The sequence below is a fragment of the Phyllobates terribilis genome, unplaced genomic scaffold (genome assembly GCF_046119375.1).
Source record: "Phyllobates terribilis strain yellow unplaced genomic scaffold, ASM4611937v1 Scaffold_199__1_contigs__length_3552030, whole genome shotgun sequence".
Taxonomy (NCBI): Eukaryota; Metazoa; Chordata; class Amphibia; order Anura; family Dendrobatidae; genus Phyllobates; species Phyllobates terribilis.
In genome coordinates this window covers 3,039,502-3,111,590 of record NW_027362959.1, presented here as the reverse complement: position 1 = coordinate 3,111,590, position 72,089 = coordinate 3,039,502, and positions in this window count along the sequence as shown.

The following is a 72,089-nucleotide window of genomic DNA, read 5'->3' as shown; positions in this document are numbered from 1 at the left end:
GGAAAGTGTGTCTGGCCTTCTATTAGGTTTTTTTTTAGTTATGGATGACAAATGGACGCTGTACGGATCAAAAATGGCCTTTTTTTCCCCTGAACACAAAGCATTGTGCTTGTGTGAATTTGCGCTTCGGCAGGGAATTGTGCACTGAGCCTATATGAAGGCGTTTTGTGCGCTGCCGCCAAAATGCAACATTCAGTTGGACGCAGCAATATTTTATGTGTGAATTCTGTTTAATACAGATTTTAGCATTTCCCTTTTTCTGAAAATGCGTCGGGCCTCATGCAGAAACAAACTTTTTGTCGAAACGGACAGTGATACCCATAACAACCAATCAGAGCTCTTCTTTTATTGCCCTGGTAAAATGAAACGTGGCATCTGGTTGGCTGTCATGGAGAACACTGACACATTCTGAAACTTAGTGCAGATTCTTCCACACTTCATGCCACACGTACAGTGTAAAAACTGATCGTCTGAATGGTTTCTTTACAGCAGCTGTTGCCTATGATGGCACAGAGAGGCATTGCACCAAACATCCATACCTTTTGCAATCTCGCTAGGGCATGCCTTAAAGAAAAAGATGGTTTACAGCTCCTGGAAGACATGGCGGTAATGACATTGCTACTTTGCATAGTTTATTTAGTGTCTTTTTTTTTTTTACTCTAAGGCTATGTGCACACGATGCAGAAATGAAGCAGAAAATTTCTGCATCATTTCTGCATCTCCCTGGCAGAAAAAATGCATGCAGATTGTGCATGCGTTTTTCCTGCAGAATACATGCGGATCCACATGCAGATTCACATACGTTTCCGCATGCAGATTGACAAGCGCTTTCCAGGCGATTTTAGCATCACCTGGAAAGTGCTTGACAACTAGGTCACAGTATATAAATCCATGCAAACAGCATGGATTTATATAGTGTGACCCGAGAGAGTGTATATACTTACTTCCGATGGCCCGCGCTGTCCTGCTTTACACTCCGTTCTCCCGGCAACTTTGAATTGAAAGACCTGCCGACGTCAGCGTCACGTGACCCGTCACATGACTCTGACGTCACCGCAGGTCCTACAACTCACTGCAAGTGCCGGGAAGCAAGCAGGAGCGCTGCGCGGGCCGACAGATGGTAAGTATATATATATTTTTTATTTTATTCTTGTTTTACAGCTTTTTTAATGGTACCTGGGTGTGGAGGAGACTCTCCTCTCCTCCACACCCGGGTACCATCCGCACATTAGAACGCACCAATTACGCAAGTGACGCGCCCCTGGGCCTGTGTCGTGCGGCATCGCGCGCACGGGGGCTTACCCGGAGCCGGATCAGATGGGGGTAGTAGTCTCGTGGCGGTGACCCGGTCCGTGCCCAGGGAGTCAAACTGAGTGGCAGTATTTAGCAGTAGATGTTAGAATGTTCGACTACTCCACCCGTGGATTGCGGTTACGAAACCGCCGCTGCACGGCAGACCGCTGAGGCCGGTGTTGTTTGTGCAGCTGAGAATGAGATGACTCCCCACGGGAGGAGTATGGCCTCAGGGCAGATATGCTAGAGATGATGATGGGAGTGATGGTGCGGGCGTCCCAGTGCCGATGGTGCAGGTGTGACGACGGAACACGGAGGCGGGAAGTGCAGTTTCAAAAGCTTTACTCACAGTTCTTTATCAGGTCCTTGTGCACAGTAGGACCACCCGAGTCATGCTGCGTCCACCCGGTCAGGGACTCGGCCAACTCCCAGGCAATTCCAGAGCGTGGTCCAGAGCTCCCCTCTCTTCCTTCCTACTGGCCGTCCCCACCAGGGACCCACCTTTGTCCGGCTTCCTCGGGCCTTATGGGGGTAAAACCTCTCTCCGGTTTCCCTGACCCTATGTGGCGTGCCTTCCTGGTGGATGTGGTGAGGGGTCGTGCCAAAACTTGACCACGACCTCCGGTTCCTGGCTAAGGATAATTGGCCTCCACCAGTTTGGGATCCGGTACCCTTCTCTGCCAACCCTTCACCCGTTTTGGTTCTCTCGTGGGATCTCAGGGTTCCCTCTATGCTTGCGTCTCTGGGCCTTTCTCTCTGTTCCTCTTCTTCCTTCTCTCTCTCTCTCTCGGCTTCAGGCCTGGCTCTGGAGCTGGGCCCAGACGGAGCCACAGCTCCCTGTCAGCCCTCTCTGGCTGAGCTCCTCTCACAACTCCTCCAGGCTGAACTGAACCCTGTCTTAAGATGGTGCCCACCTTATATACTCCCTCTGACACCCGAGCCCAGGTGACTAGCACCCAATGGGCTCCTACCTATGCCCAGAGTCCCTCCCCTATCTGCTCCTACACCACTAGGATGTTCCTCCCCCCTCCCCACTCCAGCCAGGGACAGACGCTGTCGTACCTGCACATCTACCTGGTGGGAGTACCGTTGTTCTGTCCCCCGGAAATGGGGTGAGTGTAGTGCATGCAGCTATCTGATCTCTGTTCCACACTCCATCCTTACCCGGGAGTGGAATACCACACCTCTGGTTTGAGGTGCAATACCCCTGTAGCAGCCGAGTCCTCGGGGTGCTACATTCCCCCCCGGTAAACCACAGCACGTCCTCGGGCTGGAAAAGAGCAAAACATAATAAAACATACAAAATTTTAAAATATACACTAACATATAAAACATTAACTAAACTCATCCCTTTATGGGAGTTACTTTTCTCTTAGAACGTTACAGGTATAAACATTACGAAAACATTATTATTTTAGCAGCGTAAACTTGCAATATAAAACTTTTTCCATATAAAACGTTCTTGATCCTCTGGCCACGGTGCAACTTGTGACCAGGTAAGGTGCAACAGTCACTAGAGAAAAACAGTTTCTTATAAAACCAGAAGGGGACGCTTAAGGAAGCGCAACTATTTACAGGGTATGGCCGCTCTCAGTCCTCGGCCAGTGGTAACAGGGGAATGGCTGCTCACAGTCCTCAGCCTGGTAAGGGATTAGGGGCACACAGGTAACAGTTCTTTAATAGTTCCATACTAGTCCCAACGGGGACCACACTCCGATTAGCAGCAACTTAGGTACCCCGACGGGTAACTATATACAGTTCTTTGTTCATGCTACTTCCCTTCAGTAGCTATGTCCTCTCTGTGCTCCCTCCTGAGGGTAGTCTTCAGACCCGTCCGGGTCCTCTTGGCTTTCCTCGTACTGCAGCTCCTCCTCGGTTAACCGGTGTACGTGAAGGGCGTACGGTCCCTTGGCACACTGGTGCCGGGTGAAGGTGACCACGTCACCCGGGTAGAGATCACATCCACGGTGTCCCTCCGGTAGGTGGCTCTCGACATCCCTGCGGGTAACAAAGACGTCGCCGGGGGTTCGGTGATCCCGGATAAAGCCCCAGCCGTTCTCTAGTTGAAACTTTATCACAGTCCCGGTGGCGCGGGGACCGTAGGCCGTACGGGGGTTTCGTCGGGCCCGGCGTTTCTGCTCCGCGCTTTGGACCTGCAGCTGTTCCTCGCGGATCCGCCTCTCTCGCCGTTCTCTCCCAAAGACCTCCAGCTGTTGACGGCAACACTCCTCACGCTGGGCTGCGGCCGCCCGGGTCTCTTGGGTGAACCCCATGAGGTTTTCACCGGTGGGGTCCCATGCAAATTGGGCCTCTTCCAATGGGAGCGGGACAATGTTGGCGGGTGCCGGAGCCGGGATCAGAGGCTCACACAGGGGCCATTCCTTCCGGAGTCGGGGGTTTACGTACTCCGGTGGCCACACGAAGGGCTGTCCATCCGGGCAAGTATGCTGCGCAAACAGATCTTCACCCAGGGGCAGCACTGTGGAAATTGAGGACGCTGTGGGGGCAGCGGCGCCCGGAGGTACTCGGCCTTGCGTCCAGGCCGTGGGCATCCTCCTTGGATCCAGGTATGGCACCTTTGGGAATGAGGGCGCTGGAGGGGCTGCGGCGCCCGGATTCCCTAGGCCTTGCGACCAGGCCGGTGGCACTGTGGAGGTAGAGGGCGCTGTGGAGACTGCGGCGCCCGGGGGTACTCGGCCCTGCGACCAGGCCGGGGGTACTTCCTCTTTTGCCGCGCTTTGGGTCAAGGGGCGTGGCGTAACAGAGGGCGCGACCGCGGCTCCTGCCGCTTGAGGCCTAGTCGGGAGCAGCGGCGGTGCAGCAACGGGCGCGGTGAGTGGAACTTCGGGCTCTGCGACGGGGAACTGGGGCAGGCTTGCGGCTACTGGGCACGGGGTGATGACGTCCCCATTACCTGCTTCCATCCCTGCGGCTCCCTCCGCGGCGTCGTCTCCGGCCTTCGTCCCACCTGCACCATCCTCAGGGGCAGACATGCTCCACGTTGCGGGTGGCGTCCTCTGCTGGCGGGTTCCAGCCTGCTGGACCATCTCTCTTCTCCACTCGGCCAGCGCTTCTTGCTGTACCCGGGCCATCTTCCGGGCCAAGGCCTCCAGCGCGGTCTGTGCACGCTCCCGATCTCTGGGGAGCTGTGCCAGGATCTCCACCAGGCCTTCTGGGGTGGCAGCCTGCAACAGGTTCCGGACCACAGGGTCGGTGCTGATCGACTCTTCCTCCATCTCCGGGTGCAATCTGTCCAGACTCCTCCAGGCCGCACCCATCTTCTCTCTTTTGTTCGGTATCCGCCCCCATTGAGGGTGGTCCCGGGGCAACTTGGTGACAGTCAGTTCCAGGGGCAGCCCCCTCACGCTGATGGACATTTCTATCATTGCAGTCTCTGCTGGCGGGGGCGGTTTCCGCTTTTGGCGCCATTCTTGGACCTGGCCCACGATGGGAGGTGGCTTCTTGCCACCCTCTGGCACGCCCATAATGGAGTCCGCTCTGCCAGGGCGGGAAATCGTCTCAGATGGCGGGAATCGTCTCCTTATGGCGGGAAACTCCGTGGATGGCGGGAAAAGGCTGCAGATGGCGGGCAAACGGCGGGAAACGATCCGAGATGGCGTCCGATGGCGGGAACCCTCCGGAATTGGCGGGAGACTCCTTTTTGAGGTAAATGTGAACTTTTCTTCAGGCACGCAGTACCCGGTGGTTGCGGGCACGTAATCCTGCCGACTACGCCAAAGTTGACGCGCCCCTGGGCCTGTGTCGTGCGGCATCGCGCGCACGGGGGCTTACCCGGAGCCGGATCAGATGGGGGTAGTAGTCTCGTGGCGGTGACCCGGTCCGTGCCCAGGGAGTCAAACTGAGTGGCAGTATTTAGCAGTAGATGTTAGAATGTTCGACTACGCCACCCGTGGACTGCGGTTACGAAACCGCCGCTGCACGGCAGACCGCTGAGGCCGGTGTTGTTTGTGCAGCTGAGAATGAGATGACTCCCCACGGGAGGAGTATGGCCTCAGGGCAGATATGCTAGAGATGATGATGGGAGTGATGGTGCGGGCGTCCCAGTGCCGATGGTGCAGGTGTGACGACGGAACACGGAGGCGGGAAGTGCAGTTTCAAAAGCTTTACTCACAGTTCTTTATCAGGTCCTTGTGCACAGTAGGACCACCCGAGTCATGCTGCGTCCACCAGGTCAGGGACTCGGCCAACTCCCAGGCAATTCCAGAGCGTGGTCCAGAGCTCCCCTCTCTTCCTTCCTACTGGCCGTCCCCACCAGGGACCCACCTTTGTCCGGCTTCCTCGGGCCTTATGGGGGTAAAACCTCTCTCCGGTTTCCCTGACCCTATGTGGCGTGCCTTCCTGGTGGATGTGGTGAGGGGTCGTGCCAAAACTTGACCACGACCTCCGGTTCCTGGCTAAGGATAATTGGCCTCCACCAGTTTGGGATCCGGTACCCTTCTCTGCCAACCCTTCACCCGTTTTGGTTCTCTCGTGGGATCTCAGGGTTCCCTCTATGCTTGCGTCTCTGGGCCTTTCTCTGTGTTCCTCTTCTTCCTTCTCTCTCTCTCTCTCGGCTTCAGGCCTGGCTCTGGAGCTGGGCCCAGACGGAGCCACAGCTCCCTGTCAGCCCTCTCTGGCTGAGCTCCTCTCACAACTCCTCCAGGCTGAACTGAACCCTGTCTTAAGATGGTGCCCACCTTATATACTCCCTCTGACACCCGAGCCCAGGTGACTAGCACCCAATGGGCTCCTACCTATGCCCAGAGTCCCTCCCCTATCTGCTCCTACACCACTAGGATGTTCCTCCCCACTCCAGCCAGGGACAGACGCTGTCGTACCTGCACATCTACCTGGTGGGAGTACCGTTGTTCTGTCCCCTGGAAATGGGGTGAGTGTAGTGCATGCAGCTATCTGATCTCTGTTCCACACTCCATCCTTACCCGGGAGTGGAATACCACACCTCTGGTTTGAGGTGCAATACCCCTGTAGCAGCCGAGTCCTCGGGGTGCTACACAAGTACAGATGCAGTCTTACGGTATTGGCGCGTTCTAATGCAAGTCAATGGCGGCGAAAACGCCGCGTTTACGCAAGATTAAATGACATGCTGCGGATTTTTGAGCGCAGCGTTTACGCTGCGGAAAAATCCGCATCATGGGCACAGCACATGCGGATTTCCATTGGGGAACATTGCTTCCCTTCTACCATGCGTTTTTCATGCGTTTCCGTGGCGTTTGCGCAACTGCAAAAACGCCGCGGAAACGCATGAAATACGCATCGTGTGAACTCAGCCTTACTTGATAAAGTCTAGAAAATAAGTAAATAAAGTAATTTTCAATAAACATTATATTTTATTTTCCATTCACATCTTTTCCTCTTTTCCCTTCCCAGTGTATACTCGATATAATTATGGTGGTGTACACCAGTGAATGGTAGTCTAATGAGATATGATCCTCTTTTCTTTCTCTTTCTCATTCACGCTTAAACCTTCATTATGCTTACATACGCCCTTAGTTTCTTGGCACCACTAAACCTTACTCTCCTTTGCTGTCCTCAAACCCCAGCACCCTCTAACCAAATAATCATCTCTCCTTCCCTCTTACCTCCCCACCTGACCTCATCTGCAGACCTGCTCCTCAAACTCAGAGCTATCCTACCAAAACATAAAACAAGCCGGACACTCTCCTTCTCCCACCTGCTCTCCCTTTCTCTGCTTCTCCTCACTGCTGGCGACAGTCCTATCCAGTCCTATCCTGGACCCAAACAGCTCACACCTCCCACCAATACCCCCTCCTATTGCTTCCAACCAACTGCAAACTACAGCAACCTCTCCTACGTAAAACCCGTGCCGCTGATGACCACCCACCCTGCTCCCTCTCTTTGGAGCACTCTGGAACGCCTGCTATGTCTGCAACAAGCTCCATTTTGTCCACGACCTCTTTACCTCTCGTCATCTCTTTTTCCTGGGCATCACAGAGACATGGTTGACACCCTCCGACACTGCCTCCCCTGCTGCGCTGTGTTACGGTGGCCACCACTTCACACACACGCTCACTCCTCGCCCTGGTAACAGACATGGTGAAGGAGTGGGTCTTCTCCTTTCTACCAACTGCTCCTTTAGCCCTATCCCACCTCTACCCTCCCTTACTCTCCCTTCTTTTGAAGTCCACTCTGTCCTCATCTACTCTCCTTCCAAGTAGCTGTCATATACCGACCTCCAGGCCCAGTCACTGCCTTTATTGACCAATTCTCCACCTGGCTTCTTTACTTTCTCTCTGCTGACGTTGCACAATCATCATGGGCGATTTCAACATCCCCACTGACACTCGCCAGTCAACAGCATCCAAATTCCTGTCACTTACTTCATCCTTTGGACTTACTCAGTGGTCCTCCTCAGCCACCCACACAGACCGACACATACTAGACCTCATCTTCTTCACCCAACTCTGCTCCCTATCTAACCTTACAACCTCCCCCCTACCCCTATCCTCCTCACCTGTCACACATGTCCAGCAACTAGCACACCCCCTCAGAAACCTTGCATATCTAGACACTCACACACTCTCTGACTCTGTTCTACCACTGACATCTTTACTCCACGACACTGACAGCACCACTGCTTTCTACAATACCACTCTCGCATCAGCTATTGACTCGGTCGCCCCTCTTGTGCATGGCAGAGCGCGACGAGTCAATAGGCAACCCTGGCACAACACCCTCACTAAACCGCTTCAGCAAGCGTCCAGGGTTGCGGAACGGCGTTGGAGGAAAACACATTCGCAAGATGTCTTCACTGCATTCAAACAACAACATTCGCATTCAAATCAACCCTCGCCTCTGTTAAGCTGGCCTACTTCACAACCGTCATATCTTTCTTATCCTACAACCCCAAACCGTTATTCAACACTTTTAACTTTCTCCTCCACCCACCACTGCCCCCTCCAAACTCCGTCATCCCTGCTGAGGAGTTTGCCACACAATTCAAAAACAAGATTGACCAAACACGGCAAATCTTTACTGTCCGACCACCACAACCCCTTTGTTTCCCAGACCATTGCTCTTCCCCCATAACCTCCCTTTCCAACATCATGGAAGGAGAACTCACTCGTCTCCTTTCCAAATTACACCTCACCACTTGTGCACTCAACCCCATCCCCCCCAACCTCACCCCCACACTCATCCCATCCCTAACCCATCTTTTCAACCTATCACTAACTTCTGGTACCTTCCCCTCTGCCTTCAAACATGCCACAATCACTCCCATCCTCAAAAAGCCATCCCTCAACCCAACCGCCTTGTCCAGCTACCGACCCATATCGCTTCTCCCATTTGCCTCCAAACTCCTTGAGCAACACGTTCACGCTGAACTTTCCTCTCACTTTTCATCTATCTCTCTCTTCAATAACCAACAATCTGGTTTCCGCCCCCACCATTCCACCAAAACTGCCCTTACCAAAATTACTAATGACTTACTTACCAACAAAGTTAACAGACAATTCACAGTACTCCTTCTTCTTGACCTGTCCTCTGCCTTCGACACAGTTGACCACTGCCTCCTACTGCAGATCCTGTCTTCCTTTGGAGTCAAAGACCCTGCCCTATCCTGGATCTCCTCATACCTTTCCAACCGCACATTTAGCCCCCCCCTCCCACACTACCTCCTCATCCCGCCACCTCTCTGTTGGAGTCCCTCAAGGTTCTGTCCTAGGACTAGGACCCCTACTCTTCTCAATCTATACCCTTGGCCTGGGACAGCTCATAAAATCCCATGGCTTCCAGTCATGAAGAGCATGGTCAGTCATCCTCTTGGTGAGGACACAGAAGTCTTGCCTGTCAGCAATCTGGCACGCATGGCTGAGTTTATGTTACGCAGCCTTTCCCGTGATCCTTGCATTGTCCAAACTTTGGATGACAGTCCTTACTGGTTGGTGACACTTCTAGACCCACGCTACAAGGAGAACTTTCTGTCTCTTATTCCCTTGCAGGACAGGCCTCTAAAATGGTGCCGTACGAGAAGGCTTTTGTTGCGGAATTATTTAAAAAATTCCCATCTGAAAATGCTGGCGACAGAGGTCACAGTTCGTTGAACAACCAAGGAGTACAGGCGAGAGAGACACAAATTCAATCCAGCAGAGGCAGGGGAACACTGTCAAAGTTCTGGGACAGTTTTCTCAGACCCTCCCATCGCACAGGTCCTGAGGCGCGGGGTACTCTCCCAAAGAGGGGAAAGTTTCGGAAGATGGTGAGGGAGTACCTTGCCAACTGTGCCAACGTAGTCCTTGATTCCTCTGTGCCTTATAATTATTGAGTATCCAAGCTGTACACGTGGCATGAACTGGCTCTCTACACCTTGGAGGTCCTGGCCTGCCCTGCCGCTGTCAACTGAAAATGCTGACAGGCTGACTCATACAAAAATGATCAAAGGCTGGTTTGGGCCAGACTTCTCAACACCACTGAATGATAGCAGCGTAACATAAACTCAAATACAGTGTCTTTTTTTTGGGAGGTCTAACTGTATTCCCATGCACCTCTGTCTTCACACCCAGACATGGGTATACGCTTCCTGATTTTGTCTATTTGCTCTTGTCCTCCTCCTTCTCCTCATCCTTCACATCCTCCTCCATATCACTACCATATCTACCATATCACCATATCTACTTCTCTTGCAAGGGGCATTGGAGTTTCTCCAAATTTTTGGCAGCCGTTGCATTCACTGCATAGGCAAAGAGTATGGGAGACCCACTTCCTAATAATGGGAACATTGTTTTCAGGAGGCCCTCCGACCTCTACGTCTCTTGCAAGGGGCATTGGAGTGCCCCCAAATTTTTGGCAGCCGTTGCATTCACTGCATTGGCAAACAGTATGGGAGACCCACTTCCTAAATATGGGAACATTGTTTTCAGGAGGCCCTCCAACCTCTACATCTCTTGCAAGGGGCATTGGAGTGCCTCGTAATTTTTGGCAGCTGTTGCATTCACTGCATACGCAAATAGTATTGGAGACCAACTCCTTTTTAATGGGAGCATGTCGTACTCATTACTGTAGCCCAGCTCCATGTGTCTTTAAATTGTTAATAGGGTTTTTTCTAAATTTTGGCAGCCGTTGGACCCACTGCATACCCTATAACTGGATAGGAGACCCTCTCCTTTCTAATGGGAACATGTTGTTACTGTGCCCAGCTCTATGTGTCTTTAAATTGTTAGTGGGGTTTTTCCTAAATTTTTACAGCTATTGGGCTCACTGCATACCCTATAACTGTATAGCAGATCCTTATCCTTTATAGTGGGAACATGTCATTACTGTGGCCCAGCTCTATGTGTCTTTAAATTGTTAGTGGGGTTTTTCCCAAATTTTGGCAGCCCTTGCAGTCACAGCATGGGCATTACCACTATAGGAGACCCACTCCTTTATAATGGGAATATTTTTTTTTACTGAGACCCTCCTCTGTCTCTTCAAAGAGGTATTGGGTTGCGTCCAAATTTTTGGCAGCCCTTGCAGTCACTGCATATGCAATAACAGTATAGGAGACCCACTCTTTAATAATGGGAACAACAAAGCATAGCCGACTGCTGGCCCTTTAAGAATAGTAAGGCAGTAAAAATAGTGTTTGTGACTTTCACAATCCCTCCTTCATAAATGAAACAGGATGTGTCTGATGATGTTTCACACACCACATGGCCAGATAAGGTTGTAAAATGTTAAAATGCCATTTCCCGGTGAATACATTTGTCACGGTTGAAAGCAATGCAAAAATGCATCAAAAACGCTATGTGTGAACATAGCCCAAGGTGTGAAGGAGCATTTTTGTTTTTGGTTATTTATTTTGCCTTGTATACAATTCATTACCCTGGAAAGGATGTTCCTTAACATAATTCCCAGGAAAATCTATTTTAGTTTAGTTTTTGTATGTTTTATTGTGAGTCTGTAAAAGTGGCGTAATACCTCTGACAACATTGTTGACATCATTGACCTGGGAGTCAGAAATGCTTCCAGGAGTCTTCCCCATGCTGTTCCCCTGTCATTTGAGTTCTGTTCCCATCGATTTGGGCAATTTTTAGGCCCTCTGCAGACCGCCGGGGGGGGGGGGAGGCGCTGAAAGAATGCTGGAGTTTCCCATAGATTTACATTGGGCTCGTTACTTGGACCGAGCAGCCGAGTATTCCAATTTGCTTGACTTGAGCAGCGAGCACCCGAGCATTTTAGCGCTCGCTCGTCGCTAGTTTTCAGCTATACCATTTCTATTTCCATTCAACTTTTTGATCGTGTTTTATTCCGCTCTTTGTTTGGTGGTAAGATGAAAAAGAATAGTTTTTTTTTCAATGTTCACTGAAGGCGTTAAGTAGTGTGACCGTTTTATAGGCCGTGGACGTGATGATAACAAATATGTGGACCTTTTTGGTTTATTTTAGTTTTTGTATGAATTTACCCATTTATTGATATAACATTATTTTCATTTTCTTTTCAGTTTATTTTTTGATTAGGTTTTTTTTTTTAAATATTTTTTCACATTCTTTTTTTTACTTTTTCATTTAGTCCCTCTATGGGACTAGCTTTTATTAGTATAATCGCTGTTATAAAGCATTGCAATGAATTCTACCTGTCAGTGTTACAGTGATAGAAGCCTCTGAGACCATGCTCCTAGCTTGGTCTAAGCAGGCCACCGTCGCTGGGATACCTGGAGGCGCGGGTTGTCATGACAACAGGATCACTGACTAAGGGCATAACCAGAAACGCGTTGAGATTGCATCTCCGCTATCATGGACTTTTATATATTTTAAGATTTTGCACCAATAAAGTGAGAATTATTTTTTATTGGAGACTTTCCCCACTTTCTCCTTATGTACACTGGCCGAGAGTCACGGCATTGTGGGTCTGAGCCCAGAAGATATGAGCAGCAGGATGGATTAAATGCATGGTGAGGCATATATTGTTTTTTTGTAAAGAATTGTCCAATCAGTCAGTAAGGATTTAGGGCCCTTTTACATGGCGATATTTTGCATCAGTATTTGTTAACAGACGCCAGGAGTGGATCCAAAACACAGAAGAGGTGAGAGTGGTACAGTTATTATTTTTCTCTGTGTTTGTTCCCCTCTGGTTTTTAGCTTACAAATACTAATGTAAATTACTGCCCAAAATGCTCACTGTGTGAATGAGGCGAGGAAGCTGCTTGTAATCCTGTAATATAAGTCCTTATTCTGAGGATGAGCGCTCACTTGCAGGTGCTGTGCTGTAATGCTTATCTTCTCTGCTCCATCATACTCCCCAGAGCAGGGACGACCCCTGGGGCAAAACTGCAGCCGGCAGATGTCAGACGTGTCACTCAGTGATATGTGATGGAGCCCGACTCCCAAACAAAATCAGACCGAAGCATACAAAATAAATACATGAAGCATTGCAATTAGGTGTCAAATGTTCTCAACTTTATTTAAATTTACATGACACTGAACCATCACCTATCAGGATAAAGAAGATTCTGTGTAGCCTCTGTTCCTATAGACCATCTTGCTTGCAGCCTTCTCCATTGAAGACTACGGAAATTACAGGAATAGATGAGTAATCTGCTTATACTGCTGTAATACAATTCTTTTATCCAATGATGAGAGCATGCGTCCAGGAGTTGTGCTGTAATGTTTGTCTCCTCTTCACCATCATCATCGGAGCAGGGGCGACCCCTGGGGCAAAATGTGCTTACTGGGTTCTGTGCAGCTGGCACATGTCCAGCCGTATGTGATAGACCCCGACCCCCAAACAAAATTAATCAGACAGAAGCACACAAAATAAATACACGAAGCATTGCAATTAGGTGTCAAATGGTCAAAATTTTATTTAAATTTACATGACACCGAAAATAGCACAACCCCCGACTCACGAAGAGTCACCCTCCAGCACTCAGGAGAGGAAAACCCCCTGTGGAGGAAACCTCTATGGAACCATGGATGGAGGGCTGCCCTTCCATTGGGCTTAGAGAGTTAGTGCCAATATATAACAGATGTAACTGCAGAATTGTACAATTTGTACATTTTACCAGATTTACAGAGAATGACATAACAAATACAGACTATAAATGTGATAAAGCGGATGTGGGAGAGATCTGGCTGCGATATCTGTCACCACATTGATTGATGGAGCGAATTTGGTTGATCTGATTGGCCAGGTGGATGTATAATTTCTCCCTTACAGATCCAGGTCCGCCTCTCAAAAAATTGGACATTTGGTTACAGTTCGTTATGCCTAATCCCTAATAGGATAAATAATCCCTCCCAATTTATCACCCATTAGAGTCATAGATCAGTCCATGAACTCCCAAAGGAGAGCTGCTCTATATAGAGGGTAACAGAAGGGGATCCTGGTCTAGGGACCCCCCTTTGTTACCTTCCCATGCCCTAGGGGTGTCTAAAGCGGACAACCCCTTTCCCTGCTAGAACCTCCAAATTACACCAAGTTTGGCACATTACGTGGGTGGTCAAGCTCAAGGTCCTCAGGCGCATCAGTAATGGCGCTGATCGTGGCAGCGCGGAATTCTTTTATGGAATCTTCTTTATGACACTGGTTTATGACCTCATAACAGTTGTCATGGTGACTACAGGGTCTATTACTGATGCAGGGCACAAGTATTAACCCTTTCATCATTGGTAATTTGCTATTGTTATAGAGGCAGATAACTGCACTTGTTACCAAGCAGGGGCCTTATCATTATTGCTTCCCTTAGGCACCATAAGAAATACAGATTACAAATTAAATGTGCAAGTTTGTCATGAGTGTTTTGCACTTTCTAGATCCAGAGATTGGGTTTATTACTAGCACTTTACAAAGAAAAAAAAAAAAAAGAGGAAATTACTTGTAAAATAATATTATTGGGAATTGCATTTCAAGCATTTTCCTAATGTGCATTCTACATAGTTACATAGATTGAAAAAAGTAGGGGTGGACATTAACAGCTTGGGGCCCAAGTGCAAGAAATGTGTCCGAGCCCCCATCTTTTTATGGCGACAAAGCTACAGATATATATACACATACACAGTGGGGGAAATAAATATTTGATCCCCTGCTGTTTTTCTAAGTTTGGCCACTGACAAAGACATGAACAGTCTATAATTTTAAGGGTAATTTTAACATTGAGAGATAGAATATCCCTGCCCAAAAGAATCAAGAAAATCACATTGTATAGATTAGATATTTTTTTTTGCATTTTGCAGTGAGAAATAAGTATTTCATCCCCTACAAACCATTATGAGTTCTGGCTGCTACAGACCAGTTAGACGTTCCTAATCAACTCGTTACCTGCAGTAAAGACAGCTGTCTTACATAGTCACCTGTATAAAAGACTCTTGTCCACAGACTCCATTAATCAGTCAGACTCTAACCTCTACCACATGGGCAAGACCAAAGAGCTTTCTAAGGATGTCGGGGACCAGATCATAGACCTGCACAAAGCTGGAATGGGCTACAAAACCATAAGTAAGACTCTGGGTGAGAAGGAGACAACTGTTGGTGCAATTGTAAGAAAATTAAAGAAATACAAAATGACTGTCAATCGACATTGATCTGGGGCACCATGCAAAATCTCACCTCGTGGGGTATCCTTGATCATGAGGAAGGTGAGAGATCAGCCTAAAACTACAGGGGGGAACTTGCTAATGATCTCCAGGCAGCTGGGACCACAGTCACCAAGCAAACCATTGGTAACACATTACGCTTTAAAGGTTAAAATCCTGCAGTGCCCGCAAGGTCCCCCTGCTCAAGAAGGCACATGTGCAGGCCCATCTGAAGTTTGGCAATGAATACCTGGATGATTCTGTGAGTTATTGGGAGAAGGTGCTGTGGTCAGATGAGACAAAAATTGAGCTCTTTAGCATTAACTCAATTGGCCGTGTTTGGAGGAAGAAGAAGGAAGTACAACCCTAAGAACATCGTTCCAACCGTGAAGCATGGTGGGGGAAACATACTTTGGGGGTGCTTTTCTGCAAAGGGGACATGACGACTGCACCGTATTGAAGGGAAGATGGATGGCGTCATGTATCGCGAGATTTTGGCCAACAACCTCCTTCCCTCAGTAAGAGCATTGAAGATGGGTCGTGGCTAGGTCTTTGCAGCAAGGCAATGACCCAAAACATACAGCCAAAGCAACAAAGGAGTGGATCTAAAAGAACTACAGTAAGGTCATGGAGTGGCCTAGCCAGTCTCCAGACCTTAATCCCATAGAAAACTTATGGAGGGAGTTAAAGCTCCGATTTGCCAAGCAACAGCCTCAAAATCTTAATGATTTAGAGATGATCTGCAAAGAGGAGTGGACCAAAATTCCTCCCGACATGTGCACAACCCTCATCATCAGCTACAAACAACGTCTGACTGCTGTGCTGCCAACATGTGTTTTACCACCAAGTATTAAGTGTTGTTTTCCAGAGGGATCAAATACTTATTTCTCACTGCAAAATGCAAAAAAATTATCTAGTTTATACAATGTGATTTTCTTGATTTTTTTTTGGATATTCTATCTCTCAATGTTAAAATTAACCTACCCTTAAAATTATAGACTGTTCCTGTCTTTGTCAGTGGGCAAACTAAGAAAGACAGCAGGGGATCAAATAATTATTTCCCCCACTGTGTATATAATTATATATATACAGTATGTAGATTGTATGTATCTACCTCCTTCTAGGTTGTGCCTGGATATGTACACCCACTATATACTGTGTATGTCTGCACCACTTCAGTGCAGTAAGGCGACATTACTGACCACGGAGCAGCCGTGCTCTTTAGAGCTGATGTATTTTTATTTTTGTGAATTGTTTCAGCTGCCTGAAGACCATTGCTCGCCATCTACCATGGGCATGCTGCAGATCCTCGCTAAGTTGCCATCTTACTCCCTGGCATCAGGATGGTTAATAACAGTACAACCCATGTGCAGACAGATTTGTCTGACTCCTTACCGGACTCCAGCAACCATCGGCTGTGATCCCAGCAGAGAGTACTGCGATTCAGGACTATCTCCAACCATGCCGGTGCTGGTCATAATTCACCGGTACCAGAGGAGGACAACTTTGGGACATTGTCCAAGACATACTCCTCAAGAACTGTGTTTAAGAAATAGTCTCCAGAGGTCCAGGACTTGAAATATGAAGAGGGTGAGGACATTACTGGGGCACACAACCCGCTCATAATAGGTACAGGGGAAGAAGAAACACTCCGTACTGGTACTTCCTCCAGTGTAAGGCCAAAATAAAGGAGGGCAAGGTAAGAATGTCTATATTGTTATTCTACTGGGGATCCGCAGGGGAGGGATCGCACATCACAATGCTAGTTTACAATGAAGCATACCAGACAATATATGTCCTTCTATAATATATCCTCATATAATTTCCTATTGTGGCAAATATTATGCAATTACATTGTCCTAAATGATTGTATTTGCTGATCGTAACCTTAACGGTATGATGGTAGCGTCACTGACGCGCCCCCTGGGCCTGTGTTGTGCAGGGGAACCCGGAACCGGGCCTGTTGTAGAATGCTGCGGGTTATAGTCTCCGTGTGGCGGTGACCCGGTCCGTGCCCAGGGTGGTCAAACCAGTGGCAGTTTTAATGTATAGCAAATGTCCGACTACGCCACCCGTGGATTGCGGTCAGTGGGGACCGCCGCTGCGCTGCCGACCGCTGAGGCTGATGTTGTTTGCGCAGCCGAGTATGGGATAACTCCCCACGGGAGAAGTATTGCCTCAGGGCAGCTAATGTGAGAGATGATGGGAGTGATGGTGTGAGGGTCCCAGTGCTAATGGTGCTGGTGCGGCAAGGAATCACAGAGGCGTGAGGTGCAGTTCAGGGTCTTTACTGATGGTACAAGGCAGACCCTCCCGGGAGTACTGGCTAGTATAAGGGGCCTGGTCAGTCTGCGAGCAAGCAGGAGTTCCCCTGGCCAGGTGGAGTTGTAGGCCTCCCCGTTTATCTGCACTCTTCCTGGCTACCTTGCTGTCAGCGGTTACAAGTAGCCCACGTCCCTGAGTATACCGTGTGGTGCTCACCCGTATGGCTGGTGACTTGGGGCCTTCTGTTAGCCTCCGCTCCTGGATGGCGGCGCTGGTCCCTTCTTTGTGACTGAGCCTCCGGGCTTCTATGGCCAGAGGACCTGGAATCCCCTGCCGGTTGGTTTCTGCTGCTGGGTATATATCAGTCCCCACAGCCTCGGACTCCTGTGTCCGGTTTTAGTAACTTCAGCCAGGGCGAGCTATATCTCTGCTCACAGCCCCTGGCCTTCAGCTGCTGCTCCTACAGAGCTCCTGTTCTCACTTTCCCTCTCCAGGCTCTGACTGCTCTGCTTGTTCTGCAGGCTCTGTCTCTAGCTTCACTCACTAATCCCGCCCCAGACCCAGTTTATAAGGGCAGATTCCTCCCCTTCCAGGTCTGGGCGGACCGTGTTGCATGCTTAGGGCTCCTGGCCAGAGAAACCTCCCACTTGCTCTCAGACATAATATCTCTATTACTGTGGTAACCAGACCCCTGGGGTGCCACATTCCCCCCTAGTAAATTTTAGTACTCCGGGACTAAACACATTTTTAAAGAAACATAATAACAGGGTATAAACAATAATACGATAACATATTTACAAGAAGCTTTAGTTCTTTAAAGGTCACGGCGTGTCCGCAACCGGGTGTCCATATCACCCAAGGTGAAGCTTTAAGCGAAGTAGGGGACCTGTCCAAAGCAAACCCCTTGCGTTGTCCTTGGGTGTGGCTGCAAGGGTAGACTAACTACTTTGGGCCGCAAGGAGGCCACGCCAGACAGGTTTTCTCTTCCGCGGCCGTCTTCGCAAGAGGCACCAAGGTGCAACTATCTACAAAACTGTTCCGGTTATCCAGCGTCCATAACCTGTTAGTCCATAAAAATCTGCAGGGTAACTGAGAAACATAATTAATAACAGGCAACAAACATAAACCATAAACAGTTAACAGATAAATTCACAGTGCATTAGTTTAGATTCTCCAGCGAGCGGGCATCTGACCTCTAGTGACTCTAGTGGACCTACGGAGCTCACTAACTGGTTCTGCACTACAGGGTGTAGGAGGTGTTATGGGTAAGCTGGGCAGTTGTCTGCGCACTCTTTGGCTCACTAGGGGCACGGCAGGCTCACTACTAGCAGAGGGTTGATCCTCCTGTACTGCTGGTGTGGACTCTTCTGCCTCTTGGGCCGGCTGCTCTTCCAGCTCTACTGGTTCCTCTGTAGGCACTTGCGGGGCTGGCTGGAGAAAGGTGAGGACGGGTACCACGACAGCGCCGTTTACTTGTGTCCAAGACCGGGGGAAGTCTCCGAGTACGGTACTGATCATTTCTTCCCTTTCCTCTGCGGGTTGAGGGTTTCCTTGATCTTCTTCAGGGCTTTGCAGCTGCTCGGGACACTTCTTCAGGTGGTCTCTGGAGACAATGGCTGTGGTTTCTCCTCCATCCTTACTGATTACGCAGATTTTTGGGTTCTCATGGCTTGATGGCAGTACGGTGTACGGGTCCTTCTCCCACTGGTCGTCCAACTTGTGGAGCCGCCTCTTCCTCTTCAAGACCTGATCTCAAGGTACCAGGGGAACAGCGGGAGCATACTGGTTATAAGCCTTCTCTTGCCTTTCTCTAGCTTGAGACAGACTTCGCTCGACGCTCTCCTGTACTTTCCGATACTGCTGCTGCCGTTCTGTATCCCAGTCTGCCTCTGGCGAGGTGTCCTCAGGCGTCAGGACTCCCATATCCAGGTCAATAGGCAGCTTACCAGGTCTTGCTCTCATTAGGTAAGCCGGGGTACAGTTGGTGGAACCTACAGGGATGTGGTTATACAGGTCCACCAGATCGGGCAGTTTCTCAGGCCACAGACTGCGTTCTTCCAGGGGCAATGTTTTTAGCAGATCTATCACCACCTGGTTCATCTTCTCGCAGAGTCCATTGGTTTGAGGGTGATAGGGCGTTGTTCTTATCTTCTTGCAGCCATACAGGTTGCAGAACTCCTGGAAGACCTCCGCTTCGAAGGCTGGTCCTTGGTCTGTCAACACTTGGTCCGGGTACCCGTGTGGACGGCAGAAGTGCTGCTGGAAGGCTCTAGCTGCTGTTTGAGCCGTTAAGTCCTTGACCGGGACCACCACCAGGAACCGGGAGTAATGATCTACGATTGTGAGGGTGTAGACATACCCAGATCTGCTTGGAGCCAGTTTCACATGGTCCAGGGCTACCAGTTCCAGTGGCTGTCTGGTGATGATGGGCTGCAGGGGAGTCTTCTGGCTGGCTCGGTCTTTTCTTCTCAGGTGGCACGGGCCACAGTCTCTGCACCACCTCTCGATGGCTCCTCTCATGCTTACCCAGTAGAACCGTTCACGCAACAAGAACTCCAGCTTCTTCCATCCGAAATGCCCTGCTCCGTTGTGGTATGCCTCCAGAACCATAGCCGCGTCTCGTCTTGGGACCACTACCTGCCAGGTCAACTCATGTGTTCGAGAGTTAACCATTCTCCGGCACAGCTTCTCCCTGTAGAGGAACAGCTTACTTTTCTCCTTCCACAGTTGCTTGGTCTCCTCCGGAGCATCTGGGTCAAGACGAGCATCGGCCTGGGTCAGCATTTCCTTCACCAAATGGACTGCGGGATCACTGTCTTGCGTCTCTGCCCAGTTGTAGTGGGGCAAGGGATTGAACGTCACGGAGCGCCTGTCCTTCACACGGTGGGAATACAGGGTAATCCCATGACGGTGGAACGCAGGGAGCTCAACTTCTTCTGGATCTTCCCCTACGTCCGGTAAGTTCGGCATTCTAGACAGGGCATCCGCGTTGGCATTTGAGCGTCCTGCCCGGTATTTGATGGTGAATTCAAAGTTGGACAGGCGGGCCATCCATCTCTGTTCCAGGGCACCGAGCCTTGCAGTGTCCAGGTGTGTCAATGGGTTGTTATCCGTGTACCCGGTGAATTTGGAGGAGGCAAGGTAATGCTTGAAACGTTCGGTCACTGCCCACACTACTGCCAGGAACTCCAGCTTGAATGAGCTATAATTCTCAGGGTTCCTCTCCGTGGGCCGTAGCTTTCGGCTGGCTTAAGCGATTACCCGTTCTTTCCCTTGCTGGATCTGGGACAGTACGGCTCCTAGCCCGATGTTGCTTGCGTCCGTGTGGAGGATAAAGGGCTGGCTGTAGTCTGGATATGCCAGGATTTCATCCCCCGTGAGGGCCATCTTCAGCTGGCAGAAGGACTCCTCTTCCAGCTTTTCCCACCTAAAGGGCGGCTTCTGGTTTTTGGCTTTCCGCGATTGACCTATCAGGAGGTCCTGCTATGGCTGCCATTTTGGTGAAACCGGGAATGAATCTTCGGTAGTAGCCTACCAACCCGAGGAACTGCCGCACTTCCTTTATGCTGGAGGGTCTTGGCCAGTCCTTAATCACGGTGATCTTATCAGGGTCAGGAGCCACTCTGTCAGCACTCACCACGTGTCCCAGGTATTGCACCTTTTGGTTTCAGGAGGTGACACTTGGAGGGTTTCACTTTCAGGCCGTAGTTTGCCAGAGCTTCAAACACTTCTGCCAGGTGTTTCAGGTGGTCCTCGTAGGTCTTGGAATAGACGATGACATCGTCCAGGTACAACAGGACCGTCTCGAAGTTCCGGTGTCCCAGACAGCATTCCATCAACCGTTGGAAGGTTCCTGGTGTGTTGCAGAGCCCGAACGGCATACAGTTAAATTCGCTGAGACCCATCGGGGTGGTGAATGCGGTCTTCTCCCGGTCTGCCTCTGCTACAGAAACCTGCCAGTACCCGCTAGTGAGATCCAAAGTAGAGAAGAAGTTAGCAGATTTTAATGCAGCTAAGGACTCTTCTATCCTTGGTAACGGGTACGCATCTTTGTGTGTGATACGGTTGACCTTCCTGTAGTCTACACACATTCTCATAGTGTTGTCTTTCTTTTTCACTAAGACTAGTGGAGCTGCCCAGGGGCTACAGCTGTCCCTAATTACCCTAGCCTCCTTCATGTCTTTTAGCATCCCCTTGGCGTGTTGGTAGTGTGCAGGGGGTACGGGTCGGTATCTCTCCTTTATGGGAGGATGGTCTCCCGTGGGGATGTGATGTTCTACCCCCGTTACTCGCCCGAAGTCCAGCGGGTGTTTACTAAACACTCTCTCGTACTCTTGAACCACCCGATAGACTCCCTGTTTCTGGTGTGAGGGAGTGGAGTCAGTACCCAAATGCAGTTGCTGACTCCAGTCCTCCATTGGTTTCTTAGAGCCGTTACCTTCCTCTGGTTGAGATGGAGGCAAGGGTTCCACGGCCTGTACAGAATTCTGCTTTATGGTGAACAATTTGGCTAGCGTGGCATACCGGGGCAGGTGTACTTCTCTCTCCCCGATATTTATGATGCGAACGGGCTCCCTCCCATGGCGTACATCGACCACCCCTCGTGCCGTCAAAATGGTGGGCCTACTGTCTGAGTAGACTTGTTCTACCATTGCTTGGTAGTCTCTACCTCTTAGACCAATAGCTGCCCGGCACCAAATCATCATCTCACTTTTTGGGGGCATGGCAATAGGGAACGGGTCACACATTCTCACGCTACCTATCTCACCACCAGATAGTTCCACCTGTTGCCGCTTCATCAGTGCCCGGATCTCTTTTTGGAGCACATGCTGCTGGCCGGAACTGGCGTTCTTGGCAACCTGCTGTAAAATGAGAATCACCTCTGCAAGACAATTTTCAATCACATTAGTTCCCAAGGTTATTCTAGGGTGACTCTCATGACGGTCTATGTCCACTATAATCAGTCCTTGTACCGCCAGTTCGACTTTACCGATCTTAATGGTCACCTCTTTGAATCCCAATTGCGGCACGGGCTGACCATTGCTGGCGATGATACTCAGGTCGTCATCTGGGTAGCGGGTTATGTCCGAGTCATTCCAGTACTGTTTAAAGAGCACGTACGGGATTGTGATCACCTGTGACCCAGTGTCTAGTAGGGCACTCATAGGAATGCCATCCAGTACCACAGGCAAGATTGGACGTCCCCCTATGTATTTATCACGCCAGTTTGATGGGCCTGATGGTCTTATGCCTGGGGGTTGGCCCTCTACCCCAGGTTGTGCCCGTTTAAATGACAGTACCTTGCCACATGTCCGGGTTGATTGCAGCGGCGGCAGATGGGTCGTCCGTCCTCGTTGTATCTGTCGCTGGGTCTTCCTCTGGCCGGTGGGGTCCTCCTCAGTCGGCGCCACGGGACGTCCTCCAGTCCGGATGCCAGCTGGATCTTTCCTGGAGAAGAGACCTGTAAAGACTGCACAGTTCTGGTTAGCGCGGCAACGCTCTTAGTCAGCTCTTGGACCTGATGGTGCAGGTCTGTAGCCGGGTCACTGTTTAAAGCCTGCGCATCAGCTCCCACAGGCCCTGCAGACAAGGGCGCCGTCTCCTGGTGGTAAGTGATAGCAGGGGGCCTGTGGGTCACAGCGCCACCTGGTGCCGGTTCTCGGAGCACCCGGATGGCTCTGTCCTTGAACTGTGCAAAGTCCAGGTCAGGGTCCTGTAAGGCCATTGCCCGCAACTGGGTTCGGTGGGCATTGCACAGTAGACCCTCAATAAATTGTTCAGTCAACAGCTTATCTTCATTTCCCACGCTGTCAGGGTCTGCCTGCTTAATGGCTCTCAGGGCGTCTTGTAGGTTTAGAGCATAGTCTCTTATACTCTCATGTGCCCGTTGTTTACACCCGTAAAATCTGAGCTTTATTTCGGCTGAGGTGCGGGTATCAGCCGGGCTAGTATTTCCCTGACAGTCCTCTTCCTCCCAGGTGACCAGGACTTTACCTCCCTTTGGGCTGCCCCGATTAATTGGGCCACCAGGATGCTCACTTTTTGCTCTTCTGTGAGGGGGTACACCTGGAAGAGGCTATCCAGTCTTTCTCTAAAGTCATTTAGAGTATGTGACTCCCCTGAGTACTGGGGTAGCCAGGTTGCCCCCGGGATATAAGGCATGGTGAATGGCATGACTGCTGCAGCGGTTGCGCTGGCGGTGGCTGTGGCAGTGGAGCTCCCCTCGGTATCCGGCATCCTCCTCCCCCCCTAGTGGACCGTGGCCTACCTTGCGATGCTCTTCTTCCGTAGGCCGCGGCTCCGCAGTCGATCGTCGGGGTTGAGGACCTGGCGTCGCGCTCCGATGACGTCAGCGTCGCTCTTCCTCCCTTCCAGGACCTTGCGCAGCGTCAGAGCGTGGGGCGGAGCTTCGGATCTCGCGCGCTTTCGGCGTCCACGCCCCTCTTCTTCCCGTGCGGCTTCCCGAAGATGGCGTCCGAAGGCGGGAAGCAGCTGCGGATGGCGGGAAGAAGGCAGAAGACAGCAGGAAACGATCCAAGATGGCTTCTGATGGCGGGAATCGGCTCCGGATGGCGGGAAACGACTCCGGACGGCGGGAAACTTCACCACAGGTAAGTATAAAAGTCTCTTTTTCAGGCACGCAGTACCCGGTGGTTGCGGGCACGAAATCCTGCCGACTACGCCAAAGTTGACGCGCCCCCTGGGCCTGTGTTGTGCAGGGGAACCCGGAACCGGGCCTATTGTAGAATGCTGGGGGTTGTAGTCTCCGTGTGGCGGTGACCCGGTCCGTGCCCAGGGTGGTCAAACCAGTGGCAGTCTTAATGTATAGCAAATGTCCGACTACGCCACCCGTGGATTGCGGTCAGTGGGGACCGCCGCTGCGCTGCCGACCGCTGAGGCTGATGTTGTTTGCGCAGCCGAGTATGGGATAACTCCCCACGGGAGAAGTATTGCCTCAGGGCAGCTAATGTGAGAGATGATGGGAGTGATGATGTGAGGGTCCCAGTGCTAATGGTGCTGGTGCGGCAAGGAATCACAGAGACGTGAGGTGCAGTTCAGGGTCTTTACTGATGGTACAAGGCAGACCCTCCCGGGAGTACTGGCTAGTATAAGGGGCCTGGTCAGTCTGCGAGCAAGCAGGAGTTCCCCTGGCCAGGTGGAGTTGTAGGCCTCCCCGTTTATCTGCACTCTTCCTGGCTACCTTGATGTCAGCGGTTACAAGTAGCCCACGTCCCTGAGTATACCGTGTGGTGCTCACCCGTATGGCTGGTGACTTGGGGCCTTCTGTTAGCCTCCGCTCCTGGATGGCGGCGCTGGTCCCTTCTTTGTGACTGAGCCTCCGGGCTTCTATGGCCAGAGGACCTGGAATCCCCCGCCGGTTGGTTTCTGCTGCTGGGTATATATCAGTCCCCACAGCCTCGGACTCCTGTGTCCGGTTTTAGTAACTTCAGCCAGGGCGAGCTATATCTCTGCTCACAGCCCCTGGCCTTCAGCTGCTGCTCCTACAGAGCTCCTGTTCTCACTTTCCCTCTCCAGGCTCTGACTGCTCTGCTTGTTCTGCAGGCTCTATCTCTAGCTTCACTCACTAATCCCGCACCAGACCCAGTTTATAAGGGCAGATTCCTCCCCTCCCAGGTCTGGGCGGACCGTGTTGCATGCTTAGGGCTCCTGGCCAGAGAAACCTCCCACTTGCTCTCAGACATAATATCTCTATTACTGTGGTAACCAGACCCCTGGGGTGCCACATCACCACTAGCACCTAAGAAACACAGTGAAGCCTGGTAAGTGTCCGGACGGAGGAGATAGCCATTGATGAGAAGCATTATTTTTTAGGATCCTAGCCATGACTGTTATAGCATTTGCATAAGTCGCCCTTGTGCCATGTTGTTCTCCTTTTTTCAAGCAATGTCTGTAATCACAGCAAAACTATTGCAGTCTTCACAACACAGCCCGGCTCTGCTACGATTATGGAAATCATGTCCAAGAGCAATAAAGAAAAATATTCACAAGTGTTTTTAAGAAATTGCGACTGGTTTTTTTTTGCTTGGATTATTTATTTATTTTTTTATGTTTGCATTATTTTGCATTATTTTGTCTTTTTGCTTCTTTTGTTGCATCTGTGCATTTTTACGTTTTTTCTTTTGTTGCTAATCACAGCATGTTCTAAGTTTCGTGATTTACTTATTTTTTTTTCTTTCTTTACTTTTTCTATAAATTTTACCATTAGAAAATGCACCTAAAAAATCATACACATGTCTGTATGTGTCAGAGTTGTCTTGGGGTCTCATCTATTTATTTAGTAGGGTAAAGAGGGAGGAGGTGAGTAAGGACATAAGTGTGAAGTGCTGGGTCCTGATTGCTTGTATATCCTGCACTGCTTCTAGCACTTCTATTGCTCTCCTCTGAAGACATGTCCCTCTTGTGTGCAGCTGGCCGAAGCCCTGGACCTCTTCCAGGAACAGATGCTGAAAGAGGAGCGGCTGCAGCCGGAGGAAAGTAACTACACTGTTCTCATCAGAGGCTGCGGAAGAGTTGGATATATCGTATATATAACGTATTGACGGCTCTGTCTGACAGTCTAATATGTATGGGGTCCCGGACAATTTTTTGGGGGAGTTAATGATACAGCATAACTGATCATTTAATTTGGCTGATCATTATGTTCTGGAGATAAGGTGCCAGTAGACATGTCTGGTGGTGACTCTCATAGAGAACACAGGAGTGTATGGGAGAGATGGCTGCCAGACAACTGTTAAGCGCAGGCCGTCTTTCATCCAAGAGCCATCTAATGTGTGTGGCGGGCTTTATAAGGTTGATCTGTGACCCCTTGATAATGAGCCATGATAAAGCAGCATTGGGTAAGATACAAGGAGTGGCCAGTAAAGTCCTTCTGCCTGTGTTCACATGGATGAGATTAGCCGGGGTCCATGCCGTGGTGGCTGTGCTCATCAGGCCCTGGACACATTAGTCAGATCTGTACAGCATGTTGCAGCTTATTCTGAAATCTTTATAACAAAGCCCAGATAATGGTCACATTAACTGTGGCATGTTTGTAGCTTTTTAATGATTTAATACTAAAATGATCTTATTTACTCTGTGAAACAACCTTTAAAGGGACTTTCTTGTTTCACAAAACCGCTGTTCCTGGCTGCAGTTTGTTTAAAGAAATTACAAAAACCGTCTGTTCTCTATTCATCCTCCCCAGGTCCAGCGCAAAGTTTCTCCTGCTGCTCCCGCTGTCTGTTATTGTCTGCAGCGCTGACAACACATCTACAGCTCTGCAGCCTGTAGCTACGCTCAGCGGCTCGTGCCGTTAACTCGGGCCGACCTTCAGAGCTCACTGACTGACTGCAGTGCTTTCATCGTCACGTCAGCGCTGCAGACAATGACTGACACCAAAGCATTATTATTATTACTATTTATTATTATAGCGCCATTTATTCCATGGAGCTTAACATGTGAAAAAGGGGATATACATAACAAACAACAAGTACAATAATCCTGAACAAAAACGCAACGGCAAACTGTTACAGAAGGAGAGAGGGCCTCCCCGCGAGGGCTCACAGTCTACCAGGGATAGGTGAGGGTACAGCAGGTGAGGGTAGAGCTAGTCATGCAGCGGTGTGGTGGAGCGGTGGTTACTGCAGGTTGTAGGCTTGTCGGAAGATGTGGGTCTTCAGGTTCCTTTTGATGGTTTCCACGGTAGGCGAGAGTCTGACATGTTGGGGTAGAGAGTTCCAGAGTAGGGGGGAAGCACAGGAGAAATCTTGTATGCAATTGTGGGCAGAGGAGATAAGAGGGGAGTAGAGAAGGAGATCTTGTGAGGATCGGAGGCTGCGTGCAGGTAAGTACTGGGAGACTAGGTCAGAGATGTATGAAGGTTTATAAAAAATTTCAATAAAAAACATTGAAACACAGATATATGGGGGAGACAGGTTGTGAATGGCTTTGTATGCCATGGTTAGGGTTTTGAACTGGAGTCTCTGGGTACATGGGAGCCAGTGCAGGGATTGACAGAGAGGAGAGGCCGGGGAACAGCGGGGGGGCAGGTGGATTAGTGAGGTAGCCGAGTTTAGGATAGATTGGAGGGGTGCAAGAGTGTTGGAAGGGAGGCCACAGAGCAGGAGGTTGCAGTAGTCGAGGCGGGAGATGATGAGGGCGTGCACTAGTGTTTTTGCAGATTCGTGGTTGAGGAATGTGCGGATCCGGGAGATGTTTTTGAGTTGACGTTGGCAGGAAGTGGAAAGGGCTTGGATATGTGGCTTGAAGCACGGTTTGGTTCTTAAAAAAAAAAAATGCTGTGTTGGAATAGGGGTTGTCTGAAATAGGATAACCCCCTTAAAGTGAATCTGTCACCAGGTTTTTGTTATCTAATCTGACAGCAACATAATGTATGGGCAGAGACCCTGATTCCAGCGATGTGTCATTTACTGGGCTGCTTGCTGTAGTTTTTATAAAATCACAGTTTTATCAGCAGGAGATTATCACTAGAGGACTAGTAAGCCTGCTGCTAGGTAGTCCTCGGTATTCATGTGCTCTGTATAACCCCATCCCCACCACTGACTGGAGGAAAGCTGCCGATCAGTGGTGTGAGTGGGGTTATACAAAGCTCAGCATTCAGAGAACTACTAGAGCTGCAGCAGATAAAACACTGATTTTATCAAAATAGCAGTAAGCAGCAAAAAGCGTGAGATATCACTGTAATCAGGGTCTCACCCCTTATATCATGCTGCTCTCAGATGGGGCATCTAAAACCGGGTGGCAGATTCCCTTATGATTTAACAGCACTTTCAGATGACTTTTTAGAATAAGGAGAACTATATAAGGAATAATTGCCACTCATTATACGCTCCTGAGTGTACATGAATGTATGGGGAGTGTACATTATATGATGGGTCTCCTGCAGTTTTTCTCTACATTATAAGCCTCAGCATTTACCTTTTCTGTGCTCTGCTTTTCCTCCCTCCAGCTCCCCCTTCCATAGGTTTATAGGGGCATCGCAGACATTTTTGTTGAAATGAACCTGTCGCGTTCCTCCCGGTAGCGTTCGACTTCCAGTCACCGGGGTGGCACTGCTCTGTGTATAGAAAGTGGCGCCTGTAACTGCGACCCCTGTAGTGACTGACGGCAGCTCAGCATTAGGGCCGGCTGTCAATCAGGGCTGAGGGCACGGTGACAGCCGTCACTCTCTATACACAGAGAGGTGACTGAACCAGTGCCGCCCCCATGACTGATACCCAAACACTACCAGGTACAATAAAGTTAATTTCCTCCTGGCAGAGGGAGTCTAAATGCCGGCACCGGGCAGGTTCAGAATGCTATTAACCTGCAGAGTAACCCCATATCTACAGGTTGATAGCGTTTTTTCACGTGACCGGTTCCCTTCCCTTCTCCCACAGATTTAGCAGATATTGAGAGTGAATGATTAGTGCAGGAGACCAAAAAATGTCTTTTAAGTGACAAAAGAAGAAGGTTTATCTGATAATGTATATTACAAAGTGTCTTATCTTTACTTGCACTATTGATCAATGAAATCAGGTTAGGCTGGAGCAGGAGCACAGTGATAGGACAATCAGAGGGAGACACGGGCAGATCGTGCTGCAGCTTATTCTAGTAAGGAGTTTATCTCACTTCAGTGCTGAGCACTTCTACACAACCATATCACTGCCACTGCTTCTGAACATGTGCTGAATGGAAAGCGGGAATCCCTCCCGCCTGTGTGCGATGTGTACGTGAGCAGTCAGTGCAGCATTCTCTACCCACTAGCTGAGAGATAACTGAAGCTTAGCGCTAGAGGCTGCAGAGGGGAGAACTGGTGACAATTGCAGGACACACAGGGGCCAGAATAGAATATACACATAGCAGTAGCCATCTGACATGACTGTTATGCCCTCAATATAACATTCATTGTGTACGCTGTCCATCAGTGTACAAGCTGTGGGGATCTGGCCGAGGCCGGCAGTACGAGGCGCACACACTTATATGGATCTTGCTGTGAAGGGGCGTCAGCGCCCCAGTGAGCACCATGGACCATTTGTTCTGTTAATCGGGAGGACTAATAACGTAATACAGTAAATTACCTTTACATTATCTGATAATGCCCTGTATATTATGTACTTACATTATTATTGCTATTATTACATACAGTTTTTACAGTACAGACTCATTTCTTGTTACATCATTTAGATGAAAAAGCGAGGTCTGGTTCCCACAGATGCCACATATACTGCCCTGTTCAACGCCTGCGCGGAGTCGCCATGGAAAGACTCGGGTCTGCAGCACGCACTGAAGCTGCGGAAAGAATTGATGGACAAGAACATTGAGCTTAATCCCATCACTTACCGGAGCTCGCTGAAGGTCTGCACACTGAGCTCAGGACTGCAAGGGAGCTGTGAGCTATTTAAGGTAAGTCAAGGTCACAGTCCTGGTCACCCACAATGGAGTCCTTATAAGATGCCCCTATCGTAGATTAACCGGGAGGGAACAGCATCATTGTAATCATTCCACGGGGAATCACCAGTGCACCATGTCTGGCCGGGGACTTAGCAGCCATCAGATGGCACCACCAGAGTTCAGTTCTTCTGTGGGGACCAGGGGGTCACTTACTAAATTCGAGAAAGGTGGACAGCTTTGAACTATCTGCTACTGCGACGCCCTCCCTGAGCGGTGGGGTTACTCAGTACCAGACAATATATGGTGGGGGTATGGGAGTGTCGTCGTGGCCGCGACTCGGTCCGTGCCCAGGGCTGTCACATAAAAAGAATGGGCTATTGGATGAGTGGATGTTCGACTACGCCACCTGTGGTTTCTGGTGATGGCCACCAGCGCTGCAGCAGTCCTCTGAGGCTGATGTTCTGACAGCTTGGTTGGTACTACTCCCCACAGGTGGAGTAGGCCTCAGGGCAGTTTGGAGAATCTGGGGAGTTGTGGTGGGTGCAGTGCCGCGCAGGAATGAGCAAACGGAGGCAGTATGTGAAGTCATCCAAGATTTACTCACTTTGATGAAGTAGCAGCTGCAAAGCTTCTCTCTGCTTCTCGTGGCGCGCTGCGGCCACCAGGAAGGGGTTCAGCACTTCCTAGGTAGATCAGGAGCACCTGTCAAGACCTCCCTGGGGTTTTCCTCTCTTTCCTAGATTCTCCCACTGAGTCCTCTCCTGACGGTATGTGATGTGAACGTGGAGTAAGGCCGGGTCCCACTAGATATACACAGGTTGAGAGATACAGGTGGCGACTCCGCTCCATCCGTATCCCCCTGGGATCCACTAAGCCTCCAGGCTTTTCTAACGATGACGTGAAGTACACTGTCAGATATCAGGGGCCGGTCCCCTCTTGCGGCAGGAGTCCCTCTTGCTAGGCCAGAGTGAAGAATACAGGTGGCGACTCCGCTCCGTCCGTACCCTCCTGGGATCCTTTCGCCTGTGGAGCCTATCTCCTCTGCTCCCCTCCTGGGCCTTCTTGATTGGACTCTGACCGGGGACAGAGCTAGCTATAACTCAACTCTGCCCCAACCCCCCGTCTCGAGGCCTGAGACCCGGAACCGTGACCCCTGAGCCGGCCACAGCTTTGTGCTGACTGACCTTCCCAAGGAACCACGACAAAAGACCAGGTTATAAAGATGGCCACTGTATATATATGATGCTTAAGGTGCTAAAGTAAAGTGCTTCCTCCACCCTCACCCACTACATGGTTCCCCCTATCTTTGGTTCCCCCCATCTCCTCTATCCCGGGCCGGGGAAGCACCCTGGTGCATTTAGGCCCCTTACAGGACAGAAGTGGTGTAGTGTTGAGTGTGAAGTAGGGTCTTGTGTGATGCTACATCCTTACCTGAGAGAGGAGATACCACACCTCTTTCTGAGGTGCAGTACCCCTGTGGCGACTGAACCCTCAGGGGCGCCACATTCTCCCCTGGTGAAACACAGCATGTCCGCGGGCTGCAATAGAGCAAAAGATTGGTACAGACATTCAAACTTTTTAAATGCTTTTTAAACAAATAACTATCTTCCCTTTATGGGAGGCTCAAATACTTTTAACGTTGCAGGTTATATAGATATAGTATAAACATATAAAACATTAGGAAGACATTATAGATATAGAATACTTGTACAAAAGTGTCAGTTCAGCAGCATGAGGGACCTGCCCAAAACCCTCAACGTAGGCCCTGGGGGGGTGGCTGCAGGGCATGGAGATCCTGAGTTGGACCTCCAGGAGAGCCACTCCAGACAGGTTTTACTTCTGAGGTCAGAGGTAGAAATGGCTTTGTATAAAACCAATAGTGATCACCTAAACAGGTGCAAACCATCCACAATCCAGTCTGTAGACTGCTCATCATCCGCAGGCACAATGTCATCCTAAATAAACCGGGTGCAAACAAAGCATAAAGAGAAAGGATTACCAGCTTCATGAATAGTTCAAAAATTAGGTTACTTTATTGTTGAAAAAGCTCTTTAAAAACAGATTCCATAGTCACATAGTGTAGCCAGGGCAACGCGTTTCGAACGCTAAAGATGCGTTCTTTGTCAAGACTGGCTTGCAAATGGCATACCCATGGTATATAAACCATTGTTCACCAATCACATACAAAATGGAAGTCACATGATGCATATATTAGCATACAGAAATATAAAACCGATTTCCAAAGTATATGCATAGTAAAAACAATCACATGACAAAGAAGAAATCACATATGCATAGAAAAGTTACTCGCTGTAATGGAACAGCAGTTCCCTCCGTAAATTTAGTCCATTTGGTTGGCAAGTGTTCAGATGATACATCCAAAATGCTTCTCGATCAAGTAGGCGTCTCCTATTATCCCTGCCTCGAGGATCAAAGGTAAGTTTTTCAATGCCAAAGACCTGAAATGAGGATGTCTCTCTATTATGCTGCTCAATAAAATGTCTGGAGGCGCAAGAAATGTTCTGATTAGTGACATTAAAAATATCAGAAAGATGTTCTGCCACTCGCTGTTTTAGTTTTCTTATGGTGCATCCCACATATAACAGATCACAACTGGCACATCTTATGATGTAAACCACAGAATTACTGTTGCAATTCAGACAGCTTTTTATATTGTGTTTCACTAGAATCAGCATTAGGAAGTTTTTAGTGATTTTTACATAGCGACAAATGCCGCATCTGGTGTAACCACACTTGTAAAACCCTTTACAATTAAGCAGGTATGCCGTTTTTGTAGATTATTTGGGCGACTAGATGCCAATAGCCCCCCTATTGTTTGCGCTTTTTTTGCCACCACCAAAACTCCAGAATCAAGAATTTTAGATAATACAGTATCCTCATATAAAATAGGAAGATGTTTCAGTATTATATTTTTGATCAGTTGAAATTGTGAACTATATCTAAAGGAAATAACATTTAGATTTTTATGTGCTGTAATATCATTGCGATTAATCCTTGTCCTAGACAGATCAATCAGATCCAGTCTATTTTTACTGTCCACAATTTTTTCTGCTCTCTTTAGAGACCAATCCGGATAACCCCTAGATTTCAATGTATTTTTACACCTGATGAATTCTTCATCCAATTTGTTGGCATTGTTACAATTACTTTTGATTCTTGTCAGTTCCCCCACAGGTATAGCTTTTATAGTATGGCGCGGATGTCCGCTTTTGGCATGTAGAATGGTATTCCCAGATATGGGTTGGAAAATGTGGAAGTAGTGATGGAACCGTCAAGAATCTCCAATTTTAGATCAAGAAATGATATACACTTAGAATCAGAGGTGTAAGTGAAAGAAAGATTAAATTCATTGTTATTTAAATACTTGATGAATTCCGGTATGGCAGACACATCCCCACGCCAGATAAAGATCAAATCATCTATGTATCTGCCATACCAGAAAACATCACGGGCCCATGGATTAGCGAAAGTGTACAGTGCAACATATTCCGAATGGGACATTACCATATTTGCTAGCGATGGAGAATAGCTAGATCCCATGGATACTCCTCTACATTGGAGATAAAATTCCTGATTGTACATAAAAAAATTATTAGTGGCCCTGCTCCAGCCGCGGCTCAACGTCCCGCCGGTTGACAAAGACGTCCCGGTGGAACTGTGGGCTGCGAATGAAGCCCCATCCGGCCTCCTGGTGGAAGCGCACAATAAGGCCTTCTTCCCGGGGGCTTGAACGGGCGGCCTCTGCCTGGCGGGCCTGCGACTTTGCGGCCTTGGCGCGCACCTCCAGGTGCTCGCAGCGGATCTCCCTCTGTCGATGCTCCTTCTCGAGCTGGAGAAGCTCCCTGCGGCAGAACTCCTCCCGCCTCCGCGTTTCAGACCGGGTCTCCCGAGGGAAGCCCATCAGGTCACCCTCCTGGTTGTCCCAGGCAAACTCTTCTGCCGCCGGGCAGGCGACCGGAGGCGCGGGCAGCGGCGACAGGAGGGGTTGCTGCGGGCCCTCTGCTGGTGCGGACCAGTCCGGGTTGGGGCAGGTGGACACCCCAGAAAGTGCAGGGATCTCTGGACCGGGAGTCGTGTGGCATATCAGGCCTCCAGTGATGGCGGTGGCTTGGGTCTCAGCCGTCAGAGCCAAGAGTTGCTCCCAAATGATGGCACCCGGGGAAAGGGGTGCCGGCAGGAGATCGAGGAGGGCTTTGGTGCGCCCCGCGCCCGGGATAGGGGTTTCCGCCTTACCCGTTCTTGGGCTGCACAAGGCCTCCGGGGCTTCCTCCCCCTGGGCCAAGGCCTTTGTAGACAGGCATGACAAGCTCTGGCGGCAGGCCTGGATCTTTTGCAGCACCTCCTCTCTCCACTCCGCAGCGGCCAGTCGCTTGGCCTCTTCGACCCTCCGGGTCAGGTCCTGGATTTCACCGCGGAGGAACTCGGCCTCCTCCTGGGTCAGGTACATTCCCTCCATACCGAGGGAGGTGGCAGCTGGTGGGCCAGCGTCGGAGGACATCTCCTTGGCTGCGTCCATCTCTGCTGCAAGGTGCGGCCTTTTTTGCCTCCTCCTTTTTGGGAGGCTCCCGGGCGGCTGGCTGACGGGCACTCCTTGGGAAGTCCCATCCGTTTTGACGGACACAACTATGCGGACAGTCTCTAATGCAAGGAGCGGTCTTAGCTCTTCGCACCATTGGGAAACCTGGCCCACGATAGGAGGTCTTAAGTTGCTGTTGTTTTGGCACCTAATGGTGTCCATTCTTCTTGGGCGGGCACCACATTGAGTGTGTAACGACAGTCTTTTGTGAAAGGCGCACAGTACCCGGCGGCAATGGGATTATCTTCTTCCGTTGCTGCGGGCACGCGATCCTGCCGACTACGCCACGTTGCGACACCCTCCTTGAGCGGTGGGGTTACTCGGTGCTGGGTCAATATATGGTGGGGGTATGTGGGTGTCGTCGTGGCCGCGACCCAGTCCGTGCCCAGGGCTGTCACATAAAAAGAATGGGCTATTGGATGAGTGGATGTTCGACTACGCCACCTGTGGTTTCTGGTGATGGCCACCAGCGCTGCAGCAGTCCTCTGAGGCTGATGTTCTGGCAGCTTGTTTGGTACTACTCCCCACAGGCGGAGTAAGCCTCAGGGCAGTATGGAGGATCTGGGGAGTTGTGGTGGGTGCAGTGCCGCGCAGGAATGAGCAAACGGAGGCAGTATGTGAAGTCATCCAAGATTTACTCACTTTGATGAAGTAGCAGCTGCGAAGCTTCTCTCTGCTTCTCGCGGCGCGCTGCGTCCACCAGGAAGGGGGTTCAGCTCTTCCTAGGTAGATCAGGAGCACCTGTCAAGACCCCGCTGGGGTGTTCCTCTCTTTCCTAGATTCTCCCACTCAGTCCTCTCCTGACGGTATGTGATGTGAACGTGGAGTAAGGCCGGGTCCCACTGGATATACACAGGTTGAGAGATACAGGTGGCGACTCCGCTGCGTCCGTGTCCCCCTGGGATCCACTAAGCCTCCGGGCTTTTCTAACGATGACGTGAAGTACACTGTCAGATATCGGGGGCCGGTCCCCTCTTGCGGCAGGAGTCCCTCAGGCTAGGCCAGAGTGAAGAATACAGGTGGCGACTCCGCTCCGTCCGTACCCTCCTGGGATCCTTTCGTCTGTGGAGCCTATCTCCTCTGCTCCCCTCCTGGGCCTTCTTGATTGGACTCTGACCGGGGACAGAGCTAGCTATAACTCAACTCTGCCCCAACCCCCCGTCTCGAGGCCTGAGACCGGGAACCGTGACCCCTGAGCCGGCCGCAGCTTTGTGCTGACTGACTTTCCCAAGGAACCACGGCAAAAGACTAGGTTATAAAGATGGCCACTGTATATATATATGATGCTAAAGTAAAGTGCTTCCTCCACCCTCACCCACCACATGGTTCCCACTATCTTTGGTTCCCCCCCATCTCCTCTATCGCGGGCCGGGGCAGCACCCTGGTGCATTTAGGCCCCCTACAGGACAGGAGTGGTGTAGTGTTGAGTGTGAAGTAGGGTCTTGTGTGATACTCCATCCTTACCTGAGAGAGGAGATACCACACCTCTTTCTGAGGTGCAGTACCCCTGTGGCGACTGAACCCTCAGGGGCGCCACACTACCAACACATCCACTGTCAGCTTAAGAGATAGAAAGATGGTGCTGGGGTGTAAATTTTCAGCTAGTTAGTATGTCACCTGTTAGGGGGGCACAGGGACCCCACCAGGGGCGTTCTGGCCCAACGGAGGATCAGGAAATCCACCGGTGGGCCCTGGGTCCCATTGGCCACGCCCCCAAGCCCCGCCCCCTACCCCCCCTGGGCCCTGTACAGAGAACAGAGGGCCCCCCTGGTTCGCTAATCATATTGGCAGCACTGTATGGGCCCTTTCAGGTATATATTATTGAAGGCAGCAGAATGTATAGGCTCCTGTCAGGTATATATTATTGAAGGCAGCAGAATGTATGGGCTCCTGTCAGGTATATATTATTGGAGGCAGCAGAATGTATGGGCTCCTGACAGGTATATATTATTGGAGGCAGGAGAATGTATGGGCTCCTGTCAGGTATATATTATTGGAGGCAGGAGAATGTATGGGCTCCTGTCAGGTATATATTATTGAAGGCAGCAGAATGTATGGGCTCCTGTCAGGTATATATTATTGAAGGCAGCAGAATGTATGGGCTCCTGACAGGTATATATTATTTTAGCCAGCAGAATCTATGGGCTCCTGTCAGGTATATATTATTGGAGGCAGCAGAATCTATGGTCTCCTGTCAGGTATATATTATTGGAGGCAGCAGAATGTATGGGCTCCTGTCAGGTATATATTATTGGAGGCAGGAGAATGTATGGGCTCCTGTCCGGTATATATTATTGAAGGCAGCAGAATCTATGGGCTCCTGTCAGGTATATAGTATTGGAGGCAGGAGAATGTATGGGCTCCTGTCAGGTATATATTATTGGAGGCAGCAGAATGTATGGGCTCCTGTCAGGTATATAGTATTGGAGGCAGGAGAATGTATGGGCTCCTGTCAGGTATATATTATTGGAGGCAGGAGAATGTATGGGCTCCTGTCAGGTATATATTATTGGAGGCAGCAGAATGTATGGGCTCCTGTCAGGTATATATTATTGGAGGCAGCAGAATCTATGGGCTCCTGTCAGGTATATATTATTGGAGGCAGGAGAATGTATGGGCTCCTGTCAGGTATATATTATTGGAGGCAGGAGAATGTATGGGCTCCTGTCAGGTATATATTATTGGAGGCAGGAGAATGTATGGGCTCCTGTCAGGTATATATTATTGGAGGCAGCAGAATCTATGGTCTCCTGTCAGGTATATATTATTGGAGGCAGGAGAATGTATGGGCTCCTGTCAGGTATATATTATTGGAGGCAGGAGAATGTATGGGCTCCTGTCAGGTATATATTATTGGAGGCAGCAGAATGTATGGGCTCCTGTCAGGTTTATATTATTGGAGGCTGCAGAATCTATGGGCTCCTGTCAGGTATATATTATTGGAGGCAGGAGAATGTATGGGCTCCTGTCAGGTATATATTATTGGAGGCTGCAGAATGTATGGGCTCTTGTCAGGTATATATTATTGGAGGCAGGAGAATGTATGGGCTCCTGTCAGGTATATATTATTGGAGGCAGGAGAATGTATGGGCTCCTGTCAGGTATATATTATTGGAGGCAGGAGAATGTATGGGCTCCTGTCAGGTATATATTATTGGAGGCAGGAGAATGTATGGGCTCCTGTCAGGTATATATTATTGGAGGCAGGAGAATGTATGGTCTCCTGTCAGGTATATATTATTGGAGGCTGCAGAATGTATGGGCTCCTGTCAGGTATATATTATTGGAGGCTGCAGAATGTATGGGCTCTTGTCAGGTATATATTATTGGAGGCAGGAGAATGTATGGGCTCCTGTCAGGTATATATTATTGGAGGCAGGAGAATGTATGGGCTCCTGTCAGGTATATATTATTGGAGGCAGGAGAATGTATGGGCTCCTGTCAGGTATATATTATTGGAGGCAGGAGAATCTATGGGCTCCTGTCAGGTATATATTATTGGAGGCAGGAGAATCTATGGGCTCCTGTCAGGTATATATTATTGGAGGCAGGAGAATGTATGGGCTCCTGTCAGGTATATATTATTGGAGGCAGCAGAATGTATGGGCTCCTGACAGGTATATATTATTGGAGGCAGGAGAATGTATGGGCTCCTGACAGGTATATATTATTGGAGACAGGAGAATGTATGGGCTCCTGACAGGTATATATTATTGGAGGCAGCAGAATGTATGGGCTCCTGTCAGGTATATATTATTGGAGGCAGCAGAATGTATGGGCTCCTGACAGGTATATATTATTGGAGGCAGGAGAATGTATGGGCTCCTGTCAGGTATATATTATTGGAGGCAGGAGAATCTATGGGCTCCTGTCAGGTATATATTATTGGAGGCAGGAGAATGTATGGGCTCCTGTCAGGTATATATTATTGGAGGCAGGAGAATGTATGGGCTCCTGACAGGTATATATTATTGGAGGCAGGAGAATGTATGGGCTCCTGACAGGTATATATTATTGGAGGCAGCAGAATGTATTGGCTCCTGTCAGGTATATATTATTGGAGCCAGCAGAATCTATGGGCTCCTGTCAGGTATATATTATTGGAGGCAGGAGAATGTATGGGCTCCTGTCAGGTATATATTATTGGAGGCAGCAGAATGTATGGGCTCCTGTCAGGTATATATTATTGGAGCCAGCAGAATCTATGGGCTCCTGTCAGGTATATATTATTGGAGGCAGGAGAATGTATTGGCTCCTGTCAGGTATATATTATTGGAGCCAGCAGAATGTATGGGCCCCTGTCAGGTATATATTATTGGAGGCAGGAGAATGTATGGGCCCCTGTCAGGTATATATTATTGGAGGCAGCAGAATGTATGGGCTCCTGACAGGTATATATTATTGGAGGCAGGAGAATGTATGGGCTCCTGTCAGGTATATATTATTGGAGGCAGCAGAATGTATGGGCTCCTGTCAGGTATATATTATTGGAGGCAGGAGAATGTATGGGCTCCTGTCAGGTATATATTATTGGAGGCAGCAGAATGTATGGGCTCCTGACAGGTATATATTATTGGAGGCAGCAGAATGTATGGGCTCCTGTCAGGTATATATTATTGGAGGCAGCAGAATGTATGGGCTCCTGACAGGTATATATTATTGGAGGCAGCAGAATGTATGGGCTCCTGTCAGGTATATATTATTGGAGGCAGCAGAATGTATGGGCTCCTGACAGGTATATATTATTGGAGGCAGGAGAATGTATGGGCTCCTGTCAGGTATATATTATTGGAGGCAGCAGAATGTATGGGCTCCTGACAGGTATATATTATTGGAGGCAGGAGAATGTATGGGCTCCTGTCAGGTATATATTATTGGAGGCAGGAGAATGTATGGGCTCCAGTCAGGTATATATTATTGGAGGCAGCAGAATGTATGGGCTCCTGTCAGGTATATATTATTGGAGGCAGCAGAATGTATGGGCTCCTGTCAGGTTTATATTATTGGAGGCTGCAGAATCTATGGGCTCCTGTCAGGTATATATTATTGGAGGCAGGAGAATGTATGGGCTCCTGTCAGGTATATATTATTGGAGGCTGCAGAATGTATGGGCTCTTGTCAGGTATATATTATTGGAGGCAGGAGAATGTATGGGCTCCTGTCAGGTATATATTATTGGAGGCAGGAGAATGTATGGGCTCCTGTCAGGTATATATTATTGGAGGCAGGAGAATGTATGGGCTCCTGTCAGGTATATATTATTGGAGGCAGGAGAATGTATGGGCTCCTGTCAGGTATATATTATTGGAGGCAGGAGAATGTATGGTCTCCTGTCAGGTATATATTATTGGAGGCTGCAGAATGTATGGGCTCCTGTCAGGTATATATTATTGGAGGCTGCAGAATGTATGGGCTCTTGTCAGGTATATATTATTGGAGGCAGGAGAATGTATGGGCTCCTGTCAGGTATATATTATTGGAGGCAGGAGAATGTATGGGCTCCTGTCAGGTATATATTATTGGAGGCAGGAGAATGTATGGGCTCCTGTCAGGTATATATTATTGGAGGCAGGAGAATCTATGGGCTCCTGTCAGGTATATATTATTGGAGGCAGGAGAATGTATGGGCTCCTGTCAGGTATATATTATTGGAGGCAGGAGAATGTATGGGCTCCTGTCAGGTATATATTATTGGAGGCAGCAGAATGTATGGGCTCCTGACAGGTATATATTATTGGAGGCAGGAGAATGTATGGGCTCCTGACAGGTATATATTATTGGAGACAGGAGAATGTATGGGCTCCTGACAGGTATATATTATTGGAGGCAGCAGAATGTATGGGCTCCTGTCAGGTATATATTATTGGAGGCAGCAGAATGTATGGGCTCCTGACAGGTATATATTATTGGAGGCAGGAGAATGTATGGGCTCCTGTCAGGTATATATTATTGGAGGCAGGAGAATCTATGGGCTCCTGTCAGGTATATATTATTGGAGGCAGGAGAATGTATGGGCTCCTGTCAGGTATATATTATTGGAGGCAGGAGAATGTATGGGCTCCTGACAGGTATATATTATTGGAGGCAGGAGAATGTATGGGCTCCTGACAGGTATATATTATTGGAGGCAGCAGAATGTATTGGCTCCTGTCAGGTATATATTATTGGAGCCAGCAGAATCTATGGGCTCCTGTCAGGTATATATTATTGGAGGCAGGAGAATGTATGGGCTCCTGTCAGGTATATATTATTGGAGGCAGCAGAATGTATGGGCTCCTGTCAGGTATATATTATTGGAGCCAGCAGAATCTATGGGCTCCTGTCAGGTATATATTATTGGAGGCAGGAGAATGTATTGGCTCCTGTCAGGTATATATTATTGGAGCCAGCAGAATGTATGGGCCCCTGTCAGGTATATATTATTGGAGGCAGGAGAATGTATGGGCCCCTGTCAGGTATATATTATTGGAGGCAGCAGAATGTATGGGCTCCTGACAGGTATATATTATTGGAGGCAGGAGAATGTATGGGCTCCTGTCAGGTATATATTATTGGAGGCAGCAGAATGTATGGGCTCCTGTCAGGTATATATTATTGGAGGCAGGAGAATGTATGGGCTCCTGTCAGGTATATATTATTGGAGGCAGCAGAATGTATGGGCTCCTGACAGGTATATATTATTGGAGGCAGCAGAATGTATGGGCTCCTGTCAGGTATATATTATTGGAGGCAGCAGAATGTATGGGCTCCTGACAGGTATATATTATTGGAGGCAGCAGAATGTATGGGCTCCTGTCAGGTATATATTATTGGAGGCAGCAGAATGTATGGGCTCCTGACAGGTATATATTATTGGAGGCAGGAGAATGTATGGGCTCCTGTCAGGTATATATTATTGGAGGCAGCAGAATGTATGGGCTCCTGACAGGTATATATTATTGGAGGCAGGAGAATGTATGGGCTCCTGTCAGGTATATATTATTGGAGGCAGGAGAATGTATGGGCTCCAGTCAGGTATATATTATTGGAGGCAGCAGAATGTATGGGCTCCTGTCAGGTATATATTATTGGAGGCAGCAGAATCTATGGGCTCCTGTCAGGTATATATTATTTGAGGCAGCAGAATCTATGGGCTCCTGTCAGGTATATATTATTGGAGGCAAGAGAATGTATGGGCTCCTGTCAGGTATATATTATTGGAGGCAGCAGAATCTATGGGCTCCTGTCAGGTATATGTTATTGGAGGCAGCAGAATGTATGGGCTCCTGCCAGGTATATATTATTGGAGGCAGCAGAATGTATGGGCTCCTGCCAGGTATATATTATTGGAGGCAGCAGAATGTATGGGCTCCTGTCAGGTATATATTATTGGAGGCAGCAGAATCTATGGGCTCCTGTCAGGTATATATTATTGGAGGCAGGAGAATGTATGGGCTCCTGTCAGGTATATATTATTGGAGGCAGCAGAATGTATGGGCTCCTGTCAGGTATATATTATTGGAGCCAGCAGAATCTATGGGCTCCTGTCAGGTATATATTATTGGAGGCAGGAGAATGTATGGGCTCCTGTCAGGTATATATTATTGGAGGCAGGAGAATGTATGGGCCCCTGTCAGGTATATATTATTGGAGGCAGCAGAATCTATGGGCCCCTGTCAGGTATATATTATTGGAGGCAGGAGAATGTATGGGCTCCTGTCAGGTATATATTATTGGAGGCAGGAGAATGTATGGGCTCCTGTCAGGTATATATTATTGGAGGCAGCAGAATCTATGGGCTCCTGTCAGGTATATATTATTGGAGGCAGCAGAATCTATGGGCCCCTGTCAGGTATATATTATTGGAGGCAGCACAATCTATGGGCTCCTGTCAGGTATATATTATTGGAGGCAGCAGAATCTATGGGCCCCTGTCAGGTATATATTATTGGAGGCAGCACAATCTATGGGCTCCTGTCAGGTATATATTATTGGAGGCAGGAGAATGTATGGGCTCCTGTCAGGTATATATTATTGGAGGCAGCAGAATGTATGGGCTCCTGTCAGGTATATATTATTGGAGCCAGCAGAATCTATGGGCTCCTGTCAGGTATATATTATTGGAGGCAGGAGAATGTATGGGCTCCTGTCAGGTATATATTATTGGAGGCAGGAGAATGTATGGGCCCCTGTCAGGTATATATTATTGGAGGCAGCAGAATGTATTGGCTCCTGTCAGGTATATATTATTGGAGCCAGCAGAATCTATGGGCTCCTGTCAGGTATATATTATTGGAGGCAGGAGAATGTATGGGCTCCTGTCAGGTATATATTATTGGAGGCAGCAGAATGTATGGGCTCCTGTCAGGTATATATTATTGGAGGCAGCAGAATCTATGGGCTCCTGTCAGGTATATATTATTGGAGGCAGCAGAATGTATGGGCCCCTGTCAGGTATATATTATTGGAGCCAGCAGAATCTATGGGCCCCTGTCAGGTATATATTATTTGATAATCATGCCCATTGCCCAGCTCCCGCCATATGTTGATCGCCAGCCAGATAAAACAAGGCAGCTGGGGGCTGGGATTCGCAGCATGGTAAGGCCCAAGCGTTCTTGGCCCCCCACGCTGAAAATCTCAGCCCGCAGCCACCCCTGAAAGTGGCGCATTCCTCATAGCACCATTTCCAGGTGCTTTACCCGGCTCTTCCAGCGGCCCTGGTGGTGAGTGGCACCCTGGGTAATAATCGGGTTAGTACCAGGCCAGCTTTGTATTATCAGCTGGTACTAAGCCCGAAATTCATGGTGTCACGCCAAATTAGACATAGCCACCATGAATTTCTAGTAAACAGAAAAAAAAGACAGAATTTTTTTTTTTCTATTAAAAATAAAACACATTTAGGGACTCCATCTTTAATAAAGAAAAATCCTCAATCCAACGTAATCCATAGGTCTTCTGTCTTCAGCTCTGCTGCATCTTTGCCATCTGACAATATGTCTGCTGACAGAGATGAGCCGGCACAGAATGACACTGGAGCAATGTTACTGTGTAGTGCGGCACTAGATTTCTTTTTTTGTCATTTCATGCAGTGTAGAAATCTTGAGAAAAGTGTAGATTGTGCTCTGGAAGTGATCAGTTATAGCAAACTATGTTATTTTCTGCAGAGATAAGTCCTGCATAGAAGATGAGATATATCGGTCTGCGGCAGATAAAGAACTTCACCTAGAGACATCACTGGTGAGTATGTGTGTTACCTATACACACACACTGACACTATATACAGAGCTCCTGTGTGTAATGTCACTGGTGATCACTGTATTACCTATACACACACACTGACACTATATACAGAGCTCCTGTGTGAAATGTCACTGGTCATCACTGTATTACCTATACATACACACTGACACTATATACAGAGCTCCTGTGTGTAATGTCACTGGTGATCACTGTATTACCTATACACACACACTGACACTATATACAGAGCTCCTGTGTGTAATGTCACTGGTGATCTCTGTACAACCTATACACACACACTGACACTATACACGGAGCTCCTGTGAGTAATGTCACTGGTGATCACTGTATTACCTGTACACACACACACTGACACTATATACAGAGTTCCTGTGTGTAATGTCACTGGTGATCACTGTATTACCTATACACACACACTGACACTATATACAGAGCTCCAATGTGTAATGTCACTGGTGATCTCTGTACATCCTATACACATACACTGACACTATACACGGAGCTCCCGTGTGTAATGTCACTGGTGATCACTGTATTACCTATACACACACACTGACACTATATACAGAGCTCCTGTGTGTAATGTCACTGGTGATCACTGTATTACCTATACACACACACTGACACTATATACAGAGGTCCTGTGTGTAATGTCACTGGTGATCACTGTATTACCTATACACACACACTGACACTATATACAGATCTCCTGTGTGTAATGTCACTGGTGATCACTGTATTACCTGTACACACACACTGACACTATATACAGAGCTCCTGTGTGTAATGTCACTGGTGATTGCTGTATTACCTATACACACACACTGACACTGTATACAGAGCTCCTGTGTGTAATGTCACTGGTGATCACTGTATTACCTCTACACTGACCCTATACACAGGAGTCCTGTGCATAATGTCACTGATAATCTCTACATTATCTGTACACTGACACTATATACAGAGCTTTTTTACATTTTCATTATCAGTCACTATCTGGTGCCATTATGTGCCATAGTCATGGCGTGGCGGAATTTGTCCCTTGTATGTGGTATTATTCGGACAGTCACTATGTGGTGGTAATATGTGGTCTTCTCATGGTGTGGCAGTATATATACCTTGTACTTGGTAGTATTTCATCACTATGTGGTGGTATGTGTTCTGGTCATGGTGTGGCGGTATTTCTCTCTTCTATATGGTATTATTAGTCTAGGGATAGTTGTCAGTCATTTGTTTTTTCGGATATTAAGAATGGGAACATTCTTTATTTGCAATACATATTAAATACTTGGATGGTTAACCTCTCCCTGTGTTGTGACTACTACAGAGCAGCAGAGATGCACGTCAGCTCAAGACGCAAAAAATAAGCCGTCACAAAGCCCCAGACCCAAAAAAATGAGAACACTACGGTGCGCAGAACATGGCGTGAAAAGTGTGATTTTTCAAACTTATGAATTTGTTTTCACCACTTAGATACCAGTAAAGGTATACATGTTTGGTATCTACAAACTCGTACTGACCCGAGGCATCACCCTGTCACATCGGTTTTTCCATATAGTGAACATGGTGACTAAAAAACCCAATAAACAAACGTGCAATTGCACTTTTTTTGCAATTTTACTGCACTTGGAATTTTTGTTGCCATTTCCCTGTACACTATATGGTAAAATAAATGATTGCATCTGAAAGTACAACTCGTCCCGCAAAAAAACTGTCTTTCCTGCTGCTACAGACTTTTATATGACTACAATTTACATTCTGCTGCTTATGGAAACATTTTTGCAGTTTACAAGACCCTTCTTACACTTGCTTGCACCCAGGTTTCATGTGAAAGAGTGTTCTCAAAGCTGAAAATTGTAAAAAATCGTCTGAGGGCTTCGATTGGACAGGAGCTTTTAGAGTCCCTCCTTCTGTTGAACATTGAGTGTGACATTTCAAGGAACTTAGACTATGATGACATTATTAATACGTATGCAATGTCATCTTCTGTTCTGAAAAAAAACGTTTGTAACTTTGCTGCTGATTGACTGTTAGTGTGAGTTTATTTGTTGTTTTGGGCCTTTCACTAACAATTGAATGGTATTGTATTATAGAGGAGAGGAAATCGTGCAATACAAACTTCCAAAATGCTTACAGAATTCTTTTACTTTTCCCAGCGGCCAAGTTTGGTGCTGCTACAATGATGCCGGCTGCTGGGATGCCAGATGGATGCAGGTTCAATTTGTGGCACTTATACTTTAAGAGAATGTACCTTGAAAGTATTTCTTGTTATTGTTCTGTTATGGCACTTTATCACACACTGGTGTGAATAAGATAACAGTGTTCCTCTTTCGCCAGGAGTGTTTCTTTAGTTTGTTATTTATTCGTTATATTGGTTATTTATTGGTTAATAAAGTTGATTCATTTTGAAAGAGTTTGTGGACTTATGTTATTCCTATATACGGTATCTGCATGGTGCTGGTGGGCCCCAAGATTGATTTTTTTCCTGGTGGGCCCCAGGTACTCCAGTCCGGCGCTGGACCCCACTGATCCTGGGCACTGGTGCAGCACTGCGCCCCCTTCACTGTGTTTTTCACTGCCCACCCGGCTGTTCTGAGAACGGCAAAGTGACGCTTTCCCTGAGATTTTGATTTTGGTTAGATTTCTCTTGCAATACTCAAGCAGTGATGTCGCGAGCTGGATAATAACAAGCTAATATGGTCTTCTTGGGTTTATAGGAAATTGCACAAAAATTCTGTGTCGTTGGCCCTGAAACATTCACCGTCCTGTTTATGGGATGCATAAAGGATGAAGAGCTGGGCTTCCTACAAGCTCTGCAGGTATGGCTTGCTGCACACATCCTACATCCTATATCCGTACAGTGCACACTTACCTGGGAATTATGTCTCACACTTCCGACATGATGAGAGACGCAAAAACATTGAGGAATCATGGAGCAACTGTTCATTTTACTAATACAGATACTTCTTGCTGCAGTATTTCTGCTGAAGTGACGATGGGGCATGCCGGCTGAGGGTGGGACTCTTGGATTCTCTGATGACTCTGTTGGGCTCGGTGCACATTACGTTTGTGGCCATTGTTGGGCGCATACACATAGAAGGTGTGTGCCCCCTAGTGGCCACTGTCAGGATGGATGATGAGGCATCCGTCCACTATTGGGACCCATTGTAAAGAAATGTATACCGCATTGCAGAGGTCGCTCTACATTTTTTACAGAAGAGTAAAAATCCTCCTCATAGTATTTTTCAGGAGTATTTTTAGCCAGTCTTTGAATATTAGAGAAGAGGCTGCAACCTGTGCTTTGCTCTACCGCTTCACCATCTTTGACGTATATTTACGTCAAAGGTCGTGTCCCTGCCTTTGATGTGATCTTGCACACCGAGCCCACATATTTCCCTGCACATGATGACTGATTTAATCAACCATCATCTGCCTTTAATAGCTGCTGATGTACTGTTGCTCCGCCTGCTGCTATTAACCAATCACTGACAGCGGGATTTAACGCACGTCGGCTGGAAGCGCGTCATACATCCTGCCACGTGATTGTGGGGCACCGATGGGTTGTCATGACAGCTGGGGGTCTGCTGATGACCTCCCATACATGTCATTATGACCCTCCTATGGGCCGGCGTTCATAGAAGATGGTGATTTCTGCTATAGATTGCAGTGTATGTACAGCACAAGCGATCAGACGATCGCCGCTTCAAGTCTCCTAATTAATCTGATCAGTAAACATTGTAATGGGGAAAAAATCAAAATGCCAGAATGACGTTTTTTTGGCTGCCACAGCATTGCAGTAAAGTGCAACATCAAAGTGGTTGCAGGGAGTATCTATATATATAATCGTCTTATCCCATCTGTCTGTCTGTCTGTCTGTCCAGGAAATCCCGCATTGCTCATTGGTCCGCCAGCGGCCAATCAGCGCCGCGGGATTTCTGAAAAAAGATGGCGGCCGTTAGCAGCTCATCTGCGGGACGGAGCTCAGCGGCGATGCAGCCGGGAGATGACCGGCGCGAGGTGCTCATCTCCCGGCCGGTACCAGCAGAAGGACCCCGACCTCCGGACCCATCTGCGGGACGGAGATGCAGCCGGGAAATGAGCGGCGCGAGGCGCTCATCTCCCGGCCGGTATCAGCGGAAGGACCGCCGGCGCCTCTGACCTCCATGCAGAACGGAGGACAGGGGAGCGGCGCTGCGGGTCGGGATACTTCTCCTGCGAGCGCCCGCTATGTCCCGGGTTCTCGCAGCGGAAGTAGCCGCAGAGGCAGCGCCGGTCCTCACCAAGACGATTCGATGATTGGTCGCGGTCTTCGGACCCGACCAATCACTGATCTTAGCGCAAAAGTTAAACATCGCTGTGCTGATTGGTCGCCGACGCTGCCCGCGACCAATCACCGATTTTTAACACAAATGTCTGGACCTCTGTAACACCATGCGGATACTGTGGGGACATCAGCGGCTAGGGTGTGAAGAGAGGACCGGGGAGCGGCGCTGCGGGTCGGGATACTTCTGCTCCGAGCGCCCGCTCATGTCCACCGGTCCTCACTAATACGATTACGCTCCCTGCTCCTCACCAATACGATTTGCGGATTGGTCGCGTGCGGAGAGCGCGACCAATCAGTGATCTTGGCGCTAAAGTTAAACACCGCTCTGCTGATTGGTCGCGGCCGCTGCCCGCGGCCAATCACCAATTTGGGCGCTACATTTAAATAGCCGCCACGACCAATCACCGATCTTACCGCCACTTTTAAACACTGCTGTGCTAATTGGTCGCGGACACCAGCCGCGACCAATCAGCGAGCTTGGCGCAAAATTTAAACAACGCTCTGCTGATTGGTCGCGGACACCATCCGCGACCAATTAGTGAGATTGGTGCCAAATTTAAACAGCGCTCTGCTGATTGATTGCGGTCGCTGGCCGAGATCAATCAGCAGTATTGGCGCAAAATGTAAACAACGCTCTGCTGATTGGTCGCGGACGCCGGACGCGTCCAATCAGCGATTTTGCCGCCAAATTTAAACACCGCTCTGCTGATCGGTCGCTGGCCGAGATCAATCAGCAGTATTGGCGCCAAATTTAAACCTCACTCTGCTGATTGGTCGCAACCACTGGCCGCGACCAATCTGCGTTTTTTGTGCCAAATTTAAACAACGCTCTGCTGATTGGTCGCGGTAGCCGGCCGCGACCCATCAGCATTATTGGCGCCAAATTTAAACCCCGCTCTGCTGATTGTTCGAGGCTGGCGGCCGCGACCAATCAGCGAAATTGGCGGCAAATTTAAACAACGCTCTGCTGAATGGTTGAGGCCGCCGACCGCGACCAATCATCGATTTTGGCGCCCAATTTAAACAACGCTCTGCTGATTGGTCGCGGCCGTCAGCCGCGATTAATCAGCGATTTTGGCGCCAAATTTAAACCCCGCTCTGCATCTTTCTGCTGTTTGGTCGCGGAAGCCGGCCGCGACCAATCAGCAGTATTCTCGCCAAATTTAAACACCTCTATGCTGATTGGTCGCGGTCGCGACTAATCAACGATTTTGGTGTCAAATTTAAACACGCTCTCCAGTCCTCACTAACATGGCTTGCTGATTGGTCACGGTCGCCGCCCGCGACCGATCAGCGATTTTGGCGCAAAATTCAAACACCGCTCTGCTGATTGGTCGCGGCGGCCAGCCGCGACCAATCAGTGAGATTGGCGCCAAATTTAAACAGCGCTCTGCTGATTGGTCGCGGCCGCCATCCGCGACCAATCAGCGAGATTGGCGCCAAATTTAAACAACGCTCTGCTGATTGGTCGAGACCGGCGACCGCGACCAATGAGCAGAGCGATGCAGAGCGTTGTTTAAATTTTGCGCCAAAATCGCTGATTGGTCGCGACCGGCGGCCTCGACCAATCAACGATTTTGGCGCCATATTTAAGCAACGCTCTGCTGATTGGTCGAGGACGCCGGCCGAGATCAATCAGCAGAGCGTTGCTTAAATTTGGCGCCAAAATCGTTGATTGGTCGAGGCCGCCGGTCGAGATCAATCAGCAGTATTGGCGCAAAATTTAAACACCGCTTTGCTGATTGGTCGAGGCCGGCAACCGTGACCAATCAGCGATTTTGGTGCAAAATTTAAACACAGCTCTGCTGACTGCGCCCGGTCGGCCGCATACCTATTCTAGAATACCCGATGCATTAGAATCGGGCCACCATCTATTATATGGATATGTAGCTCACAAACTCCTAAATATATGATGTTTTCATTTACAATGTATCTAATTTATACATGTATATAGAGAGTACTGAGCATGGATTTGTAAGGTTTCATAACTTCCATGCTAGACAAAATTCTATAAAATAAATAATTTGACAATTCTTTCATGGCCGGAGGTGATAATAAACTGATATAACAGTGTACACTAGTAATTCGAATTCCCTGGGCTCGGGTGTAAGAGGCAATATTCCTGATGATCAGGGTCCCGTGTAGGGACGGTCACTGCTGTATACCATCTAGTACAGAGGTACAGAAGCTGGCGGCGCTCCCATAACCTCCGGGCTGCTGGATTCTATCAAACATCTCCATGTTATTCTGTATACAGTTATATTCTTCTTTCCATCACAATGCGGTGGGATATCACTACAATATGCCAACATGGTGTGATTAGTGGAGGGCGGCTGTCAGTATCCCCCGACTTTAGAATTAGATTGAATAATCCTTCAAAGGGGGTGTACAAAGTTTAAAAGATATCTCCTATCCATAGGATAACTTCCCGATGGATGGGGTCTGACTGCTGGGAGCCTCACCAATCCTGAAAACTGGGGATTTGAAGAGTCCTTTGTGACTGATGTGATGGTCGATCAGTGCTGCACCATACATTCTCTATGGGACGACTGAAGCTCTGTGCTTGGCTGGTCTTCAGCACTCCCATTAAGAATGAACGGAGCAGTGCGTATACTCAACCACCACTCCATTTGCGGCACCCTGCTACAACAGGTACCACAGGACCCAGGGTGCATGGATGGACTTCTCCACAAGAGGCCCTCACTACATACAAACACCTCCACCCTTCCACCTCATACCACCAGAGGGAGCCCGTTAGGGATATATATATATGGAGGGTGGAGCCAGGCAGTTCAGTCAGAGTTAGTAGTCAGACTGAGAGAGTCTGAGAGCGTGCTGACGCTGAGAGCAGCGAAGACGCGGCGCGTCTGCTGCTGGGTTCTGAGGGCCACGAGTGTGGCCGACGGTAAAGAGGAGAGCTGAGAGGAGTTGAGGGGGCAGAGGAGCATCACAAGGCTCACCCCAAAGATACAAACCGGACACCGGGTCCGCGCCTACAGGGTCCTTTATACCCAGTAGGGACCACCGGCATTCCAGGAGGACTACAAGTCCCTGGCAGACCTGAAGCTAGACCCATTACAGGACCAGGAACCATGATGGCCCCGACGACCAGGGATAGTGGTTGCCAGCAGAAGGTCCTACTACTGAGCGACAGGTGAAGGAACAGCACGACACATAAGCTAGGCCCAGTTGCAGGCTGGCCAGGAGCATACAGAGAGGCAGACACGGACCAGGAGGCCTTATACCCGCTCACTGGGGAGAAGTCCTGAAGTGCACCCATCCTACTGAGTACCCTGGAGCGTACCTGACATCCGCACCAGTAAAGATATTGAAGCGAATCCCCTGTCTCTGTCAGTTACTCCTGCTGCGCCATCCCGCCTGCACTACAAGTCCCAGCATCACCACCCACCAAACTCCACACTGCCCCGGGGGCCCGCTCCACCTGTGGGGAGCAGAAACACCTCAGCTGCCATCCCATCACCCCCCCGGAGGTCTGAAGCAGCGCTGGTAATCATTACCAAGTACCACAGGTGGCGTCACAAACTGTTTATTTATTTTATCCAAGTTTCAATCCCCTTTTTCAAGAGTGACCCCAGTGTACGGGCCCAGGAGCCGACCACCGCGACATCCCCAAAACCAGGCAAAGGCCCGGGTACCGAGTCGTCCCCATCCCCTGGGCGCGTCGTACTCATCGTCTGTGGGACTGCCAGAACTAGTGGAGCGCTGCTCTTGGCTATTTTTGGGCAGTCCTATAGACAGTGAATGGAGGGGAGGCTGAGCATGCTGCCTGTTCTTGGGTTTGCTAGGGGTTCCAGCAGTCAGACCCTCAGTGATCAGTAAGTTATCCCCTAACCTTTGGATAAGAGATGATTTTCTATTTTGGCAATAACCCTTTAATTGCATCCATGTGGTTATTTTCCCCCTATCCTGTCCACCTTTATTATGTCCGTTATTCCCTCTGGTGGTCAGTGCAGCCATGTAGTGTATGTCTGTACTACTCAGGCTCTGGGGGCCGGAGCGTGCAGCTACAGAGCAACCTGCTCCACATCACTGCCAGGAGGGGAGATTTATTGCTGTGTAGTTAGTCCAGGTGGTGCCGACAAGTAGAGGGAACAAGTTCTGGCAATCCTGCCAAAGGAACACAGTTATTCCTGCACCGGACCTGCATCTCCGGTGTGCGGCGGCCGGGAAGGTGCCCGCTCTCCTCAGGGAAGATGCTGACGGCCCGCAGGCACATACCCGTCCTTGTGCCAATGCACAGGAGATAAAGCAGGACATTTATCTAAGTAGAGATGTGGCGTCTCCCACCCGCCTGTCATATTTGTAGATGACGCGTGGCGGAGGGCAGAAGCCGGGGCAGGACTCCTGTCCGGCTGCAGAAGTCTCATGTGTAGTGATACTCATGTGACTTTTCTAAAAGCATAAATCGGCCTGCAGAGGTGTCAGCGACGCTGGCTCAGACGTTACTGTGAGCGGAATAACAAGGCTTTGGTAACAGTTTCACCTCTTTATATTGTATTAGCTCCTTTACTTAGTCCTAGTTCAGACTGGTCTAAGAGATCGCCTGCTGATTCCTTTCTTGCGATTCTGATAGGAGATTTCTGTTAGAAGTTTGGCGCAAGGCTAGTGATTAGACTGGCTAGTGATTAGACTGGCTAGTGATTAGACTGGCCAGTGATTAGACTGGCCAGTGATTAGACTGGCTAGTGATTAGACTGGCCAGTGATTAGACTGGCCAGCGATTAGACTGGCTAGCAATTAGACTGGCTAGTGATTAGTCTGGCTAGTGATTAGACTGGCTAGTGATTAGACTGGCTGGTGATTAGACTGGCTGGTGATTAGACTGGCTGGTGATTAGACTGGCTAGTGATTAGTCTGGCTAGTGATTAGACTGGCTAGTGATTAGACTGGCTGGTGATTAGACTGGCTGGTGATTAGACTGGCTGGTGATTAGACTGGCTGGTGATTAGACTGGCTGGTGATTAGTCTGGCTAGTGATTAGACTGGCTAGTGATTAGACTGGCCAGTGATTAGACTGGCTGGTGATTAGACTGACTAGTGGTTAGACTGGCCGGTGATTAGACTGGCTAGTAGATAAGGATTTTGTGCCAGATTTTTAGTAACAAAGGGAATACAGCGGTCGGCCACTTTAGGTGGACTGTTACAGTAGGCAGCATGCTGAGAAGTTATTTTTTGACGTTTTGCATGATTTTCGCTGTCTTCGGTTGGCATATCCCCCCCCTTCCCAACGGCACTTCCATCTGCAACCTGTAACGGCCAGTCGGAATACCCGTGCTGGCATCGGGGTCTTATTGCATGGGTAGGCGCTGTGGCATTGGGGTCTTATTACACGGGTAGGCGCGCTGGCATCTGGGTCTTATTACAGGGGTAGGCGTGCTGGCATCAGGGTCTTATTACATGGGTAGGCGCACTGGCATCGGGGTCTTATTATACTGGTAGGCGCACTGGCATCGGGGTCTTATTACACGGGTAGGCGCGCTGGCATCGGGGTCTTATTACACGGGTAGGCGCGCTGGCATCGGGTCTTATTACACGAGTAGGCGCGCTGGTATCGGGGTCTTATTACACGGGTAGGCGCGCTGGTATCGGGGTCTTATTACACCGGTAGGCGCGCTGGCATCGGGGTCTTATTACACGGGTAGGCGTGCTGGCATCGGGGTCTTATTACACGGGTAAGCGCGCTGTTCGGAGACAATGGGAAAACCAGTGGGCAAGGCTTCACAGATACAGAAAATAGCACAGAATTTACTAGTAGGAGTTGCCTATTTATTATGTAGACACACGTTTGGAAATGACATAAGTAGATGGCCCAAGCCCTCCACAAAGCTTTTCATCCTGGAGGGCACCGGCTTTACCAATGTGACCCTCTGACATATGGGAGCATCATTATAATAGGGTACTGCCATTACATGCCAGCTAGTCCGTGTCCAGTTACTGCTTTCTCTGTGACGGGGTGTACATATTTGCGTGAATGTAATGTGGATAATGACTGTATACGCCATCTTGTGCTTCAGGTCTGGAGGCAGATGCGGCACATGGGGGTAAAGCCGGATGTAATCACCTATAACCTGCTTCTTTGTGCCCCCCGAGACTGTGGGATTGGAGACTCCGCTGACGCTCTACATTTACTCACGCACTCTAAGGAACTGGCAGCCCTGACTTTAAGTGCAGGCAAAGAGAAGCAAGACAGGAAAAGCCAGCAAGTGAAGAAAAGAAAGGATAGTCCTGGAGAGGTGGGCAGCCCATGCTCCTGGGCCATTCCTCAATTCCAAGTGGCAACTATGGCACAGCTGAGGACTTGGCAGGCTCACAGGCACTGGTCGTGGTGAGTACGGCTGACCATTTTCCCAGCGTGCCCTCTTTTGATGCCAGTAATGTGCCAAACCTCCTGGACCTGTCTGTAAATACGGGAAAAATTGTGTCACTTGTAAATGTCAATACCCCATCTGACCGATTGGCAGTGATTGGCGACTTAGGGGGCGTTCTTCAGAAGATGAAAGAAGACAACGTCTGTCCTACAATAAAGACCTTCACCCTCCTAGCGGCAGTCATGAGAGCAGAAGTGGGGTCAGAATCTGCCGTCCGGGCCACTATGGACGCCTACGGAGTACAGCCAGATCTCACCTTTTTTAACACTTTGGTGTTGAAGAGGAGTAAAACTCTGAAGCTGCAGTCGGCTTTGGTAAGGGAATGGTTTTTATTTTATCATTTAAATGTAAAAAAGCCATCATAAAATAATTAACACGGCTTGTGAGAAGATCCACGCTATCTGACAGTAAAGAGGCTGAGGTACAGTAGGTGAATGATGTTACCGCATTGTGGGATTATATTTGCTGCATGAAATCATTTGTAAAGCGTGTGACAGATCTGCCTGACTTTTTATATATATTTTTTTCTTAAAAGTGAATACCTTTTTTTTTTTTACTATAGCTTAATAACGATCCAAAGCAAATGGTTCTGTGTGACCCACTACTACTCAGGTAGCGTTAGCCCTCCCTGGGAAAGGTGTACTTGGACGATGGGCCGGTGGAAGAGGGGGATGCAGTCGTAGCCTTGACCCGGTCTGTGCCCAGGGCGCACACAGTAAAAATATGGGCTAGCAGATGAGTGGTTATTTGTCGACTACGCCACCTGTGGTTCCCGGTGATTACCACCAGCGCTTGGGCACTGAATGCCCGCCTGCTTCATCCCAGCATAGGATTTTGTGCTCAGGGAGGTGATTGATCGTAGCGCTATTATGTGCAGGAGGGATACTTACAGCATGAAAGGGTTTTGTATTTATTTATACCCTGAATAGTACTTTTTGTGGTATGTGAGTATATAGTATTTGTTAGCTCAGATATTCTATATGGGCTTCATTTATGTTTGGGACTCTTTGTATTTTTCAATATATACTCTGCTGTAGTAGGCACATATTTCCCTCTTCATCTTTCTGGACTATAGTACACCTCCTTGTATACTAATGTCAGGCAGTCATAACTAATTTGCATGTGTACGATATTGATCACCAGGGATAATACTGGCACTTGTATTATGGTACTGCTTGTTCTGTTGTAACTAGGGATGTTTTTTTTGGAGCAGGTGGGCTTCAAATTAGTGGGTAACCCCACTATATTGATTTTACTTGTGTTTTAGCAATTTGGGTTTTTTTACGTTGTTTGTATGTATTTATATTTGTAATGAATAAAATTTATTGTCACTTATTATAACGTTTGATAATTTATTGAAGTATTGCTGGGTGATCACTGCTTCATAGCACACCTCTTTTCCCTTTTTTCACGTACCACCAGCGCTGCGTCAGTCCTCTGAGGCGGGTGTCGTGGCAGCTCAGCTGGTACTACTCCCCACAGGCGGAGCAGGGCCTCAGGGCAGAGAGAGAGGAAAGTCTGGAGGTTGGTGGTGTGTGTGCGGTGCCGCGCAGGACAGGATAACGGAGGCAAGGGGTGAAGTCTTCCAAGCTTTACTCACGTTGTTTCAGTAGTAAGCACAAAGCTTCTCCTTGCTCCTCACGGCGCGCTGCAACCACCAGGAAGGGGTTCAGCACACTCCGGGTAGTTTAGGTGCACTTAACGAGACCCCTGGACCAGAATGTTCCTCTCCTTGGTGAGTTCTCCCATTAAGTCTCCTCCTGACTGTGTGTGTGTGGTATGAACTTGGTGAAACGCCGGTTCCCGCTGCATCAGCGCAGTTTAAGGGATACGGGTGGCCTACGCCGCTCCGTCCATATCCCCCTTAGGGATCCAGAAGGCCTCTGGGCTTTTCCGACTGAGACGTGAAGTAACAGAGTCAGATATCGGGGGCCGGTACCCCTCTTGCAGCAGGAATCCCTCTGACTAGGCCAGAGTAAGAAATACAGGTGGTGTATGCTGCTCCGTCCGTATCCCCTGGGATCCTTTTGCCTGTGGAGCTTTACTCCTCCGCTCCCCTCCAGGCCTTCTTAGGTAGGGACCTTGACCAGGTAGAGACAGCGGTTAACTCTAACCCACTCCTCACCTCAAGCCCAGAGTACGAGGACCGTGTATCTTCAACAAGCTGCAGGTTCCAGCAGAAAGCCACTATCCGCGATGAAGATCACAATCAAAGACCTTGAACCTAAGATGGCCGTGTATTAAATATGTATCAGTAAGTGTAACCTAAAAGTGTGTCCTCCACCCTCACCCACTACATGGTTCCCCCTATCTTTGGTCTCCCCCCCCCATCTCCTCTATCCTGGCTGGGGCAGCACCCTGGTGCATATAAGCCCCCCACAGGACAGGAGTGGTGTAGTGTTGAGTGCTGAGGCTGGGTCCCGTGTGGTGCTCCATCCTTACCTCGGAGAGGAGATACCACACCTCGATCTGAGGTGCAGTACCCCTGTGGCGACTGAACCCTCTGGGACGCCACAGTTCCAACCGATTCATATAGAAACTACACTTTTTTATATCGGCCTAATTGTTTCTAAGCATGGCTTTGAAAGAAGGGGCATTGCTTTGAAAGAAGGGGCATGGCTTTGAAAGAAGGGACATTGCTTTGAAAGATGGGCATGGCTTTGACAGAAGGGGCATGGCTTTGACAGAAGGGGCATGGCTTTAAATACCACAGCATGCACTAAATTGTTTGAAAATTGGGGGGCAAAAAAAGTGATGCAAGGCAAGCCAGCAAAAGAGTCTAAAGTATGACACATTTTCTCATTTACATGTCCATATTTAACCACGTACATGGAAAAAATGGCCCTGGTGTCAGCAGTGTTTGTTCCGTGTGTCATCAGTGTTCGGACTGTGGGTCCGTTTTTCCCATCAATGTTTGACGGATGGATAAATAAATCCTTGAATTACAGAGCTTCTCCTATTCTTTGCCATCCGGGTGCTGAATGTTTTTGCACAGACCCATAGACTTGTATCGGCTCTTTTCATCTGTGATATTGGAAAAAGACAGACAGACGGACATGTGAATAGCACCATAGATTATACTGGGTATGTGATGTATCCATGAAAAAAAGGGATAAACCTCCACGTGCAACATGATGTGTGAATGAGGCCTTTTGCTTTTTCTGGCCGCACCATCAAGGAAGATTTCCTCCATTTGTGTTTTTGGTCTGTGTGATGTCCATGTCACCCAGTGTAATATTCCACATGAATGGATTGACCACCAGACTGTGGGGAATAATGGCTACAGGCGCTTATCTCATCCATCCGTTTTTTTAATGAGATATAACCGTAGATTTCAAAGGCTGCACAACAATCAGACACAATCCGTGTGGCAGGTATGTTTTACCGGACGCACTGCATAGATTACATAGGAAAGTGTGTCTGGCCTTCTATTAGGTTTTTTTTTAGTTATGGATGACAAATGGACGCTGGACGGATCAAAAATGGCCTTTTTTTCCCCTGAACACAAAGCATTGTGCTTGTGTGAATTTGCTCTTCGGCAGGGAATTGTGCACTGAGCCTATATGAAGGCGTTTTGTGCGCTGCCGCCAAAATGCAACATTCAGTTGGACGCAGCAATATTTTATGTGTGAATACTGTTTAATACAGATTTTAGCATTTCCCTTTTTCTGAAAATGCGTCGGGCCTCATGCAGAAACAAACTTTTTGTCGAAACGGACAGTGATACCCATAACAACCAATCAGAGCTCTTCTTTTATTGCCCTGGTAAAATGAAACGTGGCATCTGGTTGGCTGTCATGGAGAACACTGACACATTCTGAAACTTAGTGCAGATTCTTCCACACTTCATGCCACACGTACAGTGTAAAAACTGATCGTCTGAATGGTCTCTTTACAGGAGCTGTTGCCTATGATGGCACAGAGAGGCATTGCACCAAACATCCATACCTTTTGCAATCTCGCTAGGGCATGCCTTAAAGAAAAAGATGGTTTACAGCTCCTGGAAGACATGGCGGTAATGACATTGCTACTTTGCATAGTTTATTTAGTGTCTTTTTTTTTTTTTACTCCTAGTTGATAAAGTCTAGAAAATAATGTCATTTTTAAACTGATTTGCCTTTTTATAGAAAACAAGTGACAAGGATCTTTTTGCATATCTGATCGGTAACTTGTTTTACAGATTTGTGGATTCCATCCAAATATCAATGTATACAGCACATTGATTAATGCGGCCATAAAGAGGTTAGATGACGTCTACTTGACCAATATTCTGCGGGACATGAGGAACAGAAACGTGGCTCCTAATGAAGTGGTGGTCCGTCAGCTGGAGTTTGCAGCACAGTACCCACTAAACTTTGATAAAGTGAGTATACGATCTGATAAAACCAATAATGGAGGCTGGTGAAGAGGAGGGAATTCGCCTCCATGTGGGTAAAAATGTGTTGTTTTTTATCAAAATGGAAAATTGTATTCGGTAAAAATACTCCACACCACACACCATCAACCAAGAAGTCCAATAACTAGTAATAGATTAGAAACAAGCGTTTGAAGACTTTTCCTGTTGTGAACATGATCCTTTAAGTTAAAGGGAACCTGTCACATTGGATAACGCTATTAACCTGCTGATGTAGGGTTAATCTGCAGGGTAATACCATTAGAAAGTGCTTGGCCACTATACTGAATGTGTAGCACATGGGAGTAAATTAACTTTATTCCTCCCGTGAGCCACTGACAGGTGGCTCTGCACTGATGTACTGTAGAGCTAGCTGTCAGTCAAAGGGCTGGGGCGTGCTTACAACCATTGCTTACTGTGTACAGATTGGTGACACTGTCTGAGCACTAACTCTCAACTCTAGCTAGATTCTAACTACTGACTGAGCTGCCTGGCTCCACCTTCCCTTTATATATCCCTATCTGGGCTCCCTCTGCTGGTAAGAGGTGGAAGGTGGAGGTGTTTGGATGTAGTGAGAGCCTCTTGTGGAGAAATCCAATCATGCACCCTTCTAGGTTCTGTGGCACCAAGCGCAGCAGGGCGCCACATATACAGTTATAGGTTAAGTAGTGAGTCTAATGGCTGGCCATATTTAGGAAAAACCCCACTAAGAAATTAAAGACACATACAGCAGGGCCACAGTAATGACAAATTCCCATTAGAAAGGAGAGAGTCTCCCATAGTGTTGGCCTATGTAGTGAATGCAAGGGCTGCCAAAAATTTGGAGGCACTTCTATGCCCCTTGGAAGAGACGTGGAGGAGGACCTCATAAAAAATGTTCCCATGAGAAAGGAGCGGGCCTCCTATACTTGTAATGCCCATGCACTAAGTGTATGGGCTGACAAACATTCTCCCCTGGGGGGTATACATGTACATACTGTATAAAACATTTTTTTTACGGGCATCATAAACACTCCTTCAAAAAAATTCTGTGGGTGTTGCATCACGGACCACGGTCACCCTGGTGATATGGTGGTGGAAGATGAGGAGAAGGAGGAGGACAAGAGCAAATAGTCAAAATCAGGAAGTGTATACCCATGTGTGGGTGTGAAAAGGTGCATGGGAATACACCTCCCAAGAAAAGACACTGGATTTGAGTTTATGTTACGCTGCTATTATTCGGTGGTGTTGAGAAGTCTGGCCCAATCTAGCACTTGTTCATTTTTATAAGAGTCAGCCTGTCAGCATTTTCAGTTGACAGGCGGATGCGCTTATCAGTTATAATTCCACCAGCGGCACTAAAAACCGGCTCTGATAAAACGCTGGCGGCAGGGCAGACCAGGACCTCCAAGGCATAGAGACCCAATTCATTCCACATATCCAGCTTGGATACCCAATAATTATAAGGCACAGCGGAATCACAGAGGACGTTGGTACGTTCGGCAAGGTACTCCCTCAGCATCTTCCCAAACTTTGAACTCCTTGTGAGAGTACCCCGCGCCTCAGGCCCTCTGCGATGGGAGGGTCTGAGAAAACTCTCCCAGAACTTTGACAGTGTTCCCCTGCCTCTGCTGGATTGAAGTTGCGTCTCTCTCGCTTGTACTCCTTGGTTGTCCAATGAAGTGTGCCCTCTGCTGCCAGCGTTTTCAGATGGGAATTTTTTTAATAGTGCCGCAACACAGGCCTTCTGGTACAGCCCCATTTTTGCAGGCCTGTCCACCTCAGGAATAAGAGATATAAAGTTCTCCTTGTTGTGTGGGTCTAGAAGTGTCACCAACCATTAATGACTGTCACCCAAAATTTTGAGAATGCAAGGGTCATGGGAAAGGCAGCGTAACATAAACTCAGCCATGCGTGCCAGACTACTAACAGGCAAGACTTCCGTGTCCTCACAAAGAGGATGACTGACCATGCTCTCCTCCTCATCCTCCTCTCTGTCCTCTGGCCATCCACGCTGAACAGACGGTATGACAGCTGTGCAGGTAGAACAGTCTATAGTGCATGAAACTAGCTCCTGTCCTTCCTCCTCCTCCTCCTCCTCTTCCTCATTTTCACCCAATCCACGTTGGGATGAGATGAGGCTTGGCTGTGTGTAATCAACCTGTATGGTTCCTTGCTCCATCTCATTGTGCTCCACCTGCAATGCATCCTCTTTGATTGTGAGCAGAGAGCATTTCAGAAGACAGAGAAGCGGGATGGTGACACTAATTATGGCGTCATCTCCGCTCACCATCGTGGTGGAGTCCTCAAAGTTTTGGAGGATGGTACATATGTCTGACATCCAGGTCCACTCCAGAGGTCTTATGTGTGGAGTCTGAACTGAATACTGACGGCCTTATTGATGCTGGTACTCAACAACTGCCCTCTTCTGCTCAAATATCCTTCCCAACAACTGCAGTGTAGAGTTCCAACGCGTGGGGACATCACACACCAGTCTGTGAGCCGGAAGCTGCAAACGCTGTAGAAACACGGCAAGGGCGGCGGAAGCTGTAGCTGACTTTCTAAAATGGGCACAAAGGCGGCGTACTTTAACAAGCAGATCCAGCTGCTCCGGGTAGGATTTGAGAAACCGCTGAACCATGAGGTTAAGCACATGGGCCAGGCATGGTACGTGTGTGAGCTCATCTCGTCTCAGAGCCGCCACCAGGTTCCGGCCATTGTCACACACGACCATGCCTGGCTGTAGGTTCAGCGGTGTGAGCCACAGATCTGCCTGGTCTTTCAGAGCTGTCCACAACTCTTCAGCATTGTGCGGTTTGTCATCTAAGCATATTAGCTTCAGCATTGCCTATTGCCGCTTGGCCGAGGCAGTGCTGCAGTGTTTCCAGCTTGCAACTGATGTGGTCATTTCGGAGATGGAGGCTGAAGAGGAGGAGGCTAAGAAGGATGAGGTGCAGGAGCTGTAGACCGTGGGGGCAACCCTGATTGACCTACGGCCCGCAATCCTTGGCGTCGGGAGGATGTGTTCCATCCAAAGTAGTGTTGAGCCACCCCTGTATGTTCGTCGAACACCTTCGAACACTGTTAAAACCAATGGCAGGCAAACAAAAACACATAGAAACACATAGAAAACACATAGAAAACACTTCAAAGGTGTCCAAAAGCTGACAAACTGCTCAGAAGACACAACTAACACAAGGAAAAGTGACAAGTACATATAGTCATGCGAAAAGAAAAGAGGTGGAGGAGTAAAAGGAGGGGGAGACACAGATATAGGCATGTCATGACATTCTAAAATCAAGAAAGGCTGGAGAAAAAATCTAAAATCAGCCTACCAACACCCAGACGTCGTGACAAGAAAATTTAAAAAAGAAATATCTTTAGGTAGAATGGCGGTTCCATTCAGAACACTTTCCTTACAAGACGTAGTGGTATCCCCGTTGTGAGTTGTGCCAAAAACAGAACCCAATACATTCGGACTAATCCACCATTTGTCATATCCAAGGGGCAGGTCCGTAAACGACAACATCGACGTGGAACCAAGTACAGTAGTATATACTGTACATCCTTTGACAAGGCAATCAGGCGGATCAAGAAGTTGGGAAGGGTCACCCTAATGGCCAAAACAGACATAGATGCGGAGTTCCGATTACTTACTACCTGTGCCTCCGAATAGTGTCCACCTATTGGGCTGCTTCTGGGAAGGAGCATACTATATAGATCGCTGTTTGCCCATGGGGTGCTCCAGATCCTGGTCACTATTGGAGGCGTTTAGTTGCTTCCTCGAATGGGTTGTAATGGACGTTTCTAAGGGGGCACATATTATCCATTACCTCGACAACTTCTTATGTCTGGGCCCAAAAGATTTGCCACAGTGTGAATACACGTGGTAGTCCACCTGTGAGAAGGAGAGAGCTGGAGGGAGAGCGGACACCACAGAGCCGAGGGGTTAGATGGAGAATGAAAGAAGGAAAGAGGGCGAGGGAGGTAAGGGAGTACAGTGGAAGGCCGACCTGAGCTCACCCACGTTCCTGCTGGACGGGGAACAGCCCTGGGAAGAAAAGCCGCTTGCGCATCCCTTTGAGGTTACGGGAGCGAGCGGGCAGAGGGACTACGCTGGAGTGCGAAGCCGACACGGCCAGTCCGTTCCTGCCCATGCGACCTCCGTGTCCCCAGGTTTGTGCCAGAGCCGCGGTGGACCCTGACAGCCAGCCCCCTCTCCCAATACTGGTGTCTGTCCGCTGGTGGGTCGAGCCCAACCACGGTGGGGGGGGGGTAACATCTGCAGAAGAAAGACCATCTTCCAGCCAAACTAAGATGTCTACTTCTTTTCGTGGACAATGTGGTACGATCCCTTTCTTACGGACACGCCCATCGCTACAAATTCCAGATGAGGCACAAAAACAGCAGGTGCTTCAACGGATGTCAAGTGCTCCTTCAAGTGGGCTCTCCTCCACCTCAACTTCAACATCACAAATACTCCAGTCCTCAGAGGTGTCACCCCAATCGCACTGGCTTCCTCACAGCTCCCAAGTCTCCAGCTGCCCATCTGAGTATGGGGTAACACAGATGGTTGAGTCTGCACAGCTGTTTACTCATACTATAGCCTGGGAAACGGAGGTCTGCTCCAGAGCTTCTATTAATCCAGACGAGGAAATGATCTGCACTGATGCCCAGAATCTTTGAGTCGGATCCAGGACCAGATGAAGAAGGTTCTGAGCATAATGTAGACCCTCGTTCCCAAACTGTAACTCCTGTTGGTGGAGACAGCGATGAAGACGATGATGAGACTCAAATACCTGATTGGAGCGACAACTTGACTTTTCGGTCAGGGCAGGAAGAGGTTGGCTCTGAGGACGATGGGTGTGACAACACACAGGGTGATGATGACGAGGTTGGAGATCCCACTTACTGTCAACCCACAGTCAGCCAGTCGATGAGGTCAGCAGAGGAGGTGGAGGAGAATGTGACTAGCCCAAGGGATGGGGATGACTCGGTACCCGGGCCTTTGCCTGGCCTTGGGGATGTCGCGGTGGTCGGCTCCCGGGCCTGTACCCTGGGGTCACTCTTTAAAAGGGTGGATAATTGTTACTTTTATAAGAGTTCGTGACGCCACCTGTGGTATCTGGTGAGAAGCCCCAGCGCTGCAGCAGTCCACTGAGGCCGGTGATAAGGCAGCTCGATGGTATAGCTCCCCACAGGTGAAGCTAGGCCTCAGGGCAGCTTATGCAGGGGGAATGCCGGACAGGCGAGACCCAGCTGGGTCAGAGCAAGAATGGGAACGGACACGGTAGTCACTTCAGTACCTTTTACTGGTGGAAATTCAGGCACATCCGGGAGCACTGTAGGGTGAAGGGTGCATATCAGGATCCTACCCAATGAGCGGGTGTAGGGCCTCCTGTTTCTTGCCTCTGCGTAGTAAGTTTCTGACCTGCCTGGAGCTAGGCCTAACTTTGTCTCTGTCCTGCGATGGCTGACCTTGTGGTAGGGCCTTGTCTTGGAGTACACGCTCTCAGTATGCGGGGCCTAAGCGTCTCCTGGCTCTGTTGCGTATCAGCACCTTAGCAATCCTGGGACTTGTAGTTCTCCAGGGATTCCGGTTATGCCTTACTGGGTCATAGAGATCCCGGTAAACTCGGATCCGGTGTCCGGTAAAGCTTTGGGGTGAGCTGGTTAAGCTCCTCTGCCCCCTATGTACTAACTCTCCACTCGCCTTCGGCCTACTCGGGCCCTCACTAAGCTATACACACTAACGGCAGCTTGCCGCGCTTCACCGATCTTATGGCACCGGCACACCTTAAGCTCTAACTGGGCTCCCTGAATCTAGCTAGCAGGAGCCTCGTGCTCCACTGCTGAACTATTAACTGAGTTCTCTAGACTGGACTGAGCTCCACTGCACACTGACCTCTCTTAGGCTTCTCTACTGCAGGAACTCTTCAGACGAACTGAACTGCCTAGCTCCACCTTCCCTATTTATATCCCTAACGGGCTTCCTCTGCTCGGCTGATGTGGAAGGTGGAGATGTGTGAATGTTTATGGGGGCCTCTTGTGGAGGATTCCATCAATGCACTCTTTTAGGATCTGTGATACCAAGCGCAGCTGGGCGTCACAGATGCTATTGACGACGAGGTTAGGTTGCGCCTTACTGGACAGAGACGGAGTACTGGAAGCACGTCAACTACTGCATCCTCAACCACAACTCTGCCTCTGACCAGAAGTCGTGGTGGCTGTTCAGGTCGCATGGGCTCTAAGCCTTGCATAGCCTGGGCATTTTTTCAGATCGATAAGGATGACCCAACTCGTGTTATCTGTAATATTTGTCACCAAAAGCTAAGTAGAGGCCAAAAAATCCATAGTTTGAGTACTTCATGCATGAAAAGTCAAATGGATATGAAGCATAAGTTGCAGTGGGAAGCTCACTGTGCTACAATGCAGCCTAGCGGGCTGGGCCAACCACCGTCTGCCCCATCTTGTGCATCCGCGGCCTCTTCATCATCTGTGACTGGGGGGTCAGCAGTCACATGTTTTTGGACGCAGACCTGCCAACTCTTTACCCGCAACAGCCAGTGTGATTGGCAGGTCATCATTTCATTTGGAAGTGGAAACACCAGCTGGTGTTGAGCGCTCTCAGACATCAAGAGCACCACCTTTGGATCAAGGCAACCTAACTTTTCTGCCTGCATCTTCCTCACAGACCGGCAGTTTGCTGGGGACACCCTTCTCAACCTAGTCTATGCACAAAAGCCAGCCCTCGGTCCCTCAGATGTGGACAAGTAAAAGACCATTTCCTCCTAGCCATGACAAAGCTAAGAGGTTGAATTTCACCATCTGCAAGCTGTTGGCTACAAAAATGCTGCCTTTCCGCCTGGTGGACACAGAGGATTTTCGAGACCTTATGTCCGTCGCAGTGCCCCAGTACCAGATGCCCAGTCGGCACTACTTCTCAAAGAAAGGTGTGCCTGCGCTACACCAGCATGTCGCACACAACATCACTGCTTCTTTGAAAAACTCTGTGTGTGATAGGGTGCATTTCACCACAGACACTTGGACGAGTAGGCATGGACAGGGGCGTTACATGTCGCTGACAGGGCACTGGGTAACTATGGTGACAGCAGGACAAGGGGCTGCTGTCCAAGTCTTGCCGTCCCCACGAGTTGTGCGTCAATCCTCTTTATCTAGAAGTTCCTCCACTGCTTCTGCCTCCTCAGCCTCCTCTCGGTCCTCCACCTGCACCCAAAGCCTGTCTGGTAATGCCACCCGCTTTCTAACTGCGCAGAAGGAATCTTGCACACCTCCTTACGATGCTGGCAGCAGGACTCAACGGTATCAGGCGGTGTTTACTTTGAAATGTCTGGGAAATGTGAGTCACACAGCTGAGGAGTTGTGGTCAGCTCTGTAGACCCAGTTTCATGAATGGTTGTCTCCACTGGACCTGCTACCAGGTAAGGCTGTGTGCGACAATGCTGCAAACCTGGGTGCGGCCCTTCGCCGGGGCAATGTCACACACGTGCCTTGTATGGCTCATGTGTTGAACCTGGTTGTCCAGCAATTTTTAGCCCACTATCCCGGACTAGATGGCTTTCTGCAGAGGGCACGGTCGCTGTGTGCTCACTTCCGCCGTTCGCAGCTCAACAACTTACATCTCTAAAGAAGTCGTTGGGCCTGCCAGTTCACCGGCTGAAATGCACATGTTTCAGCGACTGTGGCAGCACCGACAAGCCCTGGTGCAATACGTTCTGACGTATAGCCTGGGCAAACGAGATCCAGAGGTGGGGCAAATCACGCTGCAGGAGTGGTCTCAGATCAGGGACCTATGCACCCTTCTGCACAGTTTTGAAATGCGACGAAGATGTTTAGTGCTGACGATGCCATTATCAGCATGACTATTCCGGTGATTTACATGCTGGAGGACACGTTAAACAGAATTCGGAGTCAGGTGGTGGGACAAGAGGAGGTGGAGGAAGTAGAGGAGGAGTCGTATGCGGAAGGGATAACATCTCCAAGGTCCAGACGGTCGGCAGCACCAAGGCGGCAGGCATGGGAGGGTGGGAGAGAGGGATTAACCAGGGCGTAAGGTAGCAGCCAAACTGTTGAGGAAGGTGCAGGAGCCGAGGAAGAAGTGGAGGACGAACTGGCGATGGGCATGGAAGACTCATCAGATGAGGGAGACCTTGATCACATCTCTGTTGTGCGAGGTTGGGGGGAGAGGGCAGAGGAAGGAAGCATGATTCTTACCTCGCTATCAACACAACAAGGACTTGTTCCTCCTGGATGCGCAAGACACATGAGTGCCTTCTTGCTGCACTACCTGCAACATGACACTCGGATTGTCAGAATTCGAAGTAATCCCGACTACTGGGTTGCCACACTCTTAGATCCCCGGTACAAAAGTAAATTTGCCGAAATAATTCCTGCCATAGAAAGGGATTCACGCATGCAGGAGTATCAGCAGAGGCTGTTGCAGTATCTTACATGTGCTTTTCCACAAAACATCAGTGGTGCACGTAGTGAATCTCACAGTTCTAACTTGCAAACCGTGGGACTGTCAAGTCTTCATCACTCAAACCGTAACAGTTATCACAGTATCTGCTGGTAACAGCAATTTTGTGGAATCGTTTCACCACTTTTTTAGACCATCCTTTGCAAGGCCACAGGAGACAAGAAGTCTGACACATAGTCAACGCCTAGAGAGGATGGTACAGGAGTATCTCCAAGTGAACATCAAAGCCATGACTGTGTCACTGGACCCTTGCTCATTTTGGGCTTCTAATCTGGAAACATGTCCGGAGCTCGCCACTCACGCTTTGGAGATCGTCATTCACTGCAGCCAGCGTTCTCTCTGAACATGTGTTCAGCGCTGCTGGTGGTGTGCTGACAGATAAGCGCATCGGGCTGTCCCCTGAGAATGTAGACAGACTCACGTTCATAAAGATGAACAAATCATGGATCCGCAAGGACTTTTCTACCCCTGTGTCATCCTGGGGAGACTAAAAGCTTGAGGATTTGGTAAAATCACCTCACCAACCGTTTTAAGCAACTCTGGGGCAATTGATGCCACTTAAGTGGTGTCTGTGCCACAATTTTTGGAAAAAATGGAGACTCTTTTTGGAGTCCCCTTGCTGTGTTTTACGTGACGTTGGCATCGTCAATTCCAGGTGGGTTGGGTCGCCCCCCTCTTTTAACCGTAAGAAACTACATACACTATGGCTTGGGGTAACATAGATGGTTGAGTCTGAAGAACTGTTTACTCAGATGTCTGCTCCAAAGCTTCAGTGTCTGCTAATCAGCGTAGTAGCCCAGCTCTGAAGCAAGCTACACCGCCTGTGTATCTAATAAGAATTTTTAACTGCATCTAGCCTAAGCAGACTGTGGGGACCCCCGACCAAATACAGATGCTCAGCCCCCCTACCGCCCCCCTTTCCTTGACAATACAATAATGTAACTCTTACAACTGGATGGGTGAGGATCGGTCACAGCTTTATTAACTCTTTTTACTCATTCCATTAGAAAGGCATTTTATTTCTAAAATAATTCAGCTTGTTGCAGCATGCCCTGTGTCTCCACATGGGCAAGTTGGTCAACAAGTGTAACTCTCCAACATGTCCTTTCTATTTCCAGGCCACGAAGGATCCTGCGTACTCGTATGCAGGACTCTGACCCCCATCCATCACTCTTAACGCTTGTTCCACTCCGTCCTGGAGTCCTGACAGGAATATGTCCAGTACAATATCCATTAAGTGAACACCATCGGGCCTTATGAGGCCTGCTTTATCTCCTTCCAGTTGTCGGTGTCGTATCACTACACCGCCTCTGTCTCTTCTAAATTTTGCCATCCAAATATTTATTACCCGCCTTGTCCATTCGATGGCCGTGATGTTTTGCGCACCTTGCCATACCGCTATCGGCACAATCTCTGACCATACTATAGTTAGTTTTGTGAAAAATTCTCTGAAGCGCTCAGTGTCCAGTTTCATTACTGCCATTAATTATGCGCTCTTGTGATGACCTAGGTCGTTTCCCCCGGCCTGTATGACTAAGATGACCGGACCTCTTGCCTCTCTCCCTACCTTGATTACCTCCATTAGTACCTGTGGCCATTGCAGGCCTCTAATACCTCTCCAGTTGAAATATGTGTTATGAAATTCTAATTTCCTCCCACCTGGGCGGACTTTCGCCCTTTTTTCTGCCCAATATAAATACGAGTGGCCTATCACCCACACTGTTGGCTTAGCGTCACCTGTAAAAGAAACAAACCACGTTAGGATAACAAGTCCCGTCTTATGTACCTCGCCAAACATGTGTATCGCCATGTCCCTGTCCTCTGAACTTCCGTTTCTGACAGTCCTGCTCTTGCTGCTTCCGTGGCCGCGCCTATACTCAATGAGTGTGTCCCATAATCTTTCGGGTGGTTCCCTGCCGATGTTAGGCATTTATTAAATATAGCTTGGAACTGGTATCTTGATAATGGCGTTCCATCAATGTGTGATAGGAAGAAATTACTTGTGATCTGATGGTTATATATGTTTTTACTATTGTTACCCGACTCAGTGTACCGTTTGTGGGTTGTAGAAGTACCCAAGTGCCCCTGTCCGCTGGAACCGTTTTCGATTTGCGTATGCGTAGACGTATCGCATTATTGGCTATGACTACGTCCTGCTGTAATAAGCTTCCACTGGTGGTAATTTTGGATTGAGGGACTAATTCGCTTATGCATAGAGCCCCAAAGAAGGCGATCACAAATGCAGTAGACAGTAGTGTTGCTTCAAATTGTGAGTGTCATGTTAATGGTGTTAGGGATATGATGTGAGAAATCAGTTTTAGTGACACGAGACGGGACGTCTACACTCCTGACTTGGCTGACCCCTTTTCCACCCTTTTATGGATTGTCTGATGATGAATCTCTTTGTCACATCTCCCCAATTCAGTAGTTGGAAGTGAAATGCTACTCCGGTCAGACACCGCTGTGCTCACGCCCCTGATATGCCCATCATCATTAGCTGGTGGAGAAATTCTATGGTGACTTGTAATCTGGCTTGTTCACATTGGTCAACCCGTCTGCCTGCTAGTAGTCGTGTCCACTCTTCCCATGCCTTACCGTATGCTTGCCACGTCAACGGGGCAACTGACGCTCTGATTAATGGCATCAACTATTCGCCACTAGATCCCATAGGGAGGGTGGGTAACTATTGCCCTATGGGTGGGCGTTGGGGGGGAGCTCTGTGAAAATCTGCCAATTGAACTGTGATAAAGCGTTAGCAGCAGGGTTAGACCCCTCAGCATCGTGGCTAGCGCGGACCCATACATTGTGTTTTAGGCACAGGAATGCTAGCCGGCGTAGTAGGCCTAGCACGGGGAGAGACGATGATGCCATCTTATTAATGCAGTGCGCTAGGCTGGTGTTATTTGTTATGAAGCGTATATTTTTGTTAGCCAGGCGCGCGCCCCATATTTCTATTGCTACCACTATTGGGAACAAAAATTATTTTCCGGGCTAGATGCAGCTAAAAATTATTATTAATTTCGAAGCTGGTGGAGCTTGGTATAGATGGCCTAATACAATGAGTACCACACACTGCTACTATGCCCAAAATTATTTTCCGGGCTAGATGCAGCTAAAAATTATTATTAATTTCAAAGCTGGTGGAGCTTGGTATAGATGGCCTAATACAATGAGTACCACATACTGCTAATATGCCCAAAGTTATTTTACAGGCAAGATGCAGCTAAAAATTATTAGTAATATGAAAGTTGGTGGAGCTTAGTATAGATGGCCTAATACAGTGATTTTCAACCTTTTTTGAGCCGCGGCACACTTTTTATACTTAGAAAATCCTGGGGCACACCACCAAACAAAATAGCACAAAATGACACTAAAACAGTCATATTATACATATAGTTAATAATATAGATTCTAAATTTATTTTACTCACTCAGTGTGAAACCTGGGCCTGTTTCGATAAACACAAAAGGGATATCCTGGCAGGAATGGTGGAAAGACACACACGAAGCTCTTCCTCAACAGTTCTCAGTTTCTCCCTGTTTTTAGCTTTTATCGCAGTCAAGCTTGAAAAGCCCAGCTCACATAGATATGTGGTTGAAAATGGGAGCAATGTCAAAATAGCTTTGTTGGCCAGAATGGGGAACTCCTTGGCAACAGATAACCAAAAACTGTCCAAAAGAAGATCAGCAAACTTTAGCTTTAAACCGCGATCTTGCTTCAGTTCAACAAGTTCCTCTTGCTCCTTTAAAGTCATGTCCTTTCCAGCAATGGATAATGAGCTGTATGGGTCCCTAACCCAGTCAAGGCATTCTGTGAAGGCTGAAGAGAAATAGAACGATAACTTCTCCTCAAGAGTTTTCAAATGTCTGCCAATCGCTTCGCACATTGCAGCAGTATTGTCATCATGCAGTTTCTCGGTGAGTGGGAACATCTGAAGGTTGCCATCCTGCACATGTTGTTGCCAGAGCTGCACCTTTAAACGGAATCCGTTCATTTTATCAGTGCTTGTAAGCAGGTTTTCATTTCGACCTTGCATCCGTGTGTTTAGTTCATTCAGATATTGAAATATATCAGCCAGGTATGCCAGCTTTGCACACCACTCATCACTTGCAAGCAGCTTTGAATAATCGGACCTCTCGTTTGTAAGAAATATTTTAAGTTCCTCTCGCAACTCATACACACGGGCCAGCACTTTGCCACGTGACAGCCACCTGACCTCCGTGTGGAGCAATAAGATTTTATGTTCCGCTCCCATTTCTGTACACAAAGACGCAAATAAGCGACATCTCAAAGGTCGCGTCTTCACAAAGTTCACTATGCGCACAACATCATCCAACACAGGAGCTAGATCTGCTGGTAAGGTCTTTGCAACGAGGGCCTCACGGTGCAAGAAACAGTGGGTAGCAAGAACATCTGGGTTTCTTTCTTTAACCCTACTTACAAAGCCTTTGATGCGCCCGCCCATGGCTGCGGCTCCATCAGTGCAGACACCTGTGCAGTTTTCCCATGTAAGTCCACTTTTATCAAGATATTCCGATGTGACTTGGAATATTGCCTCTCCTGTTGATTTTTCTGTCAGTGCCTTGCAAAATAGGAAGTTTTCTCTAATGGCTTCACCATCCACAAAACACACATTGGCCAACAACTGACAATGTCCACTGATATCTGTCGACTCATCAAGTTGCAAGGCAAATTTCTTACTGATGCGCACCTTTTCCAAAACAACTGTTTCAATGTCCGCAGACAAGTCATCAATCCGTCTGGCAATTGTGTTATCAGAGAGAGGCACTTTAGCTATCTCTTTAGCTGCTTCAGGGCCAAGCATCTCATTTACAATAGCTTTACAAGCTGGTAGTATTAATGTTTCTGCCACAGTGTGGGACTTTTTTGATTTAGCTATGAGTTCAGCAACAAGGTAGCTAGCTTTGAGGGCTCTCTCATTTACCTTTGTGCTTTTTCTCAAAAAAGTTGCCCCTTTCTCATTGTTTGTACGTAAGCGTACAAAATACTCCATCGGTTTATTTTGAACGGAAGGGTGTTTCGTTTGGAGATGGCGTTTAAGTTTGCTTGGCACCATAGCGCTATTGGAAAGCTTCTCACCGCACACCAAGCACAGTGGTGTTGGTGCTGTCGCATCCCCAGTGGAAGTAAATCCAAATGAAAGATAGCTTTCACTGTATTGCC